Source organism: Elaeis guineensis, chromosome 5 (genome assembly GCF_000442705.2).
Source record: "Elaeis guineensis isolate ETL-2024a chromosome 5, EG11, whole genome shotgun sequence".
NCBI classification, from domain to species: Eukaryota; Viridiplantae; Streptophyta; class Magnoliopsida; order Arecales; family Arecaceae; genus Elaeis; species Elaeis guineensis.
The window spans coordinates 123639553-123711641 of NC_025997.2; the positions used below are offsets into that span (position 1 = coordinate 123639553).

Consider the following 72089-nt stretch of genomic DNA (forward strand, 5'->3'; position numbering starts at 1 on the left):
ATATTATCAGACCTAACTTTGATAGCCAGTATCAGAAGTTGAGTATAGTTTTTGAGCAAATTGATCAAGAAGTCTCAGGCTAACCCAAACAGACTTAAAAGAGAAATCAACAGATGGTTGCTGGTCAAGATAGTTATATAATAATTCCTTAAAGTTTCTCTATTGGTAATACTACTACCTGGGTATAGGATGCCGACAGTACAAGTCATATTTGCAAATAGTTGCAAAAGATTTTAGGATAGTAAAAGATTTAAAAACGGCAAGAGAACTCCTAAATGTAAGAGATAGAAGTCTATTCCAGTCTTAACATTAGGAATCATTGAGCTTGTTCTCAATTCTGAAGATGCCATTTTAAGTGATTGTCACTATTGTCTAATTTTATTGATGGTGTCAATAAGAATGATTATTGTGATATCATTGTAAATGATACTGCAATAATGAGTGGATAATTAAAAATGATATAAACTCAATACCATAGCCTGTTAGTGTAAAGTATATGTCTAACTAATACTCTAGATTAGATAATGTCACTGAAGTCTATCTTTAGCATAATTGACTTAATCACCTTTTATTGGAAAGAGTGAATGAGCCAGCGATGTTCTGAGTTTGGTATATATTGATGTATCTATACTCATGGACATAAGTGCCAGAAGAGGGCTTACCACTTCATTAAAATCTCTGATGACCTATCTTGGTATGGATGCATTATGCTTATGAAGCACAAGCTTGAATCGATTGAAATATTCAAACGATTCCATAATGAGGTAGAAAAATAAACTGCAAAGAGTATTAGAACTCATCAGTTAGACTGATGAAATGAATACCTTTACAGTAAGTTTTTGGCATGTCTTGAAAAAAATTTAATTCTCTGTCATTGAACTTCTCCTGGGATATTACTATTTAAAAAAGATGTTTGAAAGGAGGAATCGAATTTTGTTAGTTATGGTTCAATCCACTGTGTAATTTGCTGGTCTGCCTGAGGTTATATTTTAGAGACTACTTGATATGTGCTTAAGAACGTTCTGAGCAAATCGATTGCCAAATCTCTATATCAGATATAGATTTGGATAATTCGATACTTCCTTATTTAAAGTGTCGGACTTATGTGAAATGTTCACAAATCGATTACCTTAAATTTTGATCTGATAAATATAATATTAGAGATATTCCTTCTACCTTCATAATGGACATAAGATATTCATGAATCTTAAGATATTTTTTTTGAAAAAAAAGTTCATTGGTGAAAGAACTGATGCCGTTAAGACTAAGCTTGGTAAAGCTTGATGGGTAGAGGAACCAACTCTGACATAAATCAACAGAATCAGAGTTGATTAGATCAAATTCGAAGTCCGATGTAAAGACATCTCTGAGTAGATATAGTAGAGTATCATATCAGCCAAATAGATACTTCAGTTTCTAAGTTTGGGATAAAGATTTGATCTTCCATACAGATGCTGTACAGAGATCTAACTTTGAGAATTGGCTTGAAGCCTTTAAATTTGAAATGAAGTTCATAAAGATCGACAATGTATGGACATTTGTTGATTCACCGGAAGGAGTAAGACCCATAGGATGTGAGTGGATTTTAAATGGATAAGAGATGCAAACAGAAAGGTAGAGACCTATTAATTCTGTAACCGGTTACCAAAAAATTTTATCAAAATTATAGTGTTGAATATGACGAGATATTTTTTCTGTGACAATCCTTAAATCCATTCAGATTGAATTAAACTTCTCAAAGTTGGAACATATATTTTAAACGTATGGCATCATTGAGAACGAAGCAGAATCCTGTATGTACAAATGGACCAATAGTTCTGTAAAAGTATTCTTTGTGTTGTTTGGATGAAATTCTCTTAATCAAAAATGACATTCCTACATTACAGGGAATAAAAGTTTGGTTGTCATCTTGTTCGCCATAAAGATTTGGAAGGTTATGAGAACCATTCTTAAGTATTTATGAAATACTAAGAACCAATGGCTCGTTTATGGAGAGTCTGACTTAAAATCTATAAAATATTGATTCTAGTTTTTAGTTAGACCAAAATGATAAAATTATGTCAAATTATATTTTTATCCTAAAAGAAGGAGCGACATGTTGAAAAAGTTTCATGCAGTAGTCAGTAGCCAATTTTATTTACGATACGAAATTCTTTACGGCATTTGATGCTGGTAAAGAAGTTATTTGGTTATAAAAGTTCATCAGCGAGTTTGGAGTGGCACATTCTATTGATGGTCCAGTTTTTTTGTATTGACAGCCGTACTAAAGCCATAGCTCAAGCTGAAGAATCGATGTTCCATCTGTGAACCAAATACTTTCTGTATCGCTATCATCTTGTTCGATAAGATCAAAATAAAATTGATCTTATGAAGATCGACTGAAAGAAGAACTTGGCCGATCCATTGACTAGAGCAATCGAATCTAATGAGTTTGATGATCTCAAATGGAAGATAGATATTTGATACCGATCTGATTGGCTTTAGTCTAAGTGGGAGTTGTTGGAAAATATATCCTAAAGCCAATCATCTAGGTTGTAAATGATTGTGCTCCATACATGTATATAAATTATAAAATTGATAAATATTATCTGGTATATTCATCATAAGGAATACATCTTCCTAAATAGAACTTATATGTTATGATAAAGTCCTGAGAGCTACTTCCAAAATGATAAAGGAGGATTTATCGTGTGGTTTTTAAATCATACTCACAACCAAATGATACATTTGTTATAAGGACGATAATTATATCGAGTGTAGATCGTTGTGTGCCATATTAGTTGGTTATCCTCTTAACTAAAATATGGAGTGACACGGGTATGGCATACGGGTGATATATAGGAGTACATTTTACTAAGCGTGACCACTTCTGAAGTACTCTACTGTCAAAGATTGCTTTGATGGGATATGGGTATAAGTGTTTCTCTGACATGAGACTGCCTCAATGACTTGCAAGCAACTTACTGTACTTTGGTACCAGACTATCTGAATTTTTAATTCGATGATGAAAGGTTTCGGATACAGTCAAGTACTTGTGAAGTCTGAGTGCGAGTCAAGATGGGATTGACTGCTCCAAGTAAAATTGAAGATGATGCATCATTGTATTTCAATTTAGCAAAACTTTGATCAAAGCAGTTTTAGTGAGGAGTCACAGGATTTTTGAGATTGAGACACAATGTAGATCACTCATTTTCGATTGACAGTTTAACCCTTAGTCATCCTTGAGCATCGAGAGTCAAAGGGATGAATTATATGGTAACTATGTCCACATAGGTTCTAGAGTGTTGCTAGACATACATTCGGCTTATCTGGACATCGAAAATTATTGCTAGATGGTAACACCAATTAGTATAGAAATCATTCTTGTGCTACCGGTTTAGATTCGAATCTATGGGGTCACACATATAGAAGTACCTGTCTGATCAAATGGCTGATCGATGATTATGAATCATTGAAGGATTTAATTATCAATTTGATTGATGATTAATTCTTTGCAAATATTGTAATAAATTATTTACTAATGATTGATAAATTAAAAAAATAATTAATTAATAATTTGATTGTTAATTTGCTCAATTTGATTGAGCAATGGGGATTGAATCAGATCTAATTGAATTAGATTCAATTAGGTTGGCTTTGGATTGATTGGATGCATCCCTATTAGATAACATGGCTTGTTCTAATTGATCTCAGGGATGCAAATCAAATTTTAAGTTGAATAGAATTCAATTAGTTTTATATAGATTTTGATTGGATCAAATCCTATTGGATAATAGGCTTGATTGGATCAAGCCCTATTATCAAATAGCTTTCCTGATATCCATTAAGAATCTATCTCTAGATCAATGAATTTTTAATCTAACTAATTTTTAATTGGAATGGGGTCTAATTGGTTTTATAATTAGATAGGATCTAATTAGTTAGTTTGTTATAACTAATTTCTAAATTGGTTAGGATTTGGTCCAAGGGTTAGTTAGAGTTGGAACAAGATTCTTGAATCCTATTTAGAATAGGACTTAACCAACTCAAAACCCCCATGTGCTTAAATATCCTCACGCCCCACTTCTTCTTTATTGTGAGAAATCTCCATGCCCCAAAGGATGCCGCACCCCTTCCTCTCTTCCGTAAGAAAGGAAGCGTTCCTCCTCTCTTCATGTCATCAAGAAAATAGGAACGGGCGTCCAAGAGTTGGATGCCCCATAACTATAGTATATTAATTCATGTCATGGATCTTGTATGGTAATTTTAGATTTGATCTATGCATGCATTATAGATTAAATTATTTAATCTATATACATTTTACTGTAAAATTTTAAAAATGCATGCACAAAACTACTATGCTTTCCTTCATCGATTTGATCAGCTAAGCACCAATCTAATGAAAGGTACGGGCACCACCAAAATTATTTCTAATAACACTCAATTTTTTAATCATTAATGGGGTCAATTATGATCCGATTACTTTCTTTGCCTAAGCCAAAGAAAATGGCTCAAACTCAAAAGTGGAGGGTATATGATATGGCATATAAATCAGTCTTCCTATCATGAATAGACATGTGGCAAGCAATTTTATAAAGTTTTAAATTCTGAGTAGTTACATATTTGCTATTTAGAGTATCTAAAAATGGAAGGATGATTATGACATATTTATATCTAAATAAAGAGATGAGATAATGACTCATAATGATGGAGTTATATCTCATCCTTTGATTTTCATATCCAACCATGACTGATCTTTACTCCACACCTATATAAACAAAGCCAAGGGACCTCAAAAAAGATAGACTCTGTGAGGGAAAGACACTCACAACTTAAAGCTCTCATGGTGAGAGGCTCATAAGCTCTCATCTATCATATTCTTTTCTTTTCTTAATGCGAGTCCACAAGTCATCAAAAATTTGAGATGGTTGAAAAGGTCGAGAAAGCTAAGAAAGCTGAGATGGCTAAGAAAGTTGAGAAAATCGAGAAAATCGAGAAGACCTTAAAAGCTGAGAAAGCTGAAAAGATCGAGAAAGCTGAGAAGACTATGAAGATTGAGAAAGCTGGAAAGACTGACAAGTCCGAGAAAGCCGAACAAGCCTAGCTCATCAGAAAATCAAGTAAGTCGACTTCACCAGAAGATCGAAAAAGTCTGATCTCATTAAAAGATCGGGTAAGTCAACCTTATCAAAAGATCGAGAAAGTCTAACCTCATCAGAAGATCGAATAAGTCGATCTTATCAGAAAGTCGAGTAAGTCAACCTCATCAAAAGGTCGAGAAAGTCCGACCTCATTAGAAGGTTGAGTAAGTCGACATCATCAGAAGGTCAAGAAACTCCGAGCTCATCAGAAGGCCGAGTAAGTCGATCTCATTAAAAATTCAAGAAAGTCAAGCTCATCAAAAAGTCAAGAAGGCCAAAATAAAAAGAGATAAGGCTATCCAAACTAGACCAACTAGAATATGATAACATTTTATCATATAATTCTTTATAATAAATATCATTATTCTTATTCTTTCAAAGTTCGATCTGATTTAAGCATCGAAGGGTCTGACAGGAGTCGATCTGATAAGCTTTTTCATCTTTTGATGTGCAGATCTGTGACTCCAAGGTCGATCATATTTCACCATCATGGATTAAATAACATCCTCCTGATGGTCCTAGTCCAGTTAGATTTTGATAGTAATATATATCATATTGCTACGATGTATCACACATATCATAGAGGAGCTAGTTTCTCCAAACTAAAATTCAGTGGTGCATGTTGCTATTTTAATTATTCATCTTTCAAGTTGAGGTTGTAAATGGAGAAATCAAAGCTTGGTGCAATACAAGTGGGCGCCAAGTTAGGCTCAAATGTAGTTTGGCCAATTTGAGAGTGTTTAAATAATTAAGCAAGACTGGCTTAGTGATTCGTATCTTACTCCCATCTGAAGGGAGCCATGAGCTCAAGGCACAACATGTGATTTGTTTGTAGTATGAATATTTGAAACTCACAAAAGGCCTTGGATAAGGACAGTGCGAGTGCCGGTTACTCCGATGTCCCAACTGAAACCAACAAAAGAATCCCGATCCTCTGCTCCTATTGGTGATCGATCCATCAATGAATGGCTCCAGCCAAAGAAGCCTGCAAAATGTGTTCAGATGCCGGACAAAGATAAAGAGATGAGCAATACTCAAATCATGTCTAAATTCTCTCCCTTAGTGGAGAAAAATTCTGGAGATTTGCAGAAATCTGAGAATATGAAAGTTATTAATGTAATGGTTTTTAGTACTAGTCCAATGAAGATGGACAAAGAAAAAGGTAAACGTAAAAGATCTCCCAATAAGCAGCATATCCGTTCAAGCTCTTCTTCCCCACTGCAAGCAAAATTTTTAGTGAAGAAATCAAATGAGGTGGATGATATAGGTGATGGGGGTGATAACAGCCCATTAAGGGTGAGAAACAAATATGCAATTGTGAAAGTATGAAAACCAATTAATGTTACAACATCCAAACCAACGCTGTGAACAAGGCACCGGATGAAACTCATGATGAATCACATGTGACTATGGAAAATACTACTCCCTCCTGCCAATTGCAGATAATTTTCTCTCATGATGAAGTTTGTCACAACCTTCAAACTGCCCTACATAATAATATTAACTCTACTTCTCTTGTTAATGTTCCTGTGGTTCAAGGGGATCGGGCTATATCAAAAGACAATAATGAGGTTGATTCTAGTATGGGGGATCAGTGTCATGAAACTTCCTCATGAAGATAATAATTTGGAATCGTCGGAGTGCAGCAAAGCCCCTTTTTGCTGATTATGTAAAATTGCTTTTAAGACAATATAATGTAAACATAATGTATTTTTTGAAAACTCATCTTGATGAGACTGCGGTTAATCGCATTCGCAAGTTTTTTAGACAAGCTTACGATATTTACGTGATACCTGCGAATGAATTATCTAGCAGTATTGTCATTATTTGGAAAAAAGAGTTAGGTTCTATAGATTTCTATCATATTGATAAACAAGTTGCTTTTGGTGTTATTTTCTTGAACAATATCTCATCTTGGATTTTAGGAGTTGTTTATACTAGCACCTTTGTGTTTCAAAGGTATTTTATTTGATCTCAGGTTCGGGATATTTTGGTGCTACAAGTCCCTTTATTTCTTGTTGGAGATTTTAATTGTATTCTAAATGCTTCTGACAAAAAAGGGGGGAGGAATTTTACTATCAATAGGGATGTTAGAGAATTCCATACTTTTCTTCAATTTACTGGTCTTATCGATCTCGATTTTTCTGATCCTTCTTTCACTTGGTGTAATAATCATCTGGGTTCTGCAAGGGTTTGAAAATATATAGATTGAACATTTGCTTCTAGTATCTGGTTAAATTAGTATCCGGAGTCTTCTGTAACCCATTTAGCTCTATTTGCCTTAGACCATTACCCACTTTTTCTTTTTATTACTGATAAAATTAATAGTGAACCTTGTCCTTTTCATTTTGAAAAATTTTGACTGACCTATCCTAAAGTCGCGGAAGTTGTCCATCAAGCTTGGAATATATTTGATAGTTATCTTCCTACTGATAAGACCATATTATATTTAAAAAAGATTCATCGTACTTTAAACTCTTGTAAATGTTCTATTGGTAATCTAAACTCTAGAGCCAAGCAACTATATAACTTGATTTATGATCTATAAATTAAGGAATCTCAATAGGGGAGTCTACCTTCGAATCTTCATTCCCTTCTCCTATCTTATCTTTGGGACTATAATCTGATTTTGCATCGTGTTAAGCTAATGTGGTGCCAAAAATCCTATATTACCTAGCTTAAAGAGGGGGATTCTAATATCAAATACTTTCATTGTTCCACAATTTTGTGTAGAAGATGAAATCGGGTTCATATCTTATATTTTTCTCAAGATGATATCATAAATGATTCTTCGACTATTCAAAATATGTTGATGTATCATTTTCAAAATCGATGGATGGCTGATGATAGAGTGTCCCAACTGGATTTACCAATCACCTTTCCTATGTTATCTTCTACTCAAAGATTTGATTTAATCCAACCTATCACACTGGATGAAATTAAAAATATTGTTATGAATTTGCATCCTGATAGGGCCTCAGGCCCTGATAGTTTTTCTATCTGTTTTTTTCAACATTTTTGATCGATTATCAAATCTGATATTTTGAAAGCAGTGTCTTTTTTTCTTTTCTTTCGAAAATCTGCCTGATTCTTGGACCAAAATTTTTATTACTTTAATCTCAAAAAAGACTAATCCTCAGGTTTCGAGTGATTATCACCCTATTAGTTTATATAACATTATGCATAAGATTATTACGAAGGTTTTGGTTGACAGGCTTAAAACTATTTTGCCAGATCTCATATCTAAAGAAAAGGATGCATTTGTGTCAAATCGTAATATCACCCAAAATCTGCTGATTGCTCAAAAAATTATACACTCTCTCACTTTCACTCCTTGCTCTAAGCCTCTTATGTTGATTAAATTGGATATGGAAAAAGCATACGATAAGGTGCATTGGCCTTTTTTGTTTCAAATTCTCACTTAAATGGGCTTCCCCTCTCAATTTACATCATGGATCCAAAGTTGTATTTGTAATCCTCAATTCATCCTGCTTGTTAATGGAGATAAGACTATTTCTTTCATGCTTCTAGAGATCTTAGATAAGGTTGCCCGTTGTCTCCATATTTGTTCATTATATATGCTGAAGTTTTCTCCAAATTTCTTCATAATGCAACTCAGATGCATCTACTACATGGTTTAAAAGTTCGAAGAAGGCCTAAAATTTCTTATATCTTGTATGCAAATGATTGTTTATTGGTGGCCCGTGCTACTTTAAGAGATGCAATTTCTTTATTAGCTATTTTAAATGCCTATACTACTTATTCAAATCAGCCCATAAATATTACTAAATCGCATATTATGTTTACTCTAGGTATTGAGCGTGAAGTTCTACATCAGATAAAGGAGCTGCTTTATATTTCAGAACAGAGAAGGAATTGGCAATATTTTAGGGCACCTTTATTAGGTATGTACTCTTGCGCATCTGATTATCAATTCGTTCTTACAAAAACTTTCAATAAGTTGGCTGCTTAGAAATGGTGGGTTTTATCTCTAACGGGTCAGATCATGTTGATTCAGTTTGTTCTTTATTCTCTCTCCTCGATGCATGTTCCTATATCTATTTTATGTAAGCTTGAGGGGGAGATTAGATCTTTTTTTTGGGGTCACCCATTGGATAGGCGTACTTTCTATTCTATTGTGTGGGATAAGGTTTGTATGCCTAAAATCAATGGGAGGATCGGGTTTCAATCATTAACTCAATGTAAGTTTTTTTGTTATGCAAGTTAGCCGCATAGGTGGTCCGTCAACCTTCCTCTCTTTGGGCTCAACTTGTTAGGACAAAATACAAATACCATGGATCCTGATATGATTATAAGTGCGGAAGAAGAACTTCTACTATTTGATGAAAAATCTCGAAGATTGGGGCTCATATAAAGTTTCAGTTTCAATGGCTTGTTGGATCAGGTGAATAGATAAATGTTTACAAAAATCTTTGGATTTCACCTATCCCTATTATGTTTTGGTCAATTTATATAAATATGAACAATCTTGAAATTAATATGCATGTGCACCAATTTATTAATTGTGATAGCTATTGGGATGTTCAGTATCTTTTTCAATATTTTTCAGCTGAGCTTGTTAATCTCATTTATAGAACCCCTTTATCTCATGGTGTTTGGCTAGATCAATTAGTCTGGGCCTCATCAAAGCAGTTGCAAGTATCCTTACAAGATATGAGGATTTTATCTACTGCTAATGATACTCAAGCTATGCAGGTAAATTGTGGATGGATTTGGTCTATGAAAGTACCTCCCAAAATTAAAAACTTTCAATGAAAACTGGCTTGGGATAGACTACCATATAAAATTTTTCTCATACATTGTAATATAATTGCGACAGATAATCAACACAGTGACTTATGCTTAGATCAGCTTGAGGATTGTGCGTATGTTATTATTCATTGTAGCTTTGTGCAGATGTTTTAACAGCAACTAAGCTATATGTACCGAGCAAATTTCTATTTTAATTCCTTGCCAGCATGGATTGACTTTCTTTCAAATGCCTTAGTAGAGAATGAACAGAAATCACTCCTGGCATATGCAGCTTAATTGGTTGCTCTGGTGGGCTCGAAATAAACAGATCTTCAATAATTCTTACATAATCCTATCACATCTTTTAGCTAGACTTCGGGCTTTTTGTATGGTAACTGGTGGTGCATCTACTCAAATTTTATAGGCCCCATGTCGGTACTGGAGTAGCCAATTACAAGAAGATCCATTCTTTTGTCGACCCTATTTAGTGTCTTGGCTATTCCCTCCCAAAGGGGTCATAAAAATTAACTTTGATGCATCTGTTATTGCAGAAAATGTGATGGCAGGATTTGTCATTCGCAATCATGAGGGGATCACACTGTGGGTTGGAGGTAAGCTTCTTTTTCATGTGTCTGTTCCTTTGGCAGAGTTGCAGGCTGCATGGTATGGGGTAAAAATAGCGATATCTGAATTTCATACCTCTAAAATCTGGTTAGAGAGAGATTCGACAACTATTGTGTCATGGTTAACTAGCCACAGAATGCAAAATCTGGTTCACATTCCACATGTAAAGGATATATATCAATGAAAAATTATTGGGGTTTTTTATAAAATCATGCACACTTATAGAGAAGCTAATCAAATGGCTGATTTTATGGTTAATAAATTCTCGCAAGGAGATTTTGTATGGACATCTCAGGTTGAAGTGGATATTCATTATCAATATCTATTACAGGCCGATGCATATGGCATTCTGTACAGGAGGGATCCCTAGAGAGAAAGAGGTGTATACATACTGCCAGCATCTTTTGATTTGCCTTGTGGTTTATAGTCTCTTCTGTCATATTACACCGCTTGATGTGCAAATGGTATTGTTTCAATTTGCTCAGAATTTGTTTCATCTATGATCTTTTAATTTATATATACATCCCTGCTTCCTAATAAATTTTCTAGTAATGTTTTAAATATTGTATAAACAGGATTCGCAAAGGTTTATATGATGGCAGAGGATTCAGAAATTCTTTCAGACTATCACATTATAAGGAGGTATTTCTAAATGGCATTACTGCTCTTTGCTTTTCTCCTTGAATGGGATTCATGGGATTACTGGATTTCTGATTGACCTTCTTCTTTCATGTTCTTATACTTTATTTTGAGCTTTTTGTGCCACTTGGATTAGTTGTGCCCTTTTCCTTTGGCCTATATTTCATTATCCTCCAACCTGGTTGTTGTTGGATCAAAAGTTATGGTATAGAGGAAAAAAGCATTGGTGTGCTGCAAATAAAAAGTTCTGTAAGATGCATAATGTGGTGCTTCAATATAAGGCATAAAAAAGCTGGAATCAAAGAGAAAAAAAAGTGAAAAAAAAATTATGAGGAGAAGAAAAAATTATAAAAGCAAGATGGAGATTAGTAAGTTAGATTTTCAGGCTCTCAACACCTTTACTTTGTGGATTTGGATCTGCATCAATTGGCTGAGGAGGCTGAACAATTTCTCTGAAATGTCAAGCTATGCTAATTTTAATGCTATGAGGCAAGGGACATCTTTAAATACTTTAATGGTCTTAAAGCACCTCTTTCTCTTAATTTGTCAAGCCCCAAAAGTTAGGCTAACTGCAAGAATCAATCTCAACTTTTAAGAAATTATGAGCAAATAGATAGATTATTTTTTTGAAAATTCATATTCTATGAATCATGCATGGTCGATATCAAATCAATTTTCAAGATGTTGTTGGATATTAAGTCAGATGTTAATTGTTCATTATTATATCTTCACTACTGCTGACCAATTACTTTCCTTCAATATAATGGTTGTTTCTACATATTTGAATATTTTGATGGAATTGTACCTGTGCTCAACTGATCTATGTTGCTGCTATGGCTTGGATTTTCAGCTACTTTCATGCAAAGACTCTGTATTTTATGAAACAGTGGACATCATGAAAGCACTGACTTTTTCGACGTGCTATTTTTCACAATATGGCCATAGTAGGGAAGGTTGGGAAATGTGGGGGCAAAAAGAGAAAAAAGAAAAGAAAAAAAAGAAAAGAAAAAAAAGGAGAAAGACAAAAGAAAAATATAAAAAATATAAAAATGAAAAAAAAAAAAAGAAGAACAAGAAAAAAAAAAAAAAGTTTATCACTAACCTTCTTTGATTTTGTTTGCAGGTTGTGGTATCAGAGGATTACATTTTCAATGCAGTGAAGGAATATCTTGATAGTTATATTTATGCATCTGCATTTCAATCTCTATCCTGCTTCAAAAAATTGATTGCAAATATGTTTCCCAACTACCAGACGAGCTTCTTTTATAAATTATACTCCAACTTTCCTATGTTTAAGGTGGCGCATTCTCGATTTTCTTTAGTAGCCGGGATAAATGATAAATCTCGAATTGAGTTTTCTCCACATTCTGGTTTATACCTTCTTACTCTGTTACATATTATCTACTCATATAAATTACTCAGGACCACGACAATAGAAGGTCATTGTTATTGTCACTATTCTAAAGCTTATAATGGTCTCTGCTAAGTTTGATGAAAATATTACATACTTAGATTATCAACAAACATAAAATTAGCTGTATCATTACTCGGATTTTATTCATGATGGATATTGTGCAGATTCATATGAATATTTTTCAGATGTATTTTTATTTTGGATAGTATAAATGTTACGTCTTCTTTACAAGATACTGTTTCATGTATTATTTTGTTGCTTGTCTTTTTTTCTATGGATAAAAAGTCTATAAGCACCTTTGATACTTGTCTTTTTCCTTTGAGAAGAAAGTCTGTAAGTTTTTTTTTTTTTTTGGTAAGTTAAGATTCTCTTACAAAAAGAAGAAGAAGAAGAAGGAGGAGGAGGGGGGGGGGAGTGGGTGCCAAAATTAAGGTCTGCTGAGCTCATCATTTTAACAACTATTTGACTGAAAAATGAATCATTACACAGAAAAATCTTTTCTTCAAAAGAAGTGGCCATGGCCATGCATTCTTGCTTTAGTTTGCTACCAAAAGTAACACGGAAGTCTCCCTCCATGTAACGAAGGAGAATTTGATGATAACATTATATGACACAGACCATCACAAAAAAAATTAACAGCAGCCTAATTGGCAGTCTGGCACCCATGAAGCACTTGCTGCCTCCTTGATCGTCTGGTGGTCTCAAAGAAATCCGTCGAGGTTGGCAGAGAAAAATGTATCATTTTCCGCCCGTATTATTATGATTAAACGCCTGCCACCTCCAATCCAACCATCCGACCAAGAAGAGACCGGGCCCACCGGCGGCGATTCATGGACCACCCGCCTGCGCGCGCTTACCGACGCCGGCCGCCACGGCGAGGCCCTCGCCCTCCTTCACCGCATGTTCCGCCCCCCCAACCCCCCGCCCGACGCCTCCACCCTCCCCGCCGCCCTCCTCACCGCCGCCGCCCTCTCCCTCCCCTCCGCCGCCGCCCAGCTCCACTCCCGCGCCATCTCCTCCGGCTCCCTCCCCGACCCCTTCGTCCTCACCGCCCTCCTCTCCTCATACTCCCGCCTTTCCCTCCTTTCCCTCGCCCGCCGCCTCTTCGCCGACGTCTTCCCCTCCGCCCCCGCCGCCACCCTGGTCGTCGCCTTCAACGCCCTCATCTCTGGCCACGCCCGCCACTCCCTCAGCTCCGCTGCCCTCGCCCTCTTCCGCCGGATGCGTCGCTCCGCCCTCCCCTTCAACGCTGTCACCCTCCTCGCCCTCCTCCCCTCCTGCCCCCACTCCGCCGTCCCCCCCCTCCACGCCTGCGCCCTCCGCGTCTCCCTCGCCGGCAAGCCCTCCGTCGCCAATTGCCTTCTCTCCGCCTACGCTCGGGCCGGTGCCGTCGACGCCGCCCGCCAGGTGTTCGACGAGATGCCCAACCCAAAACAGGTCATTTCGTGGAACGCCATGATATCTGGCTACGCCCAGAACGGCCTCGCCCCTCGCGTCCTAGACCTCTACCGGGAGATGGAGCAGTCTGGCGAAGTCGAGCCGGACCCTGTCACACTTGTAGGTGTGCTAGCCTCCTGCGCCCAGCTCGGAGCCCACTCCGTTGGCCGGAGAATCGAGCATTATATAGCTCAAAATCCTGCCTACGGTTCCAATATCTATCTAAAGAACGCACTAATAAACCTGCATGCTAGATGTGGTGATTTAGGACGAGCACAAGATATCTTTGACATGATGCAGGAAAGAAGCATTGTTTCATGGACTGCAATGATTGCTGGCTATGGAATGCATGGGCATGGAGCGGCAGCGTTGCAGCTCTTTGAAAGGATGAGAGCCGATGGAATCCGACCTGATGGAGTTGTAATGGTGAGTGTACTGTCTGCTTGTAGCCATGCCGGGATGACCGACAAGGGATTGGAGTACTTCTCCAAAGTTGAGAGGGTCTTTGGGCTCATTCCCGGGCCGGAGCACTACGCATGCATGGTCGACCTGCTTGGCCGTGCTGGCCGGCTCAAGGAAGCATCGGACCTCATTAAGTCAATGGCGGTGGAGCCTGACGGTGCCGTCTGGGGTGCACTCTTGGGAGCCTGCAAGATTCATAAGAATGTTGAGTTAGGGGAATTGGCTTTCGAGCATGTCATCAAGCTCGAGCCGATGAATGTAGGGTATTATGTTTTGTTATCAAACATATATTCAGATGCTGGGAGGTTAGATGGTGTTGCGAGAATTCGAGCAATGATGAGACAGAGAGGACTGAGGAAGGATGCTGGGTGCAGTTATATGGAACTTGAGGGGAGTGTTCATTTGTTCATGGCTGATGACCATTCACACCCGCAGGCAAGGAGAATTTATGAGATGGTAGTTAAACTGGAGGCTTTGGTGAAGGAGGCTTGTGGAGAAGAGGAGAACAAGAAAGATGAATTGAGGAATGAGAAGGGAAAGATTCTGCCACAAACTGGTTTTCATAGCGAGAAGTTGGCTGCTGCTTTTGGGCTTCTGAATACTGAAGCAGGAAGAGAGATTGTGGTGATCAAGAACTTGAGGGTATGTGAGGATTGCCATTTGTTCATGAAGGTGGTCTCTGATATAGTTAATCGGAAGTTTGTTGTGAGGGATGCGAGCCGGTTTCATCATTTTGAAGGTGGAGTTTGTTCTTGTAAAGATTATTGGTGAAACTTGTCGCTTATTTGAGTGTGTTCTAGGAATGATTTTTTCATCTCAAAAAAAAGAAAAGGGTTCTTGGAAGCATTTTTAATTATAAACTACATTGCCATGCATCACAGAAGCTGCAATACATCAAAGCACATCTATAACATGAAGCAAGCAATAATTTCACCAGCAGTTATACCTCACAGGATATTTTTTTTTAAAAAAAGAGAGGAATCAAAAAACAAAATCAATCCTAGTAGACACAATAACATGCAGGCACCCTTAAATAAACCCAGTCAGATTCAGATCAAAAGAAATGGATTAAAAAAGACAGATCTATAAAAAGAAAAGCGCTGAGTTATATTCTGAAAATCCAAACATCACCACCATAAAGATGCTAACGACATAAAATTTAAATGATTATATTGATTCATTGTCCATGCAAAACCGTAAGTCTTATGCTTTTTCATTGACAAATAAAAAGAATGCAAAAAAATAAAATAAAATAGACTTAGGAAAGTCAGTAATGCTATAAAAATTTCTTGCACTCGACAAAAGCATTTCTTGCACATCCTCCAGCCTCAGCATTGGGATTACCTGTATCTGCTTTTACGCCGTTGGGCATTTGGTTTTACAAGGCATTTCAGCTAGCTCTTTTTCACTACTAGCATTATCATTTCAGCTCCTCCACTCTACAGCAGGACATGAGTGCAATGGTTCTATTTCACCGCTTTACCTTTACGAGCAATGGGATCACTCTTATCCTTCAGCTATCTATACTTCAATGTCTTATACTTTATCTCCGAGCTACACCTTTTTGAACATTGGGTTCATCCTTAGACTACAGTGCTTCACCATTAAGGGTATTGGGATCATTCTTATACCGTAGCACTTCAGCACTTTATGGGGCTAATCTTCAAATATGTTCTACTTTAGCATTTCTTCTTTATGCCCTTATCCTAGGAGAGTTTTGCATCATTTTAGCATTTATTTTCTGGCAGCTGCTCCTCATCTCTTGTGGACTTGGTTTGCTATGAAGAGCTATGGATTTCATACATCACTGCACTATCAATCTCTACATTACTCATTGTCTGCAATCCATTTAGTTTCAATTTCGCCTCTGTGTCACTTGATCTGCACTTTTTCTCCAGCTTCTCACTGCTTAATGCAAGATTGTCTTCTATGTATGCTTCATCTTGTAAAGCTTGTTCAAATTATCCAACACTGCAGCAACTCACTGATACAGAATTTTGTCTACTTACAGATCTTCAAGTGTCTTTTACACTCTTCAAACGTCGTCTACAGCTTCTTTTCTTCTTCTTTTTCTTTGTGCCTTTTTGTACTATTTGTTACAGTTTTGGTTCTTTGGGTCATTTTTTGTTGTATGTAATCTGTTTGTATCACCACTCTTCTTGATCTTTAATACAGCTGATCATCAGTTATACACACACAAAAAAAAAAAATCGAGATCATTCCATAAACTAAAGTTCTTATACATGTATATACATGTGAATATGCATACATCCCCATAAGCAGTCGATAGTTCGCAATCAAAAGATCAAAATAATCACACAAAAATTTACAAATTTACATGAATTTACCAAATAATATCTTTCAAATTAGAAAAGAAGATGGTCCTACCTTCATGAGATTGGAGCCATCAAAGGGATACGGCTTGCTTGATGCTCCGACCTTCTTGGATAGAGAGCCTTTCCCCTGCGGATGCTCTTCTCAGATTCTCTCCCCCCCCCCCCCCCCCCCCCCCCATTTCATGGTGTCAGTCACTGCTTCTCTGAAACTCCACCAAAAACCACACCAAATCACAACGAACCGGAACACCGGAATCTTAAAGTGCTGCCGCCGTCTCCCTGCCTCACTGGCTTGCTTCTCTTTCCCCGGGCCTATCCATTTGTTACAAGGAGTCAATTTCCTCGGCCGCTGGAGTTGCCCACCTTGGGGAAATGATAGCCATAGCTTCCTGGCAAAGTCTATGTGCTTCGTGCTATGGAAAGGGTTGCATTTTTTAGGTGTTCTACAAAGTAGAAATTAATTATGGGTGCATCCTTTTTGTCATTGTATTTTTTATTTTTTGTGTTTTTTTGGTTTCAGTAATGCATATAAGAAGATTTGCAGTAACGGTTTTGTGTGTGTGTGTGTCCCTTTTTTTTATTTTTTTTAATTAACAGAAAAACATTGGCAAAAATCACTCATTAGTTCAAATTTGGTAAGGCACACGTCAAACTCGTCTTGAGTGATGGCTCTACCGCCCTCAATCATACATTGATAGATATTTGATATGCAAGTCTTCAGTTCCTTAAATCAATTAAATCAAGACCAAGGACCCACCAAAGTAGGAAGTGCATGTTCGAGACCGGAGAAGTATCTCAGCATGGATGTGCTTAAACACACCAAAAGCCCGCAAAGGACCAAGCTTTCACAACCAAATGACACAAAAATTTCATTCTAATTCTGTTATCATTGTAAATTGATACTATAACTAATATTAACCCAGTGGCAACAGTCAGATGTCCCCTGTAATTGCCCTCTGTTTCAGCACACTAAAGCAGGTGATACAAACCCAAGAGGAGCACGATTAATGTTACAATATATCAGAATAGCTGCAATTAGAAAATAAAAACTAAGCATTATACCCGCGTCTGTCACAGGAAAACTGACTGCATGAAGCACGGTTCATACAACAGCAAGAAAATAAGACATGACTAACACTTCTGGTTGATGTACTTCTCTTTCTCTGCCTGAAGTATCCAAAGGGAGAAGATGGTGCACTACCAAAGAAGTGAGTGCAATGGATTCAGAGCTCTAGCTGCTAACTGGGGCAGCAAATACCAAATGACAGAAAAACATTGACCATTTTGAAGATTACATGTGCCATAGTAACTAAACTCTCCAAAGACAATGAGTTCATCAGACATTAAAGACTGAAGACCTAGTCTATCAAGTCTGAACATGATAAAAGACAAGGTGCTGGACAAACTTGGCTGCGAATGTCCTGCTGCATGATAAGGTCAACAGAACTTCCAGTGGTTGTTGCAGTTTACGCATGTTACAAAAGTCGTCATCGGCTCATCAGCACTCCGGGTTTGCAGCTGATAGTAAGTGCACTTCCGCTGTCCACACCGACCACATTTAAACTGATCAGTTGTAGCTTTAGGAGCCCCTCCACGTTCACATTCAAATAGAGCCTTCTCTTTAATCTGCTTATTTTCAAGCTTTCTCCCATCACTAGCCATCTCCTCAGGAGTCATTTCAACTAGTTTCTCAGGCTTCACCAGTCCAAGGAGAACCCGTCTTCGCAGGTCAGGGTTTTTGGCATCCTTTAAATTGAACATTATCGACCTATATTTGAGCTTATGAGCACCATTAGAACGGCCTAGCTTTTCAAACATCACAGACTCCACAGTGACAGCAACTCGAATTGGGTCACAAGCATCTACTTCATCTAAGATGTTTCTGACTTCATCCCTAATATCTGCACTAGTCTCGCCAGATACTTTAGAGAAAGCTTCAGCAAGAAGTTCCCGGAGTTTGTCACGCAAAGAATCATTACATTTGATCATTGATGTTAGCTTTGGTGGACCAACTGGGACCAATGATGGCTTCTTAATAACAGAATCCCTGTTCTCTTCCTTCAAGATCCTCTCAACTTTGATATTTTGACTTGAAGACTCATTGTTCCTTGTCTCAATCTTTATTTTTTCTGACTTCAAAGTCTCAGCCTTCATCAGTCTATCTGAATCTTTCTTCTCAGCCTTGAGACATTCTGAATCTGAAATATTGTCAACCTTAACAGACCCAGCCTTTGAAACCTCGTCAACCTTAGCAGTCTCTGCTTTCTCAGATTTGATTTCAACTTTAACAAAACTCTTACTTTCAGGACTGCCATTTTTTTTACCGTTGGCAGTCTCATCAATAACTACCTTTTTCCAGAATTGCAACAGGTCAGAAGCAACTGCTTGAATCTTCGAGTAACGATGCTTTGTAAGATAGCGAAGACGTTTGCCAATCTGAAAAATTTGAAAAAGAGTACAAATAGCCTAACTGTCAGAAGCAAAGCGGGGAAGGGAGACAACTCTGAACAAATGAGCACTTGTGAACATATGTCATTCTCACATTGAATAATAAGCTTAAATATTATAAGAAATAAAAAGTACCCTACTAGAAACAATGGTATAATAAAAGTGCTTTTACATTTTGTGTAGTGTTTCTGAATCTGGTTTCATAACATTCTTCTCGGATGACAAAATAATAATCTATAGAAACTGTAGACATAGCATCACTTTGTAAGTGTTATGGACTAAGAGACTATGCCATAACAGCAACAGATTGGTCCCACTTGAATTGCATCAACTAGGTCTGAAACCATCCTCCCATCAAGCCACATTAACATCTCAAAGCTGGATATTCTATTAGGAATTTCATCACAAAAACAGCAAACAAAAAACCAATACCTAATCCTGCACATAACTTATGTAATCATCTGGAAAAAAGAATATAATCTATGCATAAAAGAATCTAGTGAAAGCATTTCTTTTATAACGGTCAAAATTACATGTATTATATTAAATAATTACATTTTTCCTAATAATACTGCCTACTTTTTGCTACCCTCTTTGTGCATGTGTTTTACACCTTTGGTGCTATTTCAAGCTTTTCGCTATCTTTTCCCTTGCAACCCTCTATCCTTGTTGCCCCAAGCCTTTGTCCCTCCCTTTTCCACATTCTCCAAAACAAATTAAAATGCCTCTCCTTACTACAAGAGCCCTCTCAGATCTTCATTATGAAGGAATTATCCGACATCAGATAAGTCTGGAACCTTGGTTCGCCTTATGCTCATAGCCCTTACATCTATTAGCTTAAGTTTTTGGGTAGGAGTTTAACAGGACAAGGTTGTATCTTTCGCATGAAAGAAGGATTCACCTTCCATTGCACGAATCCACCATTGGATCACGCAATGGTTGCTTTGAGATCTATGTAGGCAGATGAATGGAAAGGTTTGGACTTTGGAGTGCTTTGAGATCTGTGCGAAGCACGATCCGATGGCCAACATCATGAAAGAAGATCAATCATTCTTTTGCACAAAACATACAACCCAACATACCCATACCATCTCAATCAACTCATCATCACTTTGTCCCTAATTTATGCAACTCTTGTATCTCCTCTAACATACTCATTTTTCTATTTATCCTTCCTAGCTTCACCACACATCCATCTAAGATATTCTCAGTTTTAAGTCGATTTTACATAAATTCTAGAAAACCTTTTTGGTAAAAGAAAGCTCACTCAACAAACTAACAGGAAGCTACACACATAGAGACATTAAAAAACGTCCAATGACTTGGAGATCAAGTCTGTGGACACAAATGCATGATCGAAGGTACACCACAAGAGAAGACCAGAACATGCCATTTCCACACCCGATCTCTCAATCATCAATAGACCTATATCTTGACCCATCTAGCTCCACCAAAAATCCACCACGCCTTGTCATGATTGCTCTTGAACTCTACCTTAACTATGATTTTTTTAAAGCATTTGGAATGCCTTCTCACTTGTAGCCTAAAATATCTTAAACAACTATCTACAGTAAAGAAAAATGTGAAATGGCAGCTAAACTACCAGGGCAAATAATGAATACAAAACATATCTGCATAGGAAGTTACAGAATGCATGGCAAAATAATTAGATTGTGCTTTTCTGATGGGCTATACATGACCAGAACATCAATAAGCCCGGGACACACCCAAAATTTAATTTAACTCCATTTGTGGCTATCAGTTGAATAATCCAAAATTAGAATGGCAGAGATATTGCAACCCTAGAAGTATGTGATTATAGAGACATCACAGTGAATGAGGTAAGTTGGGAAAGAGCCTGTGGCTTTCAGACTGATGCAGAATACTGGTTTAGACTGAAACAGAGAAACTTGGAGTTCAGTTACATGGCTTTTACCACAAGCAGTTGCAAGAGCAACCATGTGAAGGGGATTTAACTTGTGACAAACTCTCAACCAGGGGCAAGACGTGGATAGAAACTTCTGGTTTTATGAAAATTATTTTGCCTCACATATTTTATGCCCAATATCATGATGTTCTTCACCTAAGATTAGAGTACACTGCTTAGCACCCAAATAAGTCAATCATAAAAAATTAGTGCTCAGTATCGTTTGCTGTATAGATGCAAAATGAGGGAAATAGTTCAGATTTTGAAATAGAATCAGAATTACCTGCCGCATACAAAGCATGGGATCACAATATTTCATGTTTGAAGATGTGAGTCAAGCTTCCCACTTAAGCTCTACTCTTGACTGGAGAAATGCCCCCCTGTTCAAGTGTTCTTTTGGGTCCATAGTTTAAATCAATACTCCACTTCCCATATACGACTTTCTTATTCTAGAAGAATTTGTTTTGTTTATTATCTAGGCATTATTGGTGTTAAATGAATATATACATTCCTTTTCTTCCTTTACAATATCTTTGTTGTTCTATTTTCTTAAAAGAATCATTTAAGAGTAATGCAATGGTTTGCCGCTCATCAAAAAAAAAAAAAGTTCGTTGTACCCACATGGCATGAGGAAATTGCTGCAGTTCACATGAGGTAATGTTATTCATGAGCGATTAGTCGAATCATGACATACCAAACCAAGGCCGCACTGGCACAAGAAACTTTTTTACATAATTCACTGACTCACTATTCACCATAGCATTTTTTTTTGGTTATTAAAGTTATTTTTAAAAAGGCTTTGTGTATTGGGTGGAGTGCACTTTTTAAGCAACATTTTTCCCTTTAGGATTTTTCACAATGACATCATTTGGGCATCCAGTTAAGGATGCTCCTAGGCATTCATTAACCATATTGTGTTATTTCTAGAAATCAAGGTTGATTTCACCTTCCTAAATTTGTTCTAATTTCTTCTACTATGCTAGGAAACCTATTTTATGCAATAAGTGATCGACATGACACCCCATGAGGGTGATAAAACCTAAGACATGGATTTCAAAGATCCTGCATGGTGAAAAGTGCCGAAGTTCGACAAGTTTGAATGAAAACATGAGATACTCTACATGATTAATGCTGAATGCATGAGAACAAGATACAGCAACATATGAAAAGGAAACTACCTTTCGGTCTCCCAAGTCACATAACCTTAGGATCAAAAGCTTTTTGTACTGCCTGTGCCCTGACATGCGCCTAGTTGTCAGGCATGCATTTGTCTAGTCTTGACAGGTAAAGAAGCACCATGTCATAGTGTTAGTTATGACCTTAGAATCTAGTAAGCACTATGCTCGAAAGAAAGATTTAAAACAAGAAAGATTTGAATGAGTTCTGTCGATACACGCAAGTTGGCCAGAAGGTCTTAGAGAAAAAAAAAAAACATGAAGGCTCCAAATGCTATCTAGCCATGCAACCAAGATTCGACATCTCAACAACTGTCAAAGACAACAATTAGGTTATAGAATTGCTCAAAGGGCATCAATTAACACTATCCTATCCTGCAGTGATCTACATTTGGGGGAACAATTTACTGTTTCTGCAAAAAGGTTCCACAGACTATGCAAAATGCACACTTGCCACCCAATGAGAGGGTTTGCCTTTACCCTCATCTTCAAGGCATTTGTTAAACGTTTGTCCTTTTCCTAGAATAGTAGCTTGGCTAGCTAAAATATGTCTCCATGTTTCAAGCCCGAGTACACTGCTAAAGATGCGATTTTGGAACTCTATTCCTCTTGTTGCAATTTTCTTTTGTACTTTGATTTTATTTTGAATATAAATTGAATTTGGTCATGATCTTTAAATCTTCCATACGCCTCTAATATGGCAACTACTCATCCACCACTTTCTTGCAATATTAGAGGAAATGAGCGTGATGCACAGCTACATAGTGATTGAGAGGAGATATCCACTAGAACAACATATTTATGTTAGCAAATGCCCCAACGAGGGCATTCATTAACTTTTCCCTACTAGGACAGACAAAATCACAATCACATGCATTGGGGATAAGGAAACACAAAACCCAACGTACTCTCTTCCAATAATGGTGAATCAAGAAACAAATATATCGAAGCAATGGAAAAACATCATGCATTAGTTAAATATTGCACAATCTCAGCTCTATTAGTAAATGTACTAATAAGGATCAAGAAAAAGGGAACTCAAATCACAGAAAATCCAACAGAAACGAAGCAAAGGAAGCAAAAAATGATTGCTGATAACTAAAGGAATCACTCCAAAACAGCCAACTAAAACAAAAAATGGTCAATTCAAAATCACTCCAATGATGCATCTGTAGAGTAACTTTGGTCAAAAACTAAAACATCGGTTTGGCTAACAAATCAAGCAACGGCTGATTCAATTCTAAACATACTCCAATATCTCCTCAACAAAGTAACTAAGATCCCATGATAACATTGCACTTCAATAAGGTACCAAATCTGAAAGGCCATTATGCAGAAAACTACAACACAACTCTATGTTTTCCTTGCCATCCATGATACAGAGAATGTCAAGATTTCCATGAGCCACAAATATGATCTCCAATAGAGGGGAAGGTCAAATAGCCAATCGACCAAATGTCAAAATAATAAACTCTAACCTCTGACCCAATAAAAGAAAAATCAACCAAATAGAAAGAAATAAAAATATAAAAACATACAGTGAATGCTTTATATGAAATCAATCATACGTTTCACCGTGATAGCTAAATCAAATAAGAGAAATATCTTAGCTTTAGACAAATATCAATATTAGCCGGAAAAATATCAGCTTTCCTCGATCTATAGCAAGGTGATTGTTACATCAAATCAAAACCCTATTCTACTCACGTCAACCACTAAAAAGACACAAATAGACACGTAAAAAGGGAAATTGTTTTCACCAGGTAGAACAAAAGAGGACCAAAGCCGTGAATACGGGATCAGAGATCACAAGAAAAGAAGACACCGGCGTACCTGAGTCGCCACCAGGACCTCCGTCGTGACCGGGATCTTCCTCAGATGCTGCAGCGCGTCCACGCACCGATCCGCCTCCGGCGACGCGCCGCCAGCCTCCGCCGCCGCGTCCGCCGCCCTCTTCGCAGCCTCGAACGTCTCCAGAAGTTCCTCCTTCATGGCTCCCAGATCGCCGGGCAAGAATCAAAGAATAAATAGGAAAAATTCGCCCAAAAAAAATTCTGGGCAACGAATCCGACACCAAGAAGGCGTAGAGGAGGAGATTGAAACCCCAGGAAGCGAAGAAATCTATAGATGTAGAGAAAAATCCTAGAAATCTATGAGGAGGATAGAAGGAAAGGGTTTTGGTCTCCTCTCCGACGTCCGGTTCTCATCCGCTCCGGAGGGCGAGGATAGAAGAGGATCCACCAGGACAAGTATTTGTACAAGGGGTGTGACGGTAGGGCGAGTACTCTGAAGAGAAGGAAAGGTAAGGAAGATCTGACGGCCAGGATGGTGCAACGTTGTGAGCGATCTTTTTTTTGAATGGAGGATATGATGACAAAACTATGTGCGAAAGTCATTATAAGTTTCTTTATTCGGGGAGGAGGATATCCTGGATAATTCGTGGGTCACGTGACAGGTAGGATGGTTTCCTCCAAAAGGGCGTTTGTTTTGTCTCCATATATATATATATATATATATATATATATATATATATATATAAATCCTGCAACTTATGTGAACATGGGTCTCTTCGAAGATAAATTTCGATATTATTTTTTCTTAGATAACCGTCATCTTAACGTTAAGTCCAATCCAGTGTGATCAATCATAAAGTACATAATCCAATTTATTATACTGTTTATATGTTGGTATCATCTATTTTTCTATCTCTCATCCTTATATTGAACAATACATCAAAATAGACAGTAAAATCAAATAAAAGTAAGCCCAAAAATATACACGGCTCGGGCCAAAAAAAGATTTATCTTTTAATCCAAAATGTATGTAGTGTCCACGATGATTAGTTCACGCATAAGATCGAAATGTAATATAAAAAAAATATTTTTTTTTTATCAATCTCATGCGAAAATCAATCACCGCAGGTGATGCACATGATTCTGCATCGTCTGTGGTGCACGAAGAATTTTGTAAAATATAAATATAACAAAGAATAATATTAGAAAAGAAGATCCAATAAGAATTATGGGCGTACCCATTTTGTAAGGCAGAGAAAGAGAAGCAGCAGCAGCATAGCGGTGCAGTGTGAAGATTGGAGCATAAAAGATAACAGGAACTTCACACGGGCCAATACCCCACAGCCGAAATTGGATTGTGAGGTATATATGGATGCTGACTCAGACATAGCAAAAACCACAAATATGCATCTGAAACAGTAACTTCCATAAGACAAAACTGAACAAAAAATAGAGCACCAAGAATAGTAGAACTCCAAGAAGAGTGAACAGAAACTGCCATAACAACTGATAGTGGAAGAGCAGCTGCAGGATAGGATGCCTTTGATAGGCTAAAAAGCCTGAGACATGGTGCAGAAAAAGCTAAACAGCAGTGAACAACAAAGCTTCATATCCAAAGTAATAAATCTGCAAGAACACCATGTAGAAGAATGAGACAGTATAGCCTTCAATATTCTGCATGCCATAAGGTAAAAACATCAGAGAGCAGAATAACAGGCTAGCCAACAAGAGACCAAATTGGACTAGGAAACTGCACGTGTAAATGTAATGCCATAAGCGTATGCTTGGAGTAAATGAAAACATTGGGGAGACACCGCATTCAATGAGCTCCACAGAAAGTCAGCTTTCAGAGCCTGATTAGCCATGAAATTTGCCACCATATTTGCCTCACGATAAATATGAGTAATTTTAAAACAAACATATATTAGGTGTCAACCAACTGCATAAATCCTTTAAAACAGGTAAATGCTGGAATTTATGCAAAGAAGGATTCAGCAACCAAGACATTTATAGTAACAGAATCACCTTCAACCCAATTTTGATTTGCATGTAACTCCTGGACAGCAATGCGAACACCAAGCCATGCAGCAACCAATTTGGCAAAAGATACTGAGAAAAAAATAAATCAACTGTTTACCACTAGCCCAAATAAAGATATCATCATGATCTCTGATCACATTACCTGCAGCCGCTCAATGACATAGTATCGAAGCGTTAAAATTTACCTTGAGAATTCCATAGGGAGGAGGTAACCATGACACAAATAGTAATCAAGTAGTCGACAGATCGACGAAGAACAGCGATGCTAGTGTCTAGATAGAGGACCTTGATGTTAACCTGTAGTAGAGTAGTATGAATAGATAAAACAGCGGCTCGATGCACTACCTGGGCTGCGACATATGTAGTCCGATTAAAACGTCTATCATTACATATTCGCCAGAGCAGCCAAACATATATGCCAAAAGTACCTTCTGTCCGTTATCTACCAAGTAAAACCGGCAAAGAGGTCGGAAAGAAAGATACTTGGTACACAAAGCAAAGCCGTTGCCAGCAATCCCGAGCAAATAAGCATGCACAATAACATGAGCAGAGTCTTCAATTAGCCCAGGGCATAGATCATAATCTTGGCTTGATGACAAAGGCACACTACAATGAGCTAGATATGTTTTACATGGCAACTAGTCACACAGCAGCTATCACAAAAACATTTTAACTCTAGGCAAAATATTTTACTTCCAAATCCGAGTCAACTTTGCATCTATCAGAGGCCGAGGATGAGATGCAACATGGTCCACCTCACTAAGAGTTACATAAGGTAATTTAGAGCTGCCCCAAACAAGCTGATCAGACCAAATACCTTGTGCAATAGTAACAGCACATATCTGAGTCATCATATCAGTTGAAAATAAAGTAGCTACAGTATCAACATTTATATGGTCTCCCAAACCAAGTAGCCGTTGGAATTGAAATTGTGCTTGAGGCCCAACCAAACAATTTTTTTATCAAATAATAATACAATATCGAGGCTTCCAATAATTAAACCATGAACTATGGAACTTGAACTAACCCAACTTAAAGTGAAGAAACATCAAGGACCAGGTGAGCAGCTGTGCACAAACTCTGGTGGCGATGATGCTGCAAGGACCAAGACCCCTCGAGACTTGGGCCGGCAAATATGTTCTCATGCAATATGGTGAAAACCTCGCTGTTGCACTGAATGGCCCTAGAAAAAAGCCCTAAACTCCTTTTACATACTATGTAAAACAGACACAAGAACATGAAATGAGGATAAAGCATATAATGGGATGGTAGACAAAAAAGCCCGAAGTAGAGTACATCTACTAGCAAAGGAAAGAGTGTGCCACCTCATGCAGAAATTCGATCAGAGATCTTACTCATAAGTGGCTGAAACTTTAATTTTCGTAAGGTTCATCCAGATAATGGCACACTAAGATAATAAGAAGGCATCCGTTGCTCTGTAATATGTAATAGGTGTTTGATCCCAGTTTGTATCATAGGTTGCATACTTGGGCTAAAGATGATGTCGCGCCCCGAATCCAACACCCGAGTCGGATACATACATGATGACCACACACTCCTTAGAGCAAGTCCTAAAAAATATACAAGACCAAAAGTAATTCATTACAACCTCAACATCCATAATATCTGATTCTAATAATAATAAGTAAAACTTATATAATTATAAATAAAATTTCTTCAATCCTCTGATCAGGTATCATGACACTCTATCTATACATCTGCTCACTCGTAAATCTAAACTATAGCCAACCATGAGCATCCTGTAACTCTGAGAAGAAAAAAAAAAGGGTGTGAGCTTTACAGCCCAGTAAAAATTTTCATATCACACCAATATAATAATATAATTTGAAAATAAGGATAATAATAAAATACGAAATCTCATATTCAATATCCAAAATACTACAAACATCCATAAATTTCTTCTTCTTCTTCCTTTCTTTTCTTTTCTTCTTTCTCTTCCCGGCCGAACAGAGGATGGACCAAGGGGAACTCGATGGCTTGGCTCCGACGAGGGGCGGCAGCTTGGTCAGATGTCCGACAGTGACGGTCGATGGTGGTGAGGCAAAAGATGGCCGGCGGTAAGGTTCAACCGGCAAGAAATAAAAAAAAATCAAAAAAATAGAGTACCACCATTTTTTTTTATTTTTCGATCATTGGTCGGTCACCGGTGGCCAATACCTTCAGGAAAGAGAGATAAAGGGACGAGGATCCTATCCTAGGGGTGAGACGCCGCAGCCAGCGGCGCCGGTGGATGGAAAAGAAAGGAAGGTGGCCCGGTCGAACAAAGGTTCACCCTTTTCATGGATTTTCTGACGATCCCAATGGCCGGTGAGAGTCTAAAGCCATGGGTAGAAAGGAAAGAGGGTGAGGAAGAAAAATTGGAGCCTTACCTGAGCTCCGGTGGCATCTCCGACCTTCGATTTTCAATGAACACAAAAAGAGGAGGCCACGACTTTCAATGGAGAAAAGAAAAAGAATCTAGCTCGAATATCGCCGATGGAGGATCTTGAGGGAGGGGGAGGCCTGTTTATAGAGATCCCTAGGGCCCCGGTGGTCCTAGGACTTCCATTCCATTCGGAATTCATCAGAGAAGAAAACTTCTATCGAGAGTCTTCTTTCCGTTCTGTTTTTTTTATTTTTATTTTTGTTTTTTGTACGGGCTTTGGGCTTCTAAATTTTTAGGTCTGGTTCAAGGCCCAAATGGGCCGGGTGTCACAGATGATATGTGACTTATCATAGTTGATGGATTGATTTGAGTGTCCATAATAAACATCTATTATTGCTGCAAGACACACCGCATCTCTAATAATTGCACGAGCAATTAATATACAGTCACCTGCATAAAAGATATGTGATATAGCCGGGCCTCCACATGATTTATAAGCTCTCAGTGTGTGACTATATACTGCACAATGCAATAGTTTGAAGAAAATCTTAGAACATAAGATAAATAGATATGATGATAAAGGGCAACCCCGTTGCAATCCTCTAGTATTAGAAAACCATAGGATGGCCAAGTCATTGATCAACAAAGCAAACTGCGGATGGAACATGCAAGCCTTAATTCATTTAATAAATACTGAATGGAATCCAAACTGAGGAAGGCACATTAAGTAAAAAAAAGGCCAGGATACTTGATCATAAGGTTTCTCCGTCTCCAGTTTTAACATCTTCAAACTTCTAGCCGATGGAGCCCAGATGAGCGAATGCATCACTTCATGTAATAGTAAGATATGATCGATAATTCACCTTCCATTCATAAAAACTCCCTGTTTAGCCAAAACTAAAGACGGCAACAAAGGCCTAAGCCTATTAACTAACACCTTGGCCACAATTTTATCAGCCGTGTTCCACAAACTGATCTCTCATTCTTTTCACCTCCCACCTTCAAGTCTATTGTAAGCTGATTAAGACAGGTTATTTAAAAAAATATTCGTTCAGAGAAATTTTTATAAGACAAAATAAATAAATAAATAAATAAAATAGTAGGCAGCAAGTAGGCCTCTTATAAGCAAAATTTACTGATAACCATAATTATTCAAACTCATTTGTGTACTTTCATGTTATTGAGCAATATCATCTTTTTTTTATTCTTAGACTATTTTTTTAGTTTGAGCATTATTATTTTTAGTTAATTTCTTTGTGGGAAATATTAAACGTGTGAGTTTGTACAGGATAATTCATAAAACCTTGAAGTATAGGTTCACTGGATGCATGCAAATGCCAATAAACGCTATATCTCACTTGTCACATATTTACAATTTTTGTATTGTTTTAGATGTTCAGCTAAAGTTTAATTAGATCACGTCATTCTTACAATTCCTGTGTTGGTTAGGATTAAAGTTGAGCTAAAGTTTGATTAGATTATATCTAATTAGCAGGTCCAAGTACATTGTCTAGCAGAGAACATCATGCCCATCCAAACTTCCCAAGTAACACTAATATATACTTGATGGGTAAGTGGGACACAATTAATGGCCTTGGTCTGAAATAGGTCTTTCAATTGTGCAAAAAGAATGATATATATTGCATGTTTGTTTTAGGAAAAAAACGATATTTTTGGAAACACAGTACAAGAAATGATTCCATGCTATCCCATGCCCCTCCCATTAAGAATTATGATCGAGTTAGATAGTAACTATATCTAATTCTAGCGAAAAAGAAGACGAAAATATAAATATCAACTTACTTTTTTTTTTTCCCCTCTTCTGCAATGAGTTATGAGCAATCATAGGAATTTGATCCAACATATCTATTTTTGACAACATCAGATAATCTTTATAGTATTTTGGAATTTAAATGTTGTGAGCTTACAAATTTTATGTCTCCTTATATACAATGCATTAACATATTGGTTATCCCAACCTCCAGAGAACTTTGTGTTATTTGTTCTTTATTAATGCACTTCAGAGACAATGGAATTCCATTTTGCCACACACTTATTCATAACGGGGATGCTTAACGGCACATATTTATACATACTAATGATCCATTATTGTTATTGGCTAGATTACTATATAGTAAATTTAGATGTATCATAGTCTAGGATTACTATGTTGCGGGGAAAATTTAGTCTCATATTGATTGTGAGTCAAGAGTACTCTACTTTATATGAGATAGAAGCACACTTCACCCTCAAGAGATGCCTTTTGGGTCAAAAATTCAGGGGACAAAACCGTGAGGTCCGACAGCTGCAAACATACCAACTACGGTCTAAAGGCCGCAAACCTGGCAGCTGCAAACATACCAACTACGGTCTAAAGGCCGCAAACCTATAAGCTACGGCAACCACAAACATACCAGCTATGGTCTAAAAACCGCAAGTCACCTCTTGCTGGGATGAGCCATCACCTCTTGCTGGGATGAGCCATCTAATAAATTTAGATGTACAATAGTCTAGGACTTTGCCTTGAGCAAAGTGGTGTAAATAGGAACCCATCAAAATTTTGTGATGACTCTAAGTAAAAATGACATATGGAATTTCCTCCTACTCACACAGCGATTGTTTGGTATTCATCACCTGGGAGCACTCACCCTTAAGTTTGTTCAAGGTCAATTTTGACGAGTAGCCTGAGCTGATGATGTGTTTGCGAAGCTGATCCTAGGGGCCGAGTAGGTCATCGAGGTTGACTCAACCATGATTGTTGGCTAAATTCAGAGGTAGTCGAGACTCAGCTATGCACCTACTCTTTTGCAATATTTGGATGCTGTTATATGGATATGCTTCTATCAACATTAAACATATTTATCAGGAGGTGAATAGTATTGCTGACTGGATCACCTTATTTGTTGCAAATCATATCAAGGATGTTTTGTGGATTGATATGGGATGGCTTTTGTATCCTTTCGTGACATTTTGCTTTTTCATTCTCTTAATTATATTTATCCCATACCTATATGAATGCTCCATCTTATCAAAAAAAAAAAAAGGAAAGAAAAAAAAAAGACAGCAAAGCTTCTTTTTAAACCAAGCTTGTCCTTGAATCCTAGATATGGTGTAACATATGATAATATCCAAGCTATCATCTTCCTAAGCCACACATGTTTGTAAGAGGGTGCAGGCTCAAGTCACAGAAGATAGCGTTGTTCTACTGGTTTCTTTTTTAATTTTTTTTTTTCCTTTTTCCTAATGACAAGCCCTTGCTCCCTTGTGATTTCGCTTGGCATTGCTAGATTGGAAAGCGAGAATTGGGTAGCTTTAAACCCCATCTATTTGAACGTTGAAGGAAGACGCTTGATTCCTTGTCAACTTCTGCATTTGCATAAAGGCCAATTTTGCATAGCTCAATCAACAATTTTATCTGCATCACCAGCTAAAAATAATCTTCAAAGTTCTTTTTGCATCACCTTTTGCCCTATCGATTTTTTTTTTCACCGTGCAATGAACAATATTAGTTGCAACATTGACAAAAACTAAGTAAATTATGACACTTGTATTGGTGCTTCAATGTGCTCCAATTAATGTTTTAACATGCCCATGCATTGTCATATGCAAGATAATCTTGTGTTATTCACAGGGCATGCAGCCAATCAACCATGAACATGTAAACATGCATGGGGAAATGATCATTAGCATCTAGCTTACTCAATGGTGTTTACATTAGAGAAAAACCTGCTGGACTAGGGTGGTAAACTACCATTGGTCTGCTGGTTGTGAAGCACTGGACTCTATGCATTGTACAGGAGGGTCTCCACGATGGCATGAAGAGCATTTAGCGGAGCTTGTGGATGCATTCCAAGCTCTCATTTTGGCCATAGTTCTTCTTTCTTAGGGATTTTTCCTCCTACCCGGCACACCCAACTATTGTTGCAAATCTCCAATGAGGTAGTTGCCTGAGAGCCGATGTGTTGCGCTTAGTTATTGGACGATAAGAAATCCCTACGAAATCGTTCGCTTGTCAAAGATTGTCTGATTGGAGATCCTCCGATGCTTAAGTCAGTCAGAGATAGGGAACAATAGAGAGAACCAAAGCACGAGAGTTAAGGATTGAGTTAAAAAATTTTATCCTAGTCCCCCTGCTTACCATTTTATATAGGGTGGAGGATACTATTATTGTGTAACTCCTGTTTCTTAAAATTCAAAACTGGGAGTTATTGCATTTACTGAGCGATTACCTCATTAACCATCATTAAAATCGAGTAATGGATTATTAGTAGGCGATTATTGCATTCCACGACCCCACGACCGCGAATAATTAATACTTGCACCGAATAACTGTAGCTCGATCTCTATTTTTTCAAGATCAAGATAGTCAGTAAAATATCGAAACATCAGTCGAATATTATGCAAAATCATCGATTGTATGTTGAACTTAGTCAGCTAATCTTAATCGGCTGATCTTCGTCGACTGATCTTAGTCATTAAACTTAGTCGGCTGATTTAAGTCGACTGAACTTAATCGATAGATCTTCTTAATCGATTGCCAGCTTAGTCAGTTGAGAGGCAAAGATTTATCCTTACAATATCTAATAGTTTATAAAATCTCCATTTACATCCTATTAAATTAATGGTATTAGTAAAACCATTTACCTCATGTGAAAATTAAAATTACTTTTAGGTAGAGAGAAGGACGCACATATTTTCTTTATATCTTTAGACGGTTATTATGTTATTTAAGATTATTCTTTTTACATTGTATTTGAACATCATTTAAGATTAATAATTTGATTGGTATAATTGATTTTTTAAATTATTATATGTAATTGTAATTTAGAGGGCTTTTGTAATTTAATCTTAGGTAAATTATGTCTGTAGTCCTTAAACTATATCAGATTTTTTAAAATGATCCCTAAACTATAAAAACCTAAATTTTAGTCCCCGAACTTTCTAAACCGCTTTAATATTGTCTTTCGTCCATTTTCGACATCTTTCTCGCATCGAAAATCCTATGTAGCAGTTACCAATGTTTATGTGGCAGTCACCAATACTGATCTAGAATAAAAAAAATAATATTTTATTTTTATTTTTTATAAATTTATTGTATAAAAAATAATATTATATTATTATTTTTATTTTTTTTCGTTCTTCTTTTTCCTCTCGACCGACCACTTCAGCCGCCACACCCCTGCCCCCTCTAGCCGCACCCCCTCGGACTACACCCCTGCCCGCATCGACTCTCCTTTCCGACGCTGGTAGGTTGTGCACTAGTGCCCCCCTCCCGCCCCACCCCGCCCCCTCCTGCCCCAGTATGGAGGATCAATTCTCCTCCCTCCGTCGCGATGCACCCCACCAGCCACCGGCGATGCCCAGGGGTGCCACCCACGTCCTCTCTTTCATCTTCCAGGTCATCATCACGGCGATGGCTTTGACCCTTTTCTTCCTCTTCACCAATATCGCGGCCGTCATCCTCCTCCACCTTTGCATCGCTAGTCGTGCCTTTCGCCGCCGTCGCCACCTCCAGTCCTGAAGCCGTCAGCTGTGCGTGCGCCCATGGTTTCCACTGCCAGCCCCCGAGCCTCCATCTTTAATCGTGGGGGCACATGGGGGTAGGGTCGGATGGGACGAGGCAAGGGGTGGCAGGGGGCTGCAGCAGAGATGGACGACGGCACGTTCGCGGGAGGGAAGGGGGTTGTTACGGGGTGGGGGGTGGCCAAAGGGAGGCTGCAGCCGTGGTCGGCGGTGATGCGGTCGTGAGAGGAAAGGAGGTAGCAAGGGATGGGAGGGGAGGGGGTGGCTGCAGCGAAGAAGGGAGGGCGGGGGGGGTTTTTGTTCGTGAGGGAGAAGGAATAGCAATTTTTTTTTTTTTTAATGTCACATAACTACTGAATTTTATCGTATAAATATTGATTTTTGTCACGTTAATATTGGAGATTGCCACGTCAACCTTTGCAATGAGAGAAAATGATCGGAATCCACCTCGAAGATAATATTAAAATAATTCAAAAAATTATGACTAAAATTTAAATTTTTATAATTTAAAGATCATTTAAAATATATTGATTTAATTTAAAAATTATAAATATAATTTATCCTTTAACCTTTCTAAAACAAGCATCTCTGGCAACCATGAGCCCCGGATGCGGAAATAACTACACCTCCTACCCGTTCCTCTGTCACCGGACGAGGGAAATACCGGTGTGCTCATCGCCCTCGAGGACCAGTTCAGCATCTATAAACCACCGAAACAACCGGAGGAGATCACGCCTCTCCAAATCTGCATTTCCAAATCTAAGGGTCAGCTCCATCATTCGACCGAGGGAAATCACCAAGGAGTCCATCCCACGTGGCATTGGCTAATTAGAGCCAATTTCTTTTGTCGGTTAAATCGACGGCGATTAGGGCACTGTGTTGAATTGAGAGCGCAGTGTGGTACATTCTTGGGCCGCCTAGTTTTTTTCCTTCCCAAAGAACGGCCAGCGCTACGTAGATTCCGAATATACGACTCAAGAAACAGCCGAGCTATAAATTCTAGGAGGGAGAACCGACGGAGCGACGAGTCACCGACCCCGAGAGAAAAGGGGCACAAAGATTTGCGCTCCTCCACCCGTCGGCATCATCCCTTTTTTCGAATCTCTCTCTCGCCAACCCTAGTTCTCTCCTGCTCCGCCTGTGATCCCAGTGGAAAAGTCTGATCAAGATTTCTGGAGCGCCGAGGAATCCGTGTCCGGGCTTTTGGATCGGGCAATGGAGGCCCAACGAGGCCGGATCTGATATCAATGATCTCGGAATCAGTGCAGTGCGGTGCTTCAGGTTGGATCTTTGGGGAGTCTCGAGACGGTAGGGATCGAAGCCGGTGGATCTTTTTGAGAGTTTAATGATTTTTCGAATCCTTGGAGGTAGGTAATTTGGGCTCTGCGTCTGCATTTCTTTTCTCTATCATTGGCTGAATGTTGGTTTCTGCAAGGCAATTTGAGGAAATTAGGGTTATTAATAACTTGGTAGTACAGTTTGGCCTCGTTTTTGTTATATTTTCCTTTCGTTCTTGGGGAAAAAAAGGGATTTGAGCAGCGTGGGGCTATGGGAGGTGCTCAAGTTCTCGGTTGAATAGTTTTCTTGGAATCTGGATATTTCTTGTATTGTGAATCATCGAGTATCAACATTCTTGAAGCATTTAACAGCTAAAGGACACTTTTGATAAGATTGGTGAACAATGGAGAGATGATTGTCTACTAGGGCTATATCGTCCAGGAAATTGGGTGGTATTTAGATTGAATAGTTAAGAAATTGGAATTCCTCTGGTTGATGTTGATTTATTTTCGGTCGATGACAGACATGCAGCCAATTTCCTGTGGACTGCGATTGTAGGAGCTATGTCTGCTAAAGCTAAGGTTTGCACGGAGATAATATAGACGACTCCAATCTTGCTGCAAGGACCTGTTTCCATTGGCAGGGTCACAGTTCTTTGAAGTAGGTTTGCCAGGGTCCTATGGAGCTACAGGGCCTTCCAAAGAGGGAAGTATCCACAACTTCTACAGGGCAGGACAAATTTAGCAAATCTCAGAGGATTCGGCACAAGAGTGTGCAGTTGGAAGACTCATTTATGTCTGACGAGAATTCAAGAGTGATATATGTCAATGATCCAAGAAAGACGAATGACAAGTATGAGTTCAGTGGGAATGAGATCCGGACAAGTAAGTATACTGTAATCACATTTCTGCCCAAAAACCTGTTCATCCAATTCCACCGAGTAGCATATTTATACTTCCTAGCAATTGCTGCTCTTAATCAGCTTCCTCCTCTAGCTGTCTTTGGAAGGACGGTTTCTTTATTTCCCCTCCTCTTTGTGCTTTCTGTGACTGCCATTAAAGATGGCTATGAAGATTGGCGCAGGCATAGATCTGATCGGAAAGAGAATAACCGAGAGGCACAAGTTTTCCAATCTGGCTGCTTTCAGGCAAAGAAATGGAAAAATATACGTGCTGGAGAGGTGGTGAGAATCCATTCTAATGAAACAATCCCTTGTGACATAGTTCTGTTAGGGACTAGCGATCCGAGTGGAGTAGCATACGTTCTGACAATGAATTTAGATGGTGAATCAAACTTAAAGACAAGATATGCACGGCAAGAAACAACTTTCATGGACTGGGAGCATGGTCCATTTACAGGGTCGATCAGATGTGAGCAGCCAAATAGAAATATTTATGAATTCACAGCCAATCTGGAATTTAATGGACAGAGGATTCCCCTTGGCCAGTCAAACATTGTTTTACGTGGCTGTCAACTTAAGAATACAGACTGGATTGTTGGTGTTGTGGTTTATGCTGGTCAGGAAACCAAAGCAATGTTGAACAGCACAGTGTCACCCTCCAAAAGGAGCAAACTAGAGAGCTATATGAACAGGGAAACCCTGTGGTTGTCAGTTTTTCTCTTTGTCATATGTGCAGTGGTAGCAATAGGGATGGGGTTATGGCTAAAACGTCACAGTAATCAGCTTGATACTCTACCTTATTACCGAAGGAGATATTTCACAAATGGTCGTGATAATGGAAAGAAGTACAGATATTATGGAATTCCTATGGAGACAATTGTCTCATTTTTTAGCTCTGTTATAGTGTTTCAAATAATGATACCTATATCTTTGTACATCACAATGGAGCTGGTCCGGTTGGGTCAGTCATACTTCATGATTGGGGATGCACAGATGTATGATAGTGGTTCAGGCTCAAGGTTTCAGTGCCGATCCTTAAACATAAATGAGGATCTAGGTCAGATACGTTATGTCTTTTCGGACAAAACAGGAACTTTGACTGAGAATAAGATGGAATTTCGGAGGGCTAGCGTGTATGGAAAGGATTATGGAAACTTGCGTAAAACTAGTCAATCATTGCAGGAAATTAGTGTTTCAGGTAATTTTTTATTCTGCACAGTTATTATTAAATGATGTTCCCTAATATGATTATGCATTTGGTACTTTGATTTCATTCAGTTTTTTAGCATTGTTAATAGAGCATTGATAGATGCCAGAATATTTATATGCTAGATATTCATTATATTATTGTTTTGTTCTGCTTGCTGTATGTTTGCAATGTAGGTTGTACCCCTTGTTGTAGTGTTTGTGTTTATTTATGCAGAGTTAAACATACAATCATGTTTATCAGGTAAAATTAACAACAAATGTGATGTAATGACTTTAAGCAAATAAGGAGAGAAGAGTAAGATTTGAGGATTTGGTGGGATGGGTTGGGGGGAGTGGAGCGGGTGGGGTGGGCTGGGGAGAAGGCTATGCCGCACATAGTTTAGTCATGTGGCAATAAAAGTGGCCCACTTGTTTGGCCTGAGTTCATGGGCTTAATTACATAATTTTTTCTCAAGTAGTGTGAGTAGATCAAAAAAAAAAAAAAAAAAAGAAAAAGAAAAATGCAATCCATTATATACAATGATAGAAAATCCAGCTGTATAACAAAATGTATGGAATTATGGATGTTTTTGCTATAATCGTTATGATTTGGTTTATTCTATCAGAATATTCAGTAAAGTTGGTTACTTTTCTTGTTTCTCAACATTTAGTTTTTTCTTCTCTTTTAAGTAACTATGGTTTCTTATGGGGATTTGTAAGAGTTTACTTATTTATCATATCATGTTTGATTTATAATAAGAAATTTTAAATCCTGCTTCATAAGTTGGGAAGGAAGATTCAGAAAGCTTACCCTTGTACAGGATAAAACCTGGTTATTTTTATGGTCTTCTTGCCTGTTTCAGTCTAATCTATTCTTATAAATGAATGAATTGATGAATGAATGAATAAAAGGTAAATAAAAATTTTCTTTTCATTGCCACCCCTCCCCCCATATGGGAGGCTCTACAAGTGTCAAACTCTCCAAATCGGCATGTTATATGTGTAAATTGATCACTAGGATGATCTAGGATGACTATAAATGCATTCTTACCAGATTTATTTAAATTGATATGTGAGACATGTGCATGTCATGCATGTGGAAACTGGTTGAACATTTATCTGTTTTATGATTGCATTCCCGAGATTATTTTGTATCCTAAAGTTGTCACTCATGCTGATTTGAAATGCATGGGCATCAGGAGGTCCCAGACGGAAGCTAAGTTCAGAAATCAATGTTGATCCTGAACTTTTGGCACTATTGCACAAAGACTTGGTTGGAGAGGAACAAATTGCTGTTCATGAGTTTTTCCTTACTTTGGCAGCCTGTAACACTGTCATTCCAATAGCTAGCAGAAGTTCATCTTCTAGTGCAAATGACTTACATGATGAGATAGAAGTAATTGATTATCAGGGTGAGTCTCCTGATGAGCAAGCATTAGTTGCTGCAGCTTCAGCTTATGGTTATACTCTCATTGAGCGTACATCAGGGCACATTGTTATTGATGTCAATGGTGATAGGCTAAGGTAACTATCATGTTCAGTATCATATGGATACATTATGCCATTTGTGGTATTTCTATTACAAGAACTGTTAGTCTACAGTGTTGCAGGCTACATCTTGTTTTTCCTTTTAGATTTTTTTTTCTTTGAAGCTTTTTATTTTATTTTATTTTATAATCACTGTTTCACCGTCAAACCAGGTTGGAAGTACTTGGCCTGCATGAGTTTGATAGTGTGCGGAAAAGAATGTCTGTGGTTATTAGATTTCCTAATGGTGCTGTGAAGGTGTTTGTTAAGGGTGCTGACATTTCAATGCTCAGTGTTCTCGACGAACTGAATGGCCATGGGCACAAAGGAGATGGGAGCACCAAAGTAAGGCATGCAACAGAGAATCACTTGACAGATTATTCATCGCAGGGTTTACGCACACTGGTAATCGCTGCAAGAGATCTCAGTGATGGAGAATTTGAGGAATGGTGGATCAAGTATGAAGAAGCTAGTACATCATTAAGCGAGAGGTCAGCTAAGCTTCGTCAGGCAGCTGCTCTTATTGAATGCAATTTAAGCCTTCTTGGGGCTACTGCAATTGAAGATAAACTGCAAGATGGTGTGCCTGAAACGATAGAATCCCTACGTCAAGCGGGAATTAAGGTTTGGGTTCTAACAGGAGATAAGCAAGAGACTGCAATTTCGATAGGTTTTTCAAGCAAGCTGCTAACGCAGGATATGCATCAAATTATTATAAATGGTGCTTCAGAGAGGGAATGCAGGAGTCTGTTGGCCGATGCTAAGGCCAAATATGGAGTAAAATCGACAAACTGTGCCAGTAGGACCTTGAAGTCTAAGAAAAAATTCAATAATGATTATCTTGAGACTCCTGATGATACAAAAACTTCTAGGGATTTGGTAGCTAACAGAGGGCCACAAGTGCTTGGGTCTAATGTGGCTGTTGCTGATATGACAGGATCCTGTGGAGAGATTTTGACAAGTTTAGCAAATGCTCCACTGGCACTCATAATTGATGGAAATAGTCTTGTTTACATCTTAGAGAAAGACCTGGAGACAGAGGTATGTAGTCTGTTTTATTTCATTTATATACATGTTTGATACATTATTAATTTTTGGGACATTTTGATTCTCTTGCATCATATCCTTCAATGTTACCGTGTGGAAATGCTTGAAATAGAGGGCTGGCTTCTAATGCTGAAGTCCAGCATAATTGCTTGTTTCAGTCAACTTAATTTCCTTCTTCTTTCCTCCTTCCACAGCTTTTCGAGTTGGCAACTGCTTGTAGGGTTGTGCTTTGCTGTCGGGTTGCTCCATTGCAAAAGGCTGGAATTGTTGATTTAGTTAAAAACAGGACAAGTGATATGACTCTGGCTATAGGTGATGGTGAGTGAGCTATTCATAAGTTTGTTTGCTGTTCTTATGTCTATGCTTTGTGTTTTTTTTGCCATTTGCACTTGAGTAGTTTACCATGAACTTGCTTTTCCTTCCATCAATGCAGCAGAACATTGCTCTTTCACATGAGATATTATGTTATTATCCACTGAATCTTAAATTCATGATCCTTATCCTTAGGATATAATGTTTGTGAACTTAGCACTAATATTTTTGAGTGTTGGTAAACCTGGCAAAATTGAGATCCAATTGTAGCTTCATATGAGAATCTGTTTATCACCATAACCATCCAGCCTTTTCCCAGCTATCCAGTGCCGGCTTTTGAGATATTCATTTGCCTAGCACTGCTATATAGGGCCATCTTTGATGTTATTTCAAGCTTCTCCATGTCTTTCCTCACAACCTCCACCAATGTCACCTTTGGTCTTCCCCTCCTTTTCCTACAGCTTCCATATGAGAAGCATATATGTACCAGAGTTTGGATGTTGAGCACTATGAAGAGATGATATAAATAGTCAAAATATTAAATATGCCAAAGAAACAATTAAGAACATTTTTTGTGTTTATTGATGTATTTATGCCTGTATTCTGATAAAATGTTGATGACGGTAAATCTTATTTGATCTGAAGTTAGGAAATCATTGATAGGGTAAGGGAAGGTAATATATGCCCAATAAAAAAAAAAAAGAAAATGGCATTTTAGAGGCCTACCTAGGTTTTATATTGGTTTGGTTAAAAGGGAAAGGAACATGTAGTTTGCTAATGGGTGAAGAGGAAGATAATATCGGCGGTCAGTAAACAAAAGAAAGGGCACGACACGATGATGATGATTTATATAGAACTCTAAATCTTATGAACAACCTGAACCATCTGATCTGTCATTTTTAAAAGGCACAAGTTTTTGTACTTGGAAAACTCAAGTTCTAGTCTTTCGAAACAGAACATCCAAGAAAACAAAGAAACTAAAGGCAAATCTTAAAATGAAAGCCTAGTTCTTTTTCAAGCAAACCTAAGTAAGAACTGTCCCTTGGCTATACCAGTACATGGATTTAGTTATTGCCGTTTTTTGATCATTCCACTAACCAAGTAGCTTTCCGCTTACATCATTTTTGACAGGGGCAAATGATGTATCAATGATCCAAATGGCAGATGTTGGTGTTGGCATATGTGGTCAAGAAGGTCGTCAAGCAGTAATGGCATCAGATTTTGCGATGGGTCAATTTCGTTTTCTCAAAAGATTGCTCCTTGTACATGGTCACTGGAATTATCAGCGTGTTGGTTATTTGGTTTTATACAACTTCTACCGAAATGCTGTATTTGTGTTAATGCTATTCTGGTATGCTTGCTTAATTTTCTATTACATCTTTATTTTCATTCTTTCATCTGTTATAACCACTTCTTAGGCATGTTGCTTAGGTCGTTGTTAATAGAAAAAGCTAGTGCTAGAAGACAGAGAAAAAGCTAGTGCTAGAAGACAGACTCCATCTATGGCTAATAGTTTGGTTATAAGTGCCATAGGGAGGGAGTTCAATATTAATCCTCAATGTTGGCTTAATCTGTAGTCATGTATGTACCCCTTATTGTACACTTGAGTTCTGTCTATTTAAAGCAAACAGATAGTATATTAAGTTTTTGAATGAGATCTCTTTGATCTAAAGATATTGTTTCACAAGAAAAACAAGGGGGCAGACATCCTGCTCAGTTGCACCATTGCTAGATAATTGGAATGAAACAAATCAGAAGTTGAGGGTCCAATATATTGCTAAGTCAACACTGCCACAAGTTTGTCAGATAAATTCATATGAGAGGAAGAGAAAAGGTGGAGAAGGAAAAGGAACACTAGAGGGGGAGAGTGAGAACATGAAAAATGCTCCAAGTGATATACTGCATTACCTTATGTGATGCCAAAATTCATTAAGCCTTTATGATGATTCTGTGTAGAACAAGAAGAGGATGGTAATAAAACATTAAAGCCAGGATTGGCTGGTTGCCTAACATAAAACAAATGCATAAGTCGATGATGAACATATAAAATATGAGGAAATGCCATCAAATACATATAAACAAAGATTGAATGGATATGTACGGGAGTTATGCAATGGGAACCCATTTCCACTGGGAATTGGACAGAAAGAAAAGAAAGCAGTGAAGAAATGTTTATGCCATATGATTGGAATATTTAGAATAGAGTATAGCATTTAATATTTAGAATATTACCACAGGAAATGGAAGAACAAAAGGATAACTAACCAATGCATTGGAGAAGCTTAAATGGACTTGCCACATCTAGGACTACAATTGGTTTATTTTAGAGCTGCATGGTAGTGTAACTCTAGAAAAGGAATTGAATCCCTTTGAGATTGAGGTCTCTGTCTACTGACGGGGATAAAAGAGGTGCTGGCTCTCTTCTAACACTTAAAAAATAGTTATGGATGATAGTTCATATGTTTAATACGCCATGACATTTAGTGGGTGGGGGGAGGGCTGGGAACAATTATGAGCCTAAACATTAACTTTGACCCAGATGTAAGTGGATCATAATAAGGTAGTTAAGTGTTGAAGTGGAAGTCCTGACCAAGGAGCTCAACCAGGATAGCTATTGATGAGGCAATGGATCCCTATCAAGAGCTGGGTACAGATTATCTTAAGTTCTAGTCCTAAGTGCATCAAATTTGTTCAAGTATCAGCCTTGAAGTTCTAGTGCACAGAATTGAAGGATGGTTGAGGTATTGGCTCCTTAGAACAAATATTGCATAAGAATCATGGTGTTAAGTTATAGAACTTTTAGATTGTTTATTCAGCACTCTGAGTGGATTAAAAATTAGTAGTTAATGCTATCTGGCTGCACTTGACTTCATATAGAGATCAGACTTCGGAGTATGTAAATGTAAATGATCAAGATATCTTCATAACAAGTAAACTAAATAGTGTTGGCCAGTTCCTTAGGGGTTGTAAAAAAGGAGCCAATATTTTAATTGGTTTGTTGTTATTTCAACTGGTCCAAGGAGGTCAGCACCCCCTACATCATGTTACATCATATAAGTGTCATGGTCTAGATACCGACCATCAGGATGGTCCCATGTGTCTGCTACCAGTAGAGTCCAAAAGCTTAAGCTGTGAGGGAATGAGCCAACTAACACTGTATATTAGGCTTAATATCTCTAATATTTAACTGGATCATGCATGTGAAGATTGCAATGGGTGCAAGATGCAACCAGGTTAATTAATTAACTGATTTGGGAGAGATTTGAACTCATGGAGTCCAATAAACTTAGCTCTAAATTTTGCCATGACAACCATGTTATGTGACCATTAGACCTCAAAAGTTTAAGCACTTAGGAATGGGTCAGCATTGTATATCAGGCTTAACAATGTCATTGCCCATGGGTTGAGCACTTATACAGACCCTCAGAAGCAAAAGTCACCAAATAATGGTGTTAAAACTGTTCTCAAGTCTCAACCATAATCCAATTCCTCTCCCACTCCCTCTCCCTCGTCCTCTCCCATCCTAAGTTCTGAATTGCAAATAGCGAATATTTATTGCTCGCTTCTTCCAATCATATCCATGTTATTCCCTCTCCTAGCATCTAATACTAGACCTAGTTTTTGATTCCAAGAACTGACTCTTTCATCGCCAACACAATGGCGATGATTGGTTGCCTTGAGGTCGCATTCATTCACCATTAGATGACAATGGTTAGAATGTCACTTTGGGGATGTAGATTCTTAAAAGGACCAAGTCTTGAAGTTAATTTGATGGCCAAAAGATTGAGAAGCTAAAAGTGACCCAAGACTTGGCCACAAAAGAGGCCACTTGGAAGCTCAAAATATTGCTCACAAAAGCTAATGACTCTGTATGGCATAAGGTCCCAAATTCAGCTAAGAAGGAGAAGAGGTGGAAAAGCGTCAAAATGATGGATGAGAGTAAATAGCTGCTATCTAATTGAACTGAAATGAACTAATTTTATAACTAATAAAGAAAGTTGTTGGAAACTGAGAAAAGGGAAGGTCAAGGATCCCAAAAACAGTTCGGAAGTTGCACAAGAGAATGCCAAAGGCAACAAGTCATTTGGTTGCAAGCAATCCAAACTATAAATATGTGAATAATCTTTGGCCGCCAAAAACTTGAAGAAAGGGAGGGTAGGAATTTTCTTCACTAGTATGGTTTTCCTGCTTTAAAATCACTAGAAGTTCAGATTTGTAGGATTGCTTCACTCCAAGGTTCAGACTTTTACAGGTTATGCCAGTCAGGGGTATCAAATAAATTATATAGTTTGATGGCATGAATCTTTCTATCGGATTTTGGTTGGGGATAGATGGCTGGTTGTACAAAATGTTTCTAAAATTGGCAGCTGAAAATAACACATACCCTGTAAAAAGAAAAGCACTGAAATGCTGCAATGTTTATTGTTGGTGGCAGCGGCTCAAGTTATGAAACTTGGCCTTGACTGCCTACGAAAAAGCACGTGCATAGAACTTGAGTATATTGTACATGTAGGTTATTGGGAAAGTTTTTAGCATGCAAGTAGCTTGCTGTCAATTTCATATGCTTTGCCAGTTCTCCCACAATGAGAATGCAAGCAGCCATTTGTCATTTCACCCCAAACTTCCTTGCCGAACTTATTGATGTCAAGCTGTGATATATCTTCCTTCCTATAAATTGAATTTTTCTATTTTATCTTATTCTGCAAATCCTCTGCAAAACAAATTCTCCGATGTTATTCTGTTTGTTTCTTTTGCCATGGAATGACTTCTCTACTCATTTTAGCCAATACCCTGCAAGATTAAGGAACAAGTTCTATTATGGGACATCCTCTATTTAAAGAGGCCATGGAATCGAAGATCAGCATATTTCATGAACTTTAGACATTGTAGCTAGGCACCATCCCAGTGCATCTTAAAGCATGAATCATTCATAAAAATGCTGCAAGTGCAAATAACGTAATTCTTCAGACAGTACATTGTGCCTCATATCCTTATGGCTTGTTTTTTTTATCATGCAGGTATATCTTATGCACAGCATTTTCTACAACTTCAGCTTTGACTGATTGGAGTAGTGTGTTCTATTCTCTTATCTATACATCGGTCCCCACAATTGTGGTTGGTATTTTGGACAAGGACTTGAGCCATAAAACACTCCTCCAGTATCCAAAACTTTATAGTGCAGGGCATAGACATGAGAGCTATAATTTGCATCTCTTCTGGCTCACGATGGTTGATACGTTGTGGCAAAGTGTTGTTCTATTCTATATTCCTATTTTCACTTACAGGAACAGTACCATTGACATCTGGAGCATCGGCAGTCTGTGGACAATTGCAGTTGTTGTGCTTGTGAACGTTCACTTGGCCATGGACATCCGCCGCTGGGTTTTGATTACTCATATAGCAATATGGGGTTCTATAATCATCACATATGTTTGCATAGTAATAATTGACTTGATACCTAACTTTCCCAATTACTGGTTAGTATTTTTGATTAACGCTGTAATATATTATTATTCTCCATTCTTGGTTTAGTTGCTCATACGTTTTATTGGCTCATTATTGTAATATTTGGCAGGACAATATTTCATTTAGCCTGTTCATGGACTTATTGGCTCACTATCTTACTCACTACAATTTTAGCGTTGCTTCCTCGGTTTATTTGCAAAGTGAGTTGGCAGATCTTCTGGCCTTCTGATATTCAAATAGCCAGAGAAGCTGAAATATTAAGGACCCGGCGATTTGGAATAGAGATCTGAATTATATCTTGTAAAAGTTCTAGTCAATGTCTTTGCGTCTAGACATTGTATGGCTTTCTTGTGGAGCTTGTCAGAAATTTTGCAGTAAGTACATCATTTCATCCATCTTTATGTTTAGTGCAATTTATCCCTCATCTTTTAATAGCTTCAGGAGTATGGACAGAATTTTCATTAGCTCCAGTTGGTGTCTCAGATATGGCTCACCTTTATATTATTTGCGAACTTTAATTGATAGTAGCCTCCCTTGCTGCACTATAACATAAGCATACCTATGAAAAGTGGAAAAAAGAGTTTAAACTTCTTTCTTAATTTCTTTTTGTTGTTGATTTTTCATAGTTCCACTTGAAGGTTGTTTGTGTTAGGTATCAAGGGAATTAAAAATCTAGATACAAATCCATTGACCATCTGGTGCAATATGTATTGTAAACGGGAAGGTTTGGGTTCATCATGGGGCAGGGGGTAGTTCAAATTGGACCCAAAAAAAAAGGGAAAAATGTGCACTTAATATGTGTTGGTATGGGTGCAGTTTGCTTGTGGAACAATCTTGAGGGGTGCTATACTGTTATGTACCTGTTCCTGCAGAAGGTAGTTCAAATTGGACCAAAAGAAAAAAAAAAAGAAAAAATTATAGGAACACCCCCTTAACTTTAGCTCAATCTTACTTAATCCTCTATATTTTAAAAAGTGTCAAACTCATCCTTCTAGTTATCAATATGTTCTAATGTGGTCCAGCTGTCTATCTCCGTTAACAAAATTTTATAAAATGATAAAAATATTCTTATCTTCATCTCCTTCCTCCTCTCCGATTGATCCCCTCCTCCATAGCTGGCGTCCCTCTTTCTCCCTTCTCCTTTCTCCTTCTCCTCTTCTTTCTCCCTCTTTTCTCCTCATCTCTTTTCTCCTCTCTCCCTTCTTTCTCCTCATCCCCTTTCTCCACCCATTCCTCCATCTCCTCCCCTTCCTCCCCATCTACTTCTCCTCCTCATCCTCTTCCTCTAAGCCACCCATAGATTATCTTCCTCTACCTCCGTCCCTTCTTGCCTTTCTCATTTTCTTCCTCCCCATCCTCTTCTCCTCCTTGTCATCCTCCTCCACCCTATTCCTTATCAGCGGCCCCTCTCCCTTCTCCTCATCCTCTTTCTCCTCCAAACTAACTCATGAGTCCTATCCTTTTAGATGGCCCCCCTCTAGATCTGCCCCTTTTCATCGGTAAAAAATTCTTCCCCCTTTCCTTCCTCCTCACTTATTTCTCCTCTTCCATAGTGGCTCCTTCCATCTCCTTCTCTTCCTTCTCATCTATTTTGCCTCATTATTCTCCTCCAAATCGTCCATAAGCCATCCCCTTCATGGTGGCCCCTTCCACCTCCATCCCTTTTCATTGGTAATCTATTCTTCCCCCTCTCCTTGCCTTCCACCCTCTTCTTCTTCTTGTCCTTCTTCTGCTCCTCTAACCCATTTCTTACCGACTCCCCTCCTCCCCTTCCTCCTCATCCATTTCTCTTTCTCATCATCTTCCTCCTCCAAGTCCACCCATGAACAAGAGGTATTTTCGTCCATTAAGAGAGAGATCTAATATCATTTATTGGTAAAATGAACGGCTGGACCACATCGGAATATATTGATAACTAGAAGAGTCAGTTCGACACTTTTTAAAGTATAGGAGGTGTAAGTGAGATTGAGCTAAAGTTAAGGAAGTGTTCCTATAATTTTTTCAACAAAAAAAAAGTTCACTTAATGCGTGTTCGTATGGGTGCAATTTGCTTGCGGAACAATCTTGAGGGGTGCTATACTACTATGTACCTATTATTTGGCCTATGGTACAAACTAAGCAGTGCAGTGTTGATGGAGGCAATTACCTTAATTCTTGGAGCACATGCATATACTATTTGCGTCCCTTTTTATGTGTGCCTGTGGACATGTGCCATCATTAGTCAAAACCATATAATCTTTTCAACTTCCCCCAGCATTGTTCATTTCTTGATTATTCGTTTTCTTGGACATTGTTTTGTTGTTCTGTTGGTATATCAATTGTATATCATAAATTCTAGTGTTATAAAGCATGCTGGTATTGCTAATTGTTGAGCAATCGCATCACAGGTGTTTATGAAGATACTCCTCATATCACTCCCATATCATTGGGGCACAAGAGAATATGCAATTAGGGAACATCTATTTTGGCCATCTAGAGGATGATTAGGTGAAGGCCATGGATTTGAGTAACTTTCTTTGGTTGGAAGATTCTAGACAAGAGGGTTTCATTAAGAAACAGGGCAAAAAGCATACATGCACACAAAAAGAAAAGAAAAAAAGTAAGGAAAATTCAAAATCTACCTATATATTTTCAAACTTTATCATTCAAAATAAAAACATGGTCAATGCTTGAACTTCGGGCTCTTGGTGTTATAAGCTAGGTCACAGTAGAACTAAGGGTGCAACTTAAGTTTGGGTTAACTTGAATACCAGCCTACATGACACAACCCATGGTTTGGGCTGGTTTAGATGAATGTATAAGCTGAAGGGCCAAGAAGAGACAAGTGATCTGCAAATGGTGCTAGTAACAACCATGCAGCAAAAGCTCTTATGAGGCCAGGGAAGAGAACATGGATATTGGGGAAGATGGTAATGGCTATGGTCCCATGCTGCCTAGTTTGTGAAGCCTAGTATGGTGGCTGTACTAAAAGGTGCTGACACATAAGGGGTCCAAATACCCAAAAAGGAAATCAAGTACATTCTTTCTGGACCGGATCTCATTATGGAGCTCAACCACAACTTCTGGGGGAACAAAACTAATTCGACCTAGCTGAGCTCAACCATGTTGGTTGATTCTACCTATCTACAATGTATAACCTTTTGACAATAATTAACATTTTTCTAGCCAAAGGGATGTGGGATTTGAGGCGAAATTAAGCAGTGGGAGCAGGGTCTTGGTGCTCAAAGGCCCAATTAAGCTATCAAATAGAGAACCAGATATGATAGAGGACAAAAGGTGGTAATGGCCAAATCACATGGGAATGCTAGTAGTGTAATACGGTAGGGGTTATGCTTGTAGTGAATTGTCTTGTACAAAAGGAGATATAGGAGGGGTAAGAATTTGAACCAATCTAGAGAATGGCAGCCCAGATAATCATCTATTGGATTGCCATCTAGTTTATTATCAAGTACACTGCTAGAGAGAGACATTGAATGGATGACTTTGAGATTGATAGCAATATTGGTTGAAGGGTGTTTCAAGGGCTCACATTAAGGCATCCTTGATGGTGCAAATGGTGGCACTTAATTTGTCAACTATTTTAAGCGCTACAAGTGTCAAAAAGTTACGATGATGTATTGCAACTTTTTCTTCTTTTTCTTCAGTTTAGCTAGATGTAAACTTACCATCCACCTAGGTAGGACCATCTAGATACCTGGCTTAACATTTTGCAACATGTTTGACCATGTAGAATGAGATTGATTTATAAACTATTCATGAATGTTGCCAAGTTGATATTTCACATTGACTTACTACATTTGATTTGCTAAGTTCTCATTTATTAGATTATAAGTTTCTTCTTTTATTCATGGTTTATGTTTAATTTATCATGTGAAGTCCACCTTGGTTCCTGGGGAGCTCACCTAGTCATCTGCGTAGTACCTACTCACTAGATGACCCCCTGGCTGCCCATCTGCAGCATACAGTCTTTTAAAACATTTAGACCTGATCATGGCAATATGTTCGATGCTAAGCTGCTCCTGGCCTTTGAATTGACATAATAAAATCATGGATTTCAATAGAGAGCATGTGTGTACACATACACCCAGACATCAAATTCAGGGCATAATATTGACCTTGATCTGGCTTAACCTATCCCAGCTCAAAGGGGGTGAAAGAATAACCCACCCTGGAACTCTTTTTCGAGTTGGCTGGTGGGCCTGATGTGCCAACCTGACACATTTGTATTCAAAATTGAGTCATCTGCTATTGTAGCTCCATGTGGTTTCTGCAATTTTTGTCATTCAGATTTGAGTAGGACATGCTAAAAGGTTAAATTTTGTTACATTGCAGATGGAATTCTATTGCTATTAGGATTATGTATAGAAGTGATTGATGTGCCTCTGTGTCCAGGGCTATGTAAAAGTTCAAGTTTTGCAGTAGCTGGAAATAGTTTTGCTGAGTGAAGTCTCAGTTTTGATTTCTTCCCTTCCTTTCATTCACCCTTCTGTAATTTTTTTGTTATATCTCCTTATATGATGCATCAAAATAGTGTACAGAGTTTCTAATTGCTTTCTGTTTGTCTTCTGCTCGGACATTTGTGTCCATAAATCTGTTCACTTTTTCCCCTGATGGAGAAATTTAATCATGTATATGTTTTTAACTGCTGACAAGCTGTCTTGAGCATGCTAGACTAGAAATAAGTTAAGCTGAATTTATCATATTATACAGAAATTTGTTAGCTTCCATATGAACAATGGGCGAAAGAGCTCTGCAAGAAAAGGGGCTGCCGGCTTTATGAGCAATGGAGAAAGCGGAGAACTCACATCCTGGATTAAAGACCTCGAGATGCACAAACGGCGAGGACATTAGGGTTGGGACAGGCTGCCTGGGCTGGTCGATCATTGGATTGCACAGTGATCTGATAGTACAAAACCATGTAAAATCAATCTGACGGTGGATAACTAGGGCAAACAGGATACATAGCTGGGAAAATATTACTCATTTTTCCTTTTTTGTGTGTGTTCATGTATCATTGGAAAATTGTATTTATATCATTGAAAATTGCTGGAAGTTATTGCAGTAGCTCCTCTTTCTTGTTTATGCGGCCAGTAGGCAGTAGACGAGCAACTTTTAGCTTGGTTGGTGCCTTCCCTACTCCACCTGGGATGCATCGGGTTTAAGTATAGTAGTTGTTAATGTTCCTTGGTGTCTTCAGGAGAAATTTCTTTCATTCTTAATTTTTAAATTTCTTAACGCTACGACATATATACCAAAGACAGCCTTTGGTAGGTCTAAAGTTCAATCTGTGATTTTTGTGTGTGTGTGTGTGTGTGTGTGTGTGAGAGAGAGAGAGAGAGAGAGAGCACGAAGGGCTTGATTGATTATGATAAATGAGGTGATTCTCATCTTGCATGCAGCAGGGACATTGTTTGATTCGTCGGTGAAAGTAGAAACAATAGTTTTGAAAAAAAAAATGAATAATAAATATAATGCTTAAATACCCCACGCATCTCACAACAACCATGAATCTCATTTTTCCTTCGGTCACCAAATTTTGTTAGTGTCATATTTAAAATGTTTTCGTTATGCACTATTGGTGTCTGTTGGTGTAGGTCTTCGTCGTTTAGTCGACTTCATCAAAAGATCGATCTTATCAGAAAATTGAGATCATCAGAGATCAATCTCATCGAGAGGTCGATTTCATCGAGAGATCATCCGAAAATCGATCTCATCAAGAGGTCGGGTTTTTCATAAGTCTGACCTCAGCGTCATCTGGACACATGGCATCGGTTCATGATCGACCTGCCTCAAAATAAGTAGAACGCACACTTCGGTTTGCTTTCGATCTCTTTCACCTTATTTTGGTTAGCGGTCGATCTGAATCGACGATTGGGTGGCACCACTTGACAGGCTCATTCAGCCAACTTCTGGATTTCCTTTCTCCAACCCATGCCAGGCCTAGTCTCCACTCCAGGTTCTCATCTTTTCGCTGACCACGATCCCCGCTTGTGAGCCAAGATCCTAAGGCACGGGCATTGATCGAGCAGTTGAGTCTCAAGCATAGCCGCCACGCCATCCCGTTGGGTCATATCAAGTCATATCATCCCTGAGAAGCCCACGTCGCTCTCAGGGCTCTGTCAGATAGCTTTTGCCTTTAACTACAGCAGCTCCCCACGTGCTATGAAGTGACAATACTCAAAAGGGTCAAAAGGCCAGGCACACGATGCCGCTCAAAGACATACTTAAGGGCAAAAAAGTCTTTTAGGGCCTCCCTCTTCTCCTCAAGGCTCCATCCTTACCTACATAAAGAGGTAAACAAGGACCCTCCAAGTATGCGCGGAAAAAAAATACAGGCGTCTCCTCTCCTCATAAATGCTCGCTCTTTTCCACCTACTGCGAAAAATCTGACGAGCGTCGGAGGGTCCCCGCATGAGCCACCTCTGACGGAGGCTTTTTTTGCAGGTCTGACCACCGCTGAAGCAACGGACATCGTCCCACTCCAGCGCCTCCAGCCCAGGATGGATTCCAGCTGCAACAGATTAGTGCGGCAGGTAGGCGAGCCTTGCCCTTTTTTGGGAAAGAGTGCACCACCCTTGGTCGTGCTACTGCGAAAAGTATCCTTGAAGCATTTTAACCCAAAGGACACTCGCCGACAGCAGCTTTGGTCAGAGATTATACTCCATGTTAGCTACTAGAGGTGTTCTCACAATCCCCTTTGCTGGTTCCCAGAAGAAACAAAGTTGGAAAGCCAACACGCTCTATTCATAGCTTCTTCCTTTGATGACGATACCGAGTGGCTAACCCTTGGTCAGCTAATCCTTCATCAGACATCCTTTCAGCCTCACAACCAACTCATGATTGGCCAACTGCTGCTCCCTAAGTGCCACAATCTAAAATCAATGGTCTGCCCAGGGATAGCTGGCGCACGACAGCCCCCCCTCCCTGACGGTCCGATGCGCCACCGACTCTAGCCGCCCCGGTGCCAAAGAGAAATCTGCACCAATGGGGGTCATGTAATCTGAATCAGAAGAGGAAATAAGCTTCAAAAGACCCACATAAAACTTTCAAGGTAAGAGGCTCCTAAGCCCTCACCCGTCATCTCACCTTCTTTTCTTCTGGTAGGACTGCAGGCTCTTGAGCGCTCAGACCAAGGCTTCAGACCATAGCCAAAAATAAGGCCGCAATGAAGATCAAACTGAGGTCGCTGACTCTCCAAAGTTGATCTCCAGAGTTCAACTCCTCAAAATAAAGCTTCCGAAGAAACAAACCGGCTAAAATGGGGTAATACAACTCTAATATTTCTTACTTTAAAGCTTAGCTTAGCTTGAGAGTCGAAAGGCCCAGCCAGAGCTGGTCTGACAAATTCCCTCATCCTGTTTGTGCAGGCCAGCGATGAAAACCTTGCTCTTCAGTGAGGGGCCAAAGCCCTCGATGACTAAGAAGCGGGGAATAACCGATCCAGACTCCTAAAGGCCGAACTCTGCTTTTCAACGAGTCAATGCCCATGAAGATCTTAGTCGTTCGGGATGTGCAGGCTCTGCTCTTCAGTGGAGGGTCCAAAGACCCCGCTTTTCAGTGGAGGTTCCAAAGTGAGGAGCAAAAACCCTCGATCAAGTTCAAGGTCACCTCGATCAAATTCGAGGTCCAACAACAAAAACCCTCGATCAAAATCGAGGTCACCTCGATCAGATTCGAGGTGCAATGACTAACCCTCGACAAGAATCGAGGTCACCTCGATAAGATCCAAGGTGCAACAACAAAAATCTTCGATCAGGTCTGAGGTGCAATGATAAAAACCCTCTATCAAAATCGAGATCACCTCGACCAGATCCAAGGTGCAATGACAAAAATCCTAGGCAAAAATCGAGGTCATCTCGACAAGATCCGAAGTGCAACAGCAAAAACCTCGACCAGGTCCGAGGCACCTCGACCAAATTCAAGGTGCAACGACTAACCCTCGGTAAGAATCTTGGTTACCTCAACAAGATCCGAGGTGCAATAGCAAAAATTCTCAATCAAATCCGAGGTCACCTCAACAAGATTCAAGGTACAAGAGCAAAAACTCTCGATCAGATCCGAGGTTACCCGATTAGATCCGAGGTGTAACAGCAAAACCCTTGATAAGATCGAGGTCACCTCGACGAGATTCGAGGTGCGGCAATGACAAAGCCGAGGATAAAATTCGAGAAAGAAATCCAACAAAGCAGACAAAGCCGGAGATAAACTCTGAGGAAAAAAATCTGACAAGGCTGACGAAGCTGAGGAGGAAGTTTGACTTGATCAGAAGACCGAACGAGTTAACCTCCTCACCGAAAAGCTCCTCCAAATAATGAATCGATCATGATCTATGATTAGAAAAGCTCCTCCAAGCGATGAATCAACCAAGATCTACGATTCAAAGAGCTCTTCCAAACGACGAATTGACCACGATCTACAATTCAGAAAACTCCTCTAAGCGATGAATTGACTATGATCTATGATTCGAAAAGCTTCTCCAAACAATGAATCGACCATGATCTATGATTCAAAAAGCTCCTCCAAATAATGAATCGATCATGATTTATGATTCGAAAAGCTTCTCTAAACAACAAATCGACCATGATCTATGATTCAGAAAGCTTCTCCAAATAACGAATCGATTATGATTTATGATTCGAAAAATTCCTCCAAACGATGAATCAACCATGATCTCAATAGGATCGAGACTTCGGGGGATAGATGACTCGAAAAACTCTTCTGACTCAAAAACTTATCGAGCAACTTGATCGTTTGACACCCGACCAAACAATTGCCTTATCGGCTAGTACCCGATGAAATGTTATTTGGCTGATACCTGATTAACAGAGCCGTAAGGTCCGGCAACCGCGAGCATGCCTGCTACGGCCCAAGGGCCGCAGGCATATAAGCTACGGTTCGCATACAAGATACAGACAAAATCAGAGTGGTTAGTCGGCTTGCTACCAGCTGACCAAGACTCAATCGGTCTGGAATAAATTAGAGTGGTTAGTCAGCTTGCTATTGGCTGACCAAGGATCAATTGATCCGAAATGAAATGGAGATATGATTATGCTTTAATTCGATGACTATGCTTCAAATTCAATGTGATATTCTACAAAATGATGACTTGTTTTACGAAATGATAAAGCGGCTGATCGTCGAAAAAGCAACAAGGATCTACATAGTGACTAACTTCTTTCATCCAATTAATGCTACATAATCGACTCAGGAGTTGGGGGGTAAGTATTGGGGTAGATCCTCATTGCTAAGCCGACCTCATCGGGAGGCCGACCTCATCAGAAGATCGAGATCATTAGAAAGCCGACCTCATCGGAAGGCCGATCTCATCAAAAGATCAAGATCATCAGAAACTAACCTCATCGGGAGGCCGACCTCATCAGAAGGTCGAGATCATCAGAAAGTTGATCTCATCGAGAGGCTGGGCTCGTCATAAGTTCAACCTCAGCATCACCTGGACACATGGCATCGGCCCATGATCGATCTGTCCCAAAATAAGCAGAACGCTCACCTCGGTTTGCTTCCGATCTCCTTCACCTTACTCCGATTAGTGACTGATCTGAATCGACGACTGGATAGCACCACTTGATAGACTTATTCAGCTGACTTTTGGATCTCCTTTCTTTGACCCACGTTAGGCCTAGTCTCGACTCTAGGTTCTCATCCTCCCGTCGACCACAATCCCCACTTGTGAGCCTAGATCCCAGGGCAGGGGCATCGATCGAGCAGCTGAGCCTCAAGTATAGCCGTCATACCATCCCATCGGATCACATCATCTCTGAGAAGCCCATGCCGCTCTCAGGGCCCTATTAGATGGCTCTTGTCTCTAACTACGGTGGTCTCCGATATACTATGAAGTGACAATACTCAAAAGGGCAAAAGGCCAAGCACAACGTCACTCAAAGACAAAATTAAGGGCAAAAAGATCTTTTAAGGCCTCCCTCTTCTCCTCAAGGCTCCAACCTCACCTACATAAAGAGATAAACAGGGACCCTCCAAGTACGTGCACAAAAAAATACAGATGCCTCCTCTCCTCCTCATAAATGCTCGTTCTTTCCCACCTGCTGTGGAAAATCTAATTTGAGCATCCGAAGGTCTCCGCCAAAGCCACCTTTGATGGAGATTTTTCTTGTAGGTTCGACTATCGCCAATGTACCGGATGTCACCTTGCTCTAGCGCCTCTGGCCCAGAATGAATTCCAATCGCAATAGTGCCCAACCAAATATTATACCTTTGCTCAGGAATTAAGTGACAATAGAAGGCATTCCGAGCTACTGTTTAATTTCATTGTTCAATACTGTCCTATATAATTTTCATGTACTTTGAAGCCATTCATCTTTTACAGATCAACTACTAAATATTCCTGCAAAAGGAGAAAGGATAAAAAACAATCTCGCTCCTTTGTAATATGTGGAGATTGCTATAAGTAAGATTTTAAATTCCGTGGAATAGAGTTATCCAAGTTTTTTAATGAAATAGTATGCACTGCTGTCCCACCCCATCCTGACACTTGGGACAGAGGATGTGGCATCCCAATCGAAATGCTGGGATACTAGTAGAGCGGCCCTATCCCTGCACATAGAATGGTACTCCATCCCAATGTCCCATAGGACATCCCGCTGGGATCTAAATCCTTGATTACATGATATCTTTATCAACATCAGATATATTTATTGGAAGGTGAATAGTACTGTTAATTAGGTCATCTCATTTATCGTGGAACATATTAAAATGTGGTATGGACTAATAGAGGGGCAGCTCGGATATCCTTTCGTAATATTTGGGACTCATTTAGTTCGCGGAAAGAATTTTTTTTTCTCGAAAGTTATTTTTTAAAAATATGATTATCTATGAATATAGTTTTGAGATATTTGATTGATCCTGAAAAAATGATTTATTTCAGAGTGACTTATATTTGGTTGAGTATATATTTTCTTAAGAAAATTATATAAAATATCTATTATATCCTTAATAGATATAAAATCTTATCTTTTTTATTCTCAAATCCTATATAAATATTAATAAAATATTAATATCAATATTAATATAATATAATACAACGTTAGAATATAATAATTTATTATATTAATACAATATTGATATATACATTGATATAATATTAGTATAATACTAATATTTTAATATAACAAATTTATTAATATAGATATTAATATATTAATATTAATAAATATTGAAATAATATTAATCTATTATAAAAATTATAATATTTATATTAATATACATATTATATTATATTAATATTAATATTAGCATAGTATTAATATAATATTATATTAATATTTATAAAAATAGTATTAGAAGTATATTTTTAGAAAAAAAAAAAGGTCATCAATTCTCATCCCATAGGAAGTCCTAAAACCCACTTTCTCCATGAATTTAGATGTGGGGAGTGTCTTCTCATAAAAAAAATATTTTATATTTTTTCTCCTTTCAAAACTCCAACCAAACAAAAGGACTGTTCTCCACTTCACAGGAATTATCACTTTCCTCCCGTACTTTCCACGAATGAAATGATTCTCTTAGCTGTATTCAATTAAATTTGTATGAGTATCCCATCTTATAACAAAAAAAAGAAAAGTTAAATATTGAGATATTCATCCTCCGTGCAATCATTTTCTCGTCCAACTTAAGATCCACCTAATCCTCCGGATTTTTAATCCTTGAACCAAATGCAGCCTTGAGGCGGGATAAATAGAGGTCCATGTTCTTGCTTCTACCTAGACCTTCTAAGTCGACGAAACCTAACTTGAAGTTTAATCTTCCCAAGTACGACCTGCTCAATAGCCAAGCGGAGCAACATACATCTCTTTCCAGGGACATGTCGTTGGTTGGGGTTCATAAAGGAAGAGAAGCTTCATCTATTGGTTTGATGCTGCTTTCCCACTTTCAACAAACCTCACCGCCAACAAAATGTCTAATAACATTACTTTTGTGTTGGTATGCAGAATATAGTTCATAAATTCTTATTGAAGGTCACCAAACATTCTTTACCAAAAGAAAAAAGAACAGGTCACCAAACATTAGTGCGGACGTTATCACTTAACATAAGCGGCAGGGGTTTTATGCTGAAGGGTGTTAACCCTTCCTTTCGAGTCCATGTTTCTTAGTAATCTGGTGTCACAAGCATTATGCTTGGTCTATCTGGAGATCTCGGTTTTAGACTTGGTGGAAGGGCGGTGCGGGTAAAGGGGAAGAAAAATTATTACGATCGCCACATGCATCGCTGTATTGGTGTATGCCACCGATCGTCAAGATGTATTGCTGCGAGCCAATCACTGAAACGAGCGCAGGACGAATGGAACCCACGCTATCGCATCTCAGTACTTGGTGGCATGCACCAACACAATAATATCTCATAGAATAGGGTGTGGGACTAGAACCCTCATCATTCTTTAAATAATAATTAAATTTTTTTTATTGAAGTCAAGCATTAAAATCGTGGGGCGATACCAGTAGATAGAGTGGTCCTACTCTAGTATACTTTTTGGGTGCTGACCCTATTGATTGTTGATCACCGCAAGGAAATCAAAAGAAGCAAAGCCATATACTACTCCATTTTGGGTTCTCATAGAACTCATTGCCAATAAATTGAATGGAGGTCATTTGATTTACATTAGCTGACTCATTCCTATTTCACCGATGCTCTGTCATGTGTCGAAAACATGGGAATAATCACCTAACTACGTGCATAGGGAGGAGATGAGTTTAAGATTAAAAATTGAATATTTTAATAAAATAGCATGTTAGATTTCATCATATTTTAAAATAATTTAATAAATCTACATCGCTCATCTAACTTCAATAGCTTGCGGTAAAGGCATTGACCGCGAGCTCTACTCCAAATTGAGAGCTCACTAGAAAATATTATAATAAATTAAAAAATATAAGATAAGTATTACAGTAATTGAAGGTGCATAAATATATTTAGAAATCAAGATAAAATATAGGATATTATTTATTTTTTTAATTTTTTATATTCAATCACTAGCTCTAAATTTTTAAATCGGTCACAATATTCTTGCTGTTTTATTAATTCAAAATTTTTATTATTTTTTTGTTCATTAGTATAAACCCAATAAGTATACAGGTCTTCATGGGATGATTTTTTTGTCGTGTACAAAGACCATTCTATCATTTCCAAAGAAATCAATAAACTAGGTGGATATGTAAAAAATATTTTTTATTTTTTATTAATTAGACATATATAAAAAAAATATTATAACATTTTGTTTTGTACAGCATTTTCAAATCGATCATTTTTTATATATCACAATGGACAATTCTATCGTTTATAATCGGAAAGAAAAGTCACAAAAAATAAATTTATTTTATATCAAAAAATAATTATATTTTTTATAATTATAATTTTAAATTTTAAATTTTATACCGAATCTCATCTCAACCACATCATTTGCCAGGACTTTTTGGAGTAAGTTCCTTGACTTGAGTAGGACATTTAGTTCATATCGCTATTCTCGAATCTAGGGGAGAGTACGTTAGATGGAATAATTTCTTAGACATATTACCATATCCTCAAGGGTTGGGATCACTTTTTACGGGTCAGTAGTAGAACCTTTATGCTCAAAACCCTGATTTAAATAGTCATTTATTCGATACTTCTCGAGAAGTCGGAACTGCCATTCTAATCCTTCTTGAGGGATTCCATCTACAAACGTAAAATTTATGGTTGACTGATATTGCTCATCATCATTTAGTTATTGTATTTATTTTATATATTTTTTTAAATATTTTATTTTTTTTTTAATTTATTAACTCGAGTTTTTTTTTTTTTTTTTGTGGACTAACAGATTAGAATAATTCAAGTCAATCTTTGCAAGTGTTTGATTTTGTAGAAAGAGCTACTAATGCATTAAAATTAGAATGTTCGATTACAGAACGTATTATTTTTGATTGCACCTGATTGTTTTTGTATCATCCTTGATTACCAGCATGTATTATCTAATTTTTCTCTTAAATTACAATACATGCGGTCCAGCAGGATCGGTAGAGCTATAGTTGAAGTGTATTTTCTCTTAGAAACAATCTTCACTCCTCGAAAGGATCCGTTGGTCATTTGAAGCATTCTTGACGATTTTGTTGGAATTTTGTTTTTCCGGAGAAACCCTAAAGTCGAAACCAGGGATATAAATGCGTCGTGGAGTGCTCGTTTTAAGCCCGGCTCCTTCATCCTCTCCTATGTTTCAGCTGTAAGTTGCTTTTCCTTGGTTTCCTTCTAAGTTATTTCTGATTAGAGATTCTTTAATTTCTTTTGGTGTTCAATTAGCCAATGTTCTGCAGTCTCTAGCGTTTTCCAACTCTTTTTTTTTTTTTCTATTTTTTTGGGCCTCTTTTTTTCCTTCCACAATCCTCCAGCTTGATGAAAGAGATATGGATTTATGGACTTCATATATGAAACGAAAAACACTCAATCTAAGGTGCTTTTTTTTTTCCTGGGATATTGGTTCAACTTTTCAATTAATTTATCTGGTGGTCTAGATTTTGAGAGTTTCAATTCGAAATTGGTTAAAGAATGAATTTTTCTGCGGAGAGGGAAGCAAATGTGAGTTTTTTAGTTTTTTTAAATCCAAATGTAAGATGAGAGGGGAAAGAGTGTGAGGCATCTCATGATCCTTATAGTGAAAGCAGATGCGATCACTAAATATTAGATGTCTTTCCCATATCAAAACAGATTTTAATGCTTGCCTGCCTGCTTCCGCTGTGGCTCGCAAGTTTGGCTTTTCTGTTACATGTCATGCCAATTTTCTTTTGAGACAGCCATTCTTCTAGTTCTCTAGTTTTCTTGTTGTTTATCATCTCATCACTAAAGTCTTTTGAAGCCAGTAGCCACAAAATTAGGAGAAAAAAACTATTTTATTAAAATATTCTTTGCACCCTAACTCTTGCTTGAGATTTCTCTTCTCTTTTTCCTTTTTATCTAAAGGGAAGGTCCGATTCTCTTCTATCTTTTTTGGAAAAAAAGGAAAGGAATAGGGGAAGGTCCAATTCCACATTTATTACAGAAAGAATATCATTTATGTTTTGTCAAGACTCTAAATAAATTCGTTCTTCAGCGTTTCTTCAATTTTTTTTTTTTTTTTTCTGTCGAGCACTTCATGCTTAGCTAATGGAGCTGTTGCTCGGCAAATTCTGAGAACACAAGTAACAAGTTCTTTAATCTGAAAAATGGGGGAACTCGCAAGGAAAAGTTGGTAGTCGCTGCGATCGCCAGATGTTTGCAAGGTTTCAAAAGGTTTATGACAAGTTATAGAATTTTGTTTTTCCTCTGTTTTCATAGGCATAACATCCATCTGATATCAATGTGAGGGATAAAACTTATCAGGCAACCGGCATTTCCTTTGGCCAAGCTTGGGTGTAATAATCAAGTGTTTTAAATAGCAATTCAACTTAACAGGACGAGTATTGTCAAATATTCTTTTTTTTTTTTCAGTTGGATTTTGACGGCACAATAGAAGAACTAGGTGTTTAAAATTTTTTATTTGAAACATCGATGCATCAAAAATCATAATGCTTAAAAATTATTAACTATAATAATCAAAATATAATAAATTAAATTTGAATAAGAAACATATTTATAGCGTTGATTTCAATTTCTACAAGGCGTCGTCTAAGTGTTTGCTCCAATGGTGATTCATACGAAAATTGAATCAAAAGCAGCGCTCCTTTTTCTTGCTTCAAGAGTTCTCTTTAAGATTTTCACAATCCTTGTTTGGATCAGATGAGGTTTTGTCTTATATTCCAAAGTCTTGTCCTAAAATTAAGATAAGAAAGAAAAGAGAGTAACGGAGACAATATTAGAAATTCGATTTGAATACCTTGACGATCGAATTAAACTCTTTAATTCGATCAAACTTACAAGTCAAGATTGACATCTAGCAACGTATCATGACTACCCAAAAGATATGAAATTTGATGAAAATATCAAATATATCCTTCAGTGACAAGTTACCGTACAATTCAATCCTTCGATCATTCCTGCACTTTGAATATGTTCATGAGTATGGAATTATGTCAAACTCAAATACATATTCATATCGATTCTCAATTAATCAATGATGACTCCGACAAAGAAGCATTAGAAACTCTTTCTAATTTCCTTCCTGCTTTTAGCCAAAAGATTTTTTTCGAGTCATCTAGGATTGAGAATATACAGGATGTGATCTCCTTATACTAGGAGTGATCGATTCTATGTTGATCTACTCACAACCTCCATATACGTTCTACCATATCCAGAATATCCCGTACATATCTTAATGTCATGCCTGGGTATGAACCAAAATATGGATTCATGTGCACAAGATTTCATGATGGTCTCAGGTCTAAGGATCACTTGCACAACTTCTACTGAAAAAATCATCTTTAATATGCAAGTAACGTTTCCATAAGATATTTTCTTTCATCGAGTCAATTCAGCGAACTCATTTATCAAATGAGCAGCCACATCCTTGTATTAGTATCCTACACAAGTGGTTAGTGAGATCTGTCATCCTCTCCATCGAAAACACATAGGATGTGTCAGTCTTTTCGGAATATTGATCTCCAACTCAATGTTCTTACGATTAGGAATATTTAAGATTAGAATTTTAGGATTTTAGGTCTTACCAGCATGATCCATTCATGTCTCTTAAAATTATTGTTCTAATCTTTGGGGTTTATCATAATTTTAGAATAAGATGTAATTAAATTGATAAATCAATACTTCAAATAATAAATATCATTATATAAATTAAAAAATTATAAAAAAGTTTTATCGTAATATATTTATGATTAATTTATAAAATATATTTTTTTTTATTTTTATACAATCGGTTTAGAATGCAAAGTTAAGACCTCTTCCACCGAGCCATGGGGTTGGTAGGGTAACAGCTCACTTCAATTTTTGAGAGAATTCTTGAGGCCATGCAACAGTCCCTACGTGGCATTGCAAAATTATTTCAGTCTGCAAGGCAACCGTGAGACGAATTTAATCCATGAACATGAGAATCAGTGGAATAATTTGCATCCTAAATGGTTGGAAAGGGTCGCTCAAAACAAGATTTTTTTTTTTTTTTTTGAATTCCAAGTTCGGTTGGAGTTCAGTGAGTACCACCAGTTCGGGGGAAAAGGTTTTTTTACCTTTTTCCTGGAGCTGACGAGTGACAAAAGAAGGAAAAAGGAATTGTATTCTCCAAAACAAAGCCTACAATGTACCAGAAATTGGCCCTTTCCCAAAGCATACAATTAAAGCGAGAACTATCATTATTTTTGTTTAATATTTTATAAAATAAATTATATCTGTAATTTTTAAATTATATCAAATTTTTTTAAATAATTTTTAAAATATAAAAATTTAAATTTTAGTCTTCAACTTTTTTTGAACCACTTTAATATTATCTTTCATCTATTTTTGATATTTTTTTGCACCGAAAAACCTATGTGATAGTCCCTGATACTTATGTAGCAGTTACCGGTGCTGATCTGGAATAAAAAATAATATTTTATTATTATTTTTATTTTTTATAAATTTAATACATAAAAAAATATTTTATTTTTATTTTTATTTTTTTTCTATTCTTCTTCTTCTCCTTCCTCCCGACCAACCACTCCAACTGCACCCCCGCCTGCCCCGACAAGCCCCCCCCTCGCCCTGGCATCCGCCCTACCTCACTCCCTCCAGTTGCACCTCTGTCCGCTCCAGCTGCACCCCCTCCGGGCCCCCTCTCCTTCTTCTCCGGCCCCCCTCTCCTTCCTCTTCTTTGGCATTAAGGGTGAACAGTCGATCATCATCGCTTAGACTCCTACTGCAGGCAGTCTCTGATGATGATGATGATGGAAGGGAGGAGGAGGTGAGTAGCGGCGATGGCGACGAGGTGAAGGGAGGGAGATTGGAGGGGAGGAAGGATGCGAAGGCAACCACACGACCCTTCGCATAAGAAGGAAAAAAAAAAGAAAAAAAAAAGAAAACCAAACCCCCTTCTCCCTCCCTTGTCTGGTGGAAACAGAAAACCCCCCTTCTCCTCTTCTCCGATGCCTTCTCTTCTTCTCTCTCTCCCTCTCTGCCTCTCTCATGCATGCTCACTTTCTCCCTCCTCTGTTCTAGCAGGAACCAAAATAGGCCATGCAGCGAGGCGGGCGCCAAGGTGGGTAGGGGGTTGTGCACCGAGGCGAGCAAGGGTGCTGCCAGAGGGGGAGCGAGGGGGCGGGCATCAAGGCGGGGGGGGAGGGTGGGTGTGCGCTGGGGCAGGCGGGGGTGTGGTGGTGGTCTGAGCAGATGGGTCCGTCGGGAGGAAGGAGAAGATTCAGTCTTCTTCATTTCTCTTTTTTTTTTTGTTTTAATGCTTTGCAATTCGTGTGGGATGTGTGATTGTCCATGTAAGCACTAGTTCGGACGAAAAAAGTAAATCAATGAGAGAAAGTCATCGAAAATTATCGAAAGGATAATATTAAAATGATTCAAAAAATTTGAAAATTAAAATTTAGATTTTTATAATTTAAAAATTATTTAAAAAATTGATATTATTTAAAAGCTACATACATAATTTACCTCATTTTATATTATATTGTTGCGGTCAATCCTTTGTTGCGCCCGTCACCAGTGAAGAGCACCTGCAAAATGAAGTCCTCATAGATCAAAATTTTGTCCGACGAGGATCCTCCGATGCTTAAGTCAGAGAGGAGGTTGGTGAACAGCAGATAAAGAGAATTTGAAATGGCAAAGTCTTTGATCAGAATTGCCCTTACCCGTGCTGCTCATTTACCTTTCTTTTATAGATAATTCTGATGTAACCATCGAGCACGTGATCTCACTTTTTATAGTGCTAAATTATCGAACCATGATCATGAAGTTAATGGGTTATTTATGCCCACTAATAATCATGATACATAGTCGATAACCGTTTATAATGGTTAGGTGTGTTGTGAAGATTGGTCGTCTATATGTCGGTAATAATGATAAGTCAGTAGTAGATCCGAATAAGCATCAGTCGATAACTCTGATATGTCGACGGTCTTTGGTTAACCAAGTTGTCAGTTGCTGGTTGATAGTAGCCGACTGTAAGTCGGTCAATTGATTGTAAGTCAGTGTAATGTATTCATGTGGTCGATGTAGAGTCGGAGTCGGAGGTCGGTTGACTTATCCTAACAGTTACCCCTCACTCTCAAGTCCAAGGTGGTCCAACATATATATTATCACGTGGTCTGTCATGTTGGACGAAGAGAGTCGTCACGTGTTACCTCGAGTCCCGACTCGACTGGTGATCTTTATGATTTTTGGAGTACGAGAGTTCTTCGGTTATTTTGCTGTTTTGATAGGTGTGAAATCATTATTGAATTGTTATTTCGACAGGATAATTCAGCACCAGACATCATTTCAGGAAGATAATTCAGTGCCGGACAATATAATTCTGACTAGTAGATCTTGGCCACGTGTCCGAACATCATTGGGTCGAAGCTGTTCACATAGATAATGGTGAAGTGGCACGATCAGGAGTAGGTGCGTCAAACCATCCGACTAATAGTCAGTCCTGATGTTGCCACGTGTCGTCATCTGATGAGATTTCAATTTGATCGATTTCATCTGGACCATTGATGGATCCTATATATATAGGGTCGTTTTCAGTCAAACTTTTACTTTGCATTTTGTCACCATCCTCTGCTACGGAAGCTCTGTCGGAAGATCGTCCTAGTACCAGAGAGCTCCAGGGTCTCTTCTCTGCCTCCTTTTTTTGGTTTTCAGATCAAGTTTTCTCATCCTTCTCCCTAGGTCTCTCTCCTTTGGATTTTCATTTTAGAGTTCTCTAGTTTTCCTTCTTTATGGCTAGGGTTTCTTCTTCTCGAGATAGTCAGTTGAAAAATCTGATTGACGAATCTCCATCAGATCTGGAAGTGGAAGCTTCTTTCCTATTCGAACCTAATGTTGAACGACTCCGGGAGTAATATCATATCTCAGAGCAGTATCAGCTCTTCGCTCCTAGCTTTGATGGTCGGATGAACTCCCCTCCTCCGGGCCAGGTTGCCTTCTATGTCAAAGATCTTCGGGCCGATCTTCAGTTTTTGATTTCGGAGTTTGTCTGGAATCTTCTCGATTACTATGGCTTTTACCTTGCTCAGCTGGTGCCGAACTCTATTCGGCTGATAATTAGTTTTTCTTTACTGTGTCGGCTCATACCGACTGAGCCTCATACTTCTCTTTTTCGAACTTTCTTTGTTCTTCGATCTCATCCTAAGGTCAAGAGTTGGTGATTTTTCAATCCGAGAAAATACCTTTCTTTCATCACCGATCTTCCATCGTCCATTCATGGATAGAAGAATCAATTCTTTTTTGTTTCTTCTCCTTCTTCCTGGGGCTTTCTTTCATGCTGAGGTGATCCGAGGACCGGCCTCAACGAGAATAGTCGGGTAGAGGTCGATGATCGAAAGGATTTTCATCGACTGAAGGACATGGTAATACCACCGCAAAGAGAGCTGATGACTGAATAAGCTCTCTACGATGTCAGGCTTAGTTCGATCACCTCCTTAGGTATAGCATAGTTGACCACTTTTATTTTTACTTTGTTTATTTTTGAATTGTATTGATTTTTTTATTTTGATTGCAGCTATGCAGTCGAGGGCACGAGTATCGGCTACAGGTATTCGTCAACATGCTGCCAAGAAGAAGGCAGCATCCGAAGCTGGACCCTCCCGACCGTTGAAGAAGGGTTGGGCAACTGCTTCATCTGCACCAGTGAGGAAATCCGACGTACCATCGGCGTCAGTTCTTGAGCCAGTTTTGGCGTTGTTGGCTCCGACAACGCTTCCTGAGCTGTCGTTCATTGAAGGTAGAGTGGCAGGAGAAGATGGAGCTGTGGCAGTACCGTCGGTATCTCCACCAGTAGAAATTCGGACCGTGGTGGAAGTCGCGACCGAGCCTGAACAATCTACGGCTACACCAGTCGTTCTTCCAGCGGAATCCTCTCGGGTGCAGTCGAGCTCTGACTTCCCCGCATTCTCAAGTGCGGGGCTGCCGACAGAAGATCGAGGGAAGGCATCGGCGACTTCGGCAGACGATGGATCATCGACAAGTCACTCGATTCTTTTTGACATCAGAGTTTTCGAGGGTGAGTCAGCCTTGGCCAATCCGATATTGGCCAGGCGGCTCATCCAAGCTGCTCTTCTCCCAGTTGATCAGGAGAACAGGAAAAATCAGATTGTAGCCAAGATATTTTCTTCCTTTTATCCGACGATACTCGGGGTAAGTTCTTCAATATTTTTTTTGATCTGATCTAACTTGGTTCATCTTCTACTTTCAGTGGACTCATACATGCATGACCTGAAGATCGGCTATCGAAAGATTGCAGACTTCCATCGATCATGGATGGATAAAGTGGTGGCCGCCGGTGCTGAGAAGACAGCTGCCCTTGAGCAACTCCAAGCGATAATTGAGTGGGAGGTGAAGCTTCAAAAAGAAGTCTCCCATTTGACCGTCGTTCTACAATCTTCTGGAGCCAAACTTAAGTCGGCTCGTTAAAATATTTCATCTCTTGAGCTGCAGATCAAGAGCAAAAAGTATTCTATCCATAGGCTTCGATGAGAAAGAGATGACTGCATCGACGAACTCAAAGTCGAATGTGGAAGACATTGGGCCACCTTGAAAAGGTTGGCACTGACCGATGATGAGTCGGCTTCTGCAAGAGCTAACGCAGAGCTGGCGAGAGCGGAAGCAGAGTCAGTAAGGAAAGCTTTGAACCAAGCCGTCGAGAACTTCAAGAACTCTGAAAAGTTTAAAGAAGAAATTCTCGAAGGTGGGTTCGCTTCTATTGCGTCGGATACGAAAATGATCGAGGTGTGATCGAAAAACTGTACCCAAATTTGGACTGGAGCAGCATCATCCCTCCTGTCCCGAAAGATGGAGCTATTGGAGAAGAAGCTACATCGAATGAAGATGCTGCATCGACTGCTGAAGTGTTGCACCGACTGCTCCAGAAGATATTCCAATCGTCGATGCTGTGCCGGAGCAAAGAGATGGAGATGACGATTGGTGATCGATGTAATGTTTTCATTTTTTTTGTAATCAAAAATTTTTGTAATCAGATTTCGGTCTAATTTTATAATCTTCTTTTCAATGAATGAAAAAAAAAAATTTAAAGTATAGATTCTCTTTCCTTGGGTATCTTCAATATCGTAGAATTATTATTTGACTACCAAATATCAATCGGTAAGCTGAACGTTCAGTAGTACTTATAGAATTCATCCGTTAGTCGAATATTAATAGATATACTTTACCTTTAGGTATTTGGATAAACGGTGATAAGCCAAATATCCTTCGACCAACTATAGTTAGGTCAGTATATCTAGTTATTTGATAATCGATGACAAGCTGAATATCCTTCAATCGATTGTAGTCAAGTCAGTATAATTTCAATCCAACCTAAGTTGTATTAGTATAATATTTCACTTAGTTAAAACTAAGTCGGCATAAATAGTCATTCGACTAGATTCAATTTTTACAGTGAAAAGTCAAAATATAGTCGGTATCGAAATACAGTCGATATTTTGATTTTTACAATGAAAGTTAAAATATAGTTGATAGAATTGATCGATCTAAAATCACCTTGTAGTTGCTCAAAATTTTTGTGATTCTAAAATTTAATATTTCATTATGAATACTATACATGTGAACAACTTTATTGATTGTACATCTTTAAGTTGTCAGCATTCCACATTCGTGGAATAACTATTCTTTCAAGAGTTTCTAGTCGATATGCATCCAGTTTAAGTTTTTCGATTATTCTGTAAGATCCTTCCCAATTCAGAGATAATTTTTTTTGATCCAGCGATTTTGAGACTTCTGCTTTCCTTAAGATTAGGTTTTCTGGACGGATAACCTTCGGCTTAACTTTTGCATTATAATACCGGACTACTCTTTGTCGATATGCTGCCATCCGAACTTGAGCTTGTTGTCAGACTTCTGAAAGTAGATCTAGATCGGCTCTCTGATATTCTGAATTGCTCGGCTCACTGTATTGCTCCACCCTCGCCGATGGTAATCCGATCTCAAGTGAGATCATCGCTTCTATGCCATAAGCCAAATTGAATGACGATTCTCTCATTGGTACACGTGGAGTTGTTCGATAAACCCACAAGATCGGATATAATTCTTCCATACAAAGATTTTTAGCTTCATTCAGTCTAGTCTTGAATCCATATAGAATTATTCGATTTGTTACCTCCACCTCTCCGTTGGATTGTGGATGGCCGACTAATGTGAATTTGTGCGTAATGTAAAATTTCGCACAGAACTCTTTGAAGTTCTGATTGTCAAATTACCGACCATTGTCAGTGATGATGGTGTGTGGTAGATTGAATCTATATATGATTGATTTCTGAATGAAGTCTTCTATCTTACTTTCAGTAATTTATGCCAGAGGTTCAGCTTCCATCCACTTGATGAAGTAATCGATGGCGACCACTATGAACTTCTTCTAACCAGATGCTGAAGGAAAAAGATCAAGTATATCGATTTTTCATTATGCGAAGGGTCATGATGCAACAATTGATGTCAATTGACTAACCGGTTGGTGTTGTATATTTATATATTTCTGACATGATCACACCTTCGGATAAGTTCAATTGCGTCTTTCTTCATGGTGGGCCAATAATATCCTTGTCGTAAAATTTTGTAAGCGAAAGATTTACCTCCAAGTGATTTTCACAAATCTCTTCATGAACTTTTCTAAATGCATAGTCGGCATCTGTTGGTCCCAAGCACTTTAGTAAGAGAAGAGATGATGACCTCTTATATAATTGATCATTTATCAAAATGTATTGTGAGGCCATCCATTTGAGTCGTTTGGCTTCTGAGAGATCTATTGGGAGAGTTTCATCAGTTAAGTATTGGACAATCGGATCCATCCAGCTTGGTTCATCAGTGATTTATAACACTTCTTCGACTTTATCAATACTCGACTGTTCAAGGCATTCGACGAATGTCCGATATAACGAATTGAAAGAAGTAGTTGCGAGTCACGAAATTGCATCGACTCGAGCATTTTCTATCTTTGGGATGTGAAAGATCTCAAAATATTTTAGGGTTGACATAAGATCTTTCATCTTCTGAAGATACTTCATCATAATGACATCTCGAGCTTCAAATTCACTCTTGATCTATCCAGCAATCAATTGTGAGTCGGTGAAGACCTTCAGACTGTCGATATCAAGCTCCTTGATAATTTTTGACCGACTAAGAGTGCTTCATATTCGATTTGATTATTCAAAGCTTTAAAGTTGAATCAAAAGGCATATTCAGTAATAACCCCTTCAAAATTGGTGAGGATGAGACCAGCTCTACTGTCCTGTGCATTAGATGCTCCATCAATATGCAACACCCATGCCGACGTTAAGTCAGGTTCGGGAGTCGTGGCCTATTTTATTTTTTCGTTAGCTTCATCCTCAGGATTATTATCAGGTATTATATACTTGACGATGAAGTCGGTCAAAATTTGCACCTTCATTGATGGATGTGGGCGATATTGTATATCAAATTTATCAAGCTTTATTGCCCACTTTGCCATTCGATCTGACGTATCAGATCGGTGTTAGATTGCCTTCAACAACTAATCTGTCAAGACGACGATTGGGTGTGCTTGGAAGTATGGACGAAGTCGTTATGATGATATGTTTAGAGCGTAGATCATTTTCTCCGCTCTTGAATATCTCACTTCAGCATTGTAAAGCACGTTGCTAGTATAGTAGATTGGTCGTTGAATTCGGTATTCATCCTATTGGACAAGCACCGAACTAACTGCCTCCATCGATGTCACCAAGTAGAAATATAAAGTTTCTTCGACCTTTGGCTTTGTAAGCAATAGTGGAGATGCAAGGTATCTTTTTAGATCTTTGAAAGACTGTCGGTACTCGTCTGACCATAAAATTTTTTTTGTTTATCTTAAGATTTTAAAAAAAGATAAACATCTTTCTGTCGATCTTGAGATGAATCAGCTGAGTGTGGCGATCCTTTCATTGAGCTACTATATCTCTTTCTTGAAACTAAGATGCTTCATGTTGATGATAGCTTTTATTTTCTCAGAATCGGCTTTGATTCTTCATTGTGATACGAGAAATCTCAGAAACTTTTTAGAAGTTACTCTAAATACACCTTAGTCGGATTCAGCTTCATCTGATATCGTGGAAGTGTGTCGAAGGCTTCTTCTAGATCTCGAACATGATCCATAGTTTGAGAATTTTCATCAACATATCATCCACATAAACTTCTATATTTTGCTCGATCTGTGCCTTGAAGATTTTATTGACTAGCCATTGGTAAGTAGCTTTGATATTTTTTAAACCGAAAGGCATTACTTTATAACAGTAGATGCTTTTATCGGTTACGAAGGCTGTGTCCTCATCATCTTCAGGTACCATCAGAATCTGATTATAGCCTGCAAAGGGTTTATGAAGCTTAAGAGTCGGTGTTTCGAAGTCGCATCATCTAGCTGATCAATCTTTGGTAAAAAAAACTATTCTTTAGACAAGCTTCATTTAGATTTGTGTAGTCGATGCAGATTCTTCATTTTTTATTGATTTTTCTCACCATCACCACATTGGCAAGCCAGTCAGGATAAGTAGCTTCTCTGATGAAGCCAGCTGTGAGGAGCATGTCGACTTCTTCATCGATGACCTTCTGTCTTTCAGGAGCAAAAGATCTTTTCTTTTGTCTCACTGGCTTAATCTTTAGATCGATATTTAGCTGATGAGTTATTACTTTCAAAAGAATGCCTGGCATATTAGTAGCTGACCAAGCAAAAATATCGACGTTTGCTCTGAGTATGTTTATTAGTTACTGCCACTCCAGATCAGACAGCTACGATCTAATTTAGACCGTTTTCTCAAAATCTTCTTCTTTTAATGGAATGGAGATCAGTTATTCGGCTGGTTCATCCATTTCTTCATTCTCTCTTTGGTCCAATTTATCAACGGACAAAGAGTCTTCAGGTTGATTATTTTGTGTGGAAACTAGGAAGCAGCGTCGGGCGAGTTGTTGGTCTCCATGCATCTCTCCGACTCTATTTTTTGTTAAAAATCAGATCAACAAATCATATGTCGAGACCACTACCCTCAAAGCATTAAGATCAGGTCGTCCGAGTATGGCATTATAAGTCGAGGGAACTCGAACAATCGTGAATGTCAAAAGAACAATACTCTATTGTGGTTCAGTTCCTGCGGTTAAGAAAAAAGTAATTTCTCCCTCCACAATAACTGCATCTCCTGTGAATCCGACCAATAGCGACGAGACTCTTCTAAGT

The 72089-nt window shown here is 38.5% G+C and overlaps 3 protein-coding genes across 4 annotated transcripts; 2 read left to right on the plus strand and 1 right to left on the minus strand.

The window, feature by feature from the left end:
* The first annotated feature begins 12958 nt into the window (after nt 1-12958).
* LOC105046000 (putative pentatricopeptide repeat-containing protein At3g11460, mitochondrial) lies at nt 12959-15306 on the plus strand. Its single transcript, XM_010924464.4, has one exon. The coding sequence runs from the start codon at nt 13309-13311 to the stop codon at nt 15217-15219; it is 1911 nt and encodes a 636-aa protein (XP_010922766.4). The 5' UTR covers nt 12959-13308; the 3' UTR covers nt 15220-15306.
* A 2513-nt stretch (nt 15307-17819) lies between these two features.
* On the minus strand, nt 17820-24549 carry LOC105045998 (transcription elongation factor TFIIS). Its single transcript, XM_010924463.4, has 2 exons — nt 24168-24549; nt 17820-19220 (listed from the first exon to the last, which is right to left on the minus strand). Exons 1-2 carry the CDS (start codon nt 24324-24326, stop codon nt 18222-18224), a joined length of 1158 nt encoding a protein of 385 aa, XP_010922765.1. The 5' UTR covers nt 24327-24549; the 3' UTR covers nt 17820-18221.
* A 10568-nt stretch (nt 24550-35117) lies between these two features.
* On the plus strand, nt 35118-50859 carry LOC105045997 (phospholipid-transporting ATPase 1). Of its 2 annotated transcripts, none has more exons than XM_010924461.4 (8): nt 35118-37453; nt 38643-38967; nt 39144-40011; nt 40212-40335; nt 41461-41680; nt 45348-45806; nt 45905-46169; nt 50506-50859. In XM_010924461.4, exons 1-7 carry the CDS (start codon nt 36034-36036, stop codon nt 46083-46085), a joined length of 3597 nt encoding a protein of 1198 aa, XP_010922763.1. In that variant the 5' UTR covers nt 35118-36033; the 3' UTR covers nt 46086-46169; nt 50506-50859. The 2 variants fall into 2 exon arrangements, with proteins under 2 accessions (XP_010922763.1, XP_029120579.1); XM_029264746.2 differs by lacking the exon at nt 50506-50859 and adding an exon at nt 50128-50266 and having other exon boundaries at nt 35851-37453.
* Nucleotides 50860-72089: the final 21230 nt, after the last annotated feature.

Bases quoted from the DNA above. Each gene is read 5' to 3' on its own strand.
- LOC105045997 (XM_010924461.4), top strand. From the start codon at position 36,034: ATGGAGCTACAGGGCCTTCCAAAGAGGGAAGTATCCACAACTTCTACA. The intron at 37,454-38,642 runs GTAATTTTTTAT...CATGGGCATCAG, and splicing joins GCAGGAAATTAGTGTTTCAG to GAGGTCCCAGACGGAAGCTA. The intron at 40,012-40,211 runs GTATGTAGTCTG...CTCCTTCCACAG, and splicing joins AGAAAGACCTGGAGACAGAG to CTTTTCGAGTTGGCAACTGC.
- LOC105046000 (XM_010924464.4), top strand. From the start codon at position 13,309: ATGATTAAACGCCTGCCACCTCCAATCCAACCATCCGACCAAGAAGAG.
- LOC105045998 (XM_010924463.4), bottom strand. From the start codon at position 24,326: ATGAAGGAGGAACTTCTGGAGACGTTCGAGGCTGCGAAGAGGGCGGCG. The intron at 19,221-24,167 runs GTACGCCGGTGT...CAAATTTTTCAG, and splicing joins AGGTCCTGGTGGCGACTCAG to ATTGGCAAACGTCTTCGCTA.